Below are 70548 nucleotides of genomic sequence, written 5' to 3' on the forward strand. Positions count from 1 at the left end.
TACACCATATCTGATGATCTCACCATGCCTACTCAGCAGAGGAGGCCCTGTGCAAACTCTCACAGGGGCAGGGATTACGTAAAGAGATTATGGATGAGCTAGTTTACGTGGAGTCCCAACCTAGATGCCTTTGTCAACCTTGTCATACACAATGACAGTGGCTCAGCAAATGGCATGAGGAAAGGAAGGGGTCTATATTAACATCAAGCCAGTTCCCCTTGGTACCAGTCTCCAACTGATGCCCACTGCCATGTGACCTCTGAGGAAAAAAAACCCATTGATGCCACTGGCTATGATTCCACTGTGGAGAATCTGGCTATACTCTTGTCAACTGCCCATCCTGAGCTCTAGCATGATGCAATTTGGGAAATGACCACACCCAGACACAGTAGAGGGAGCTGTCCTAGGGGAGTCCTGAGATAATGTCCCCCTACTCCACATCGAGGCATGCCCCAGCATGGTCCCTGCATCTTAAAGTCCAGGTCTGCCTCTGTGTTCCAGGGGAGCCGTATCAAATTCCACCACAGTGGGTACTGGTGGATTACAGGACAGTGCACAACTTCATTGATGTCAATAAGGCCCAACCTCTGGGTACTCTGGTTCAACTAAAAATGGATCTCAGCTTAGTGGAAACTATGGATTTCATTGGTGCCAGGAACACACGAGATACCACCTCTGGAAGTTGCCATTTGGGACCATCAGAATGTCTTTCAGTTGTGAGCAGATCGTTCCTCTCACTTCCCTATAATCTTTGTAATTTCATGACTGGTGGTTCATGATCTGGACGTCCTTTGGCATGAGCACCAAGTTAGCTCTTTCTCCAAGTTCTGCCAGCAAGTCTGTCTACACGCACCATCTGATGAGCCCCAGAAACTAGATGTGCACCACCAGGACCTGGCTGTGGGTCAGGTGGGAACACCATCAGAGTTGACTACAGCACTGTCCCACAAGTACAGTGACTATGGTGATGACTTCAAGAAAAAGGATGCTGACACATTATCTCCACACCAGGATTATGATTTCCCAGTCGAGTGCAATCAGATGCCAAGGTACCGTTTGGCTGTATCTGCGCAATATCAGAACCTGAGCTGGCTGCCCTGCATTCCTGTCTTCAGGATAATCTGGCCAAGTGCTTCATATGGCCACCTACCTCTCCCACCAGGGCCCCATTTCTGCTGTTAAAAAGAAAGATGGAAGCCCTCAATCAGGTTACCATCAGGAATACATACCACCTTCCACTCATCCTGGAACTAGTGGACCATGTACAATTGGCTCATGTATTCACAAAACTTGACCTATGGTGGGGCCTACAACCTGGTTTGAATCTGAAGCAGGGATGAGTGGAAGACAGCTTTTCAAATGTGTTATGGCAATTATAAATACTGGTAATGCCATTTAGCCTCACAAATGCCACTGCAACATTCCAATACTTCATAAACAAGGCCTTCCATGACATCCAATACCGATACATGGTAGTCTACCTAGCTGGTATCCTCATGTTTTCTGAGGGTTTCATGCTACACACTCAACACATCCAGTCTGGATGCATAGCTGGAAAAGTGCAGCATTGACCAGCACTCCAGGGAGTTCCTGGGCTACATACATCCTGTCTCCCGATGGTCTCTGAATGATCAAAGAAGATGGAGACAGTACAGATCTGGGCACTCCCCCCCCACCCTCAAGATCAAGGAACAACAATGCTTCCTGGGGTTCACTAACTGTTATAGGCACTTCATCTCTTGGTTTTCAAGCCAAATCACCTCATTGACAGCACATCTGTGCAAACGCATCATTTTCACTTGGTATCCAGATGCCCAACAAGCTTTCAGCCAGCTCAAGATGCCCTTTACAAGAGCCCTGATCCTGGTCCACCCTGCCCTAGCATGACCCTTAATCACTGAGACAGATGCCTCCAGTGTGGCAATTGGGACCATACTTGCTCAAAGACACAGCACTTTCACCCTTGCACCTACTGTTCTTGGAAGCTCATTTTAGGTGAACAGAATTATGAAATTCTAGATAAGGAGCTTCTAGCCATCAAAGTGTCCTTCAAAGAGTGACACCACTATCTGGAGGATGCTTGGTACCCAGTATAGGTATACATGGATCCTCATATGAGGCCCCAATTCATATCTCAAAGTTTGTATTTTTCAGCAGCTATTAACTCAATAGATGATTATAATATCATATATTATTTGTATTAAGGTAATATACAGATGTCCCAACTGACAGTCACTCCGAACGGGTGAATCAAGACTTAGAACAGTACTTGTGCTGCTTCACAAGGGCAATTGGTCAAACCTTCTACCCCAAACAGAGTTTGCTTAGAATAACACCGACCATGTCTCCACCAGGCAGAGTCTGTTCTGTGCCAGTTGTGGCTCCCACCCCCATCTCCACCTGGCCACACCTGTCTGCTCCACCAATCCCGCAGTTGCCTACTGGTTGCAACAGATCCAGGAGATCCAAGAAGAACTCAAGACCTATGTGGACAAGGCCAAGGAAGACAACAAGTGGTATATGACCAACAGCACTGGGAAGGCCAGGCTTGCAGCATCGGGCAAAAAGGGTGGTTTTCAGCCCAAAACCTCCACACCAAATAGCCATGTTGTAAAATGGACCTTCCGTACCTCAGCACGTGTTCTATCAGCCAAGTAATCAGCCGAGTGACCATGAAACTTGAGTTATCCAGATCCCTCAAAATACACCCAATGTTTCATGTATCCTTGCTAACCCTATATTGACAACAGCTTTGCTCACTTGGCTCACTCACCCCCTCTCTGTACAGGTCCAAGGACATGATGAGTATGAGGTCCAGGAGAGACTGGAATCAATAATCAGTCACAGTTTCCTAAGGTACCTCAGAGACTGGGAGAACAATGTCCTAGAAAGGGGATCCTAGAAGCCCATGTCCTAACTTCATGGTAGGCTTCTGTGTAGGTAGGGTAATGTAAGGGCCAGGAGGACTAGAGCCTGGGCCTGCAGAGCTGCCAGGTAGTAGACATGTCCATGCTGCCAACCTGCAGTAGCTAAACTTGCGCTCCACTGCCTATGACCTGCTGTGGACACAGACCATAGGAAATCCTGCCTCAAGGGGTCTGACAGGAAGCAGCCTCATGTCTCCTGATTGCTCCTGCCCTATATAAACCCAAGGAGTGTTCCAGGAAGTGTTCAAACATCAGTGCGGCTCTCCTATAGTTGCCTTGACCTTCCCTGCTCTTTAGCACCAGGCTTCGACTTTGGCTTGTTTTGGCCTTTGCTTCCTAAACTGGACCCTGAAACCTGACTCGACCTCTGATAAGAATGGCCATACTGGGTCAGACCGAAGGTCCATCTAACCCAGTATCCCATCTTCCCACAGTGGCCAATGCCAGGTGCTTCAGAGGGGATGAACAGAACAGGTAATCATCAAGTGATCCATCCCCTGTCACCCATTCCCAGCTTCTGCAAACAGAGGCTAGGGACATCATCCCTGCCCAACCTGATTAATAGCCATTGATCGACCTATCCTCCATGAACTTATCTAGTTCTTTTTTACTCCTGTTATACTTTTAGCCGTCACAACAGCTTCCAGCAAAGAGTTTCACAGGTTGACTGTGCGTTGGTATTGATCCTTGGTATTGACCCTGGCCTGGAACCTGACTATGAACTTCTCTGCCACTCCCAGCCTCAGGTTTGACCCTGCTCTAATCCTTGGTCCTAATTATCATTGCTAGGATCCTGATGACATACCCCAAGAGTAGAATTTGGCCTACATTGTACATGCGTGGACTGAGTATATTTTTCATGGTATGTAACGAGTCAAATACCAGATGGGAAAGGAGTTGGTTGAAAGATTCATTCATTTGAAATATTTTGGCTTAAACTTTCAATTTTTGCTGGAAAAATTTGAAACAGTTTTTACTTTGATGCAATTTTCAAAAACTGAAAACTTTGAAAATTTTGGATGTTTGTTTTCTTCTTTCTGTTTTCCACCACTGAACGCCATAGAATGAGTTATATCTTGGGGTTTACTTGTTTTCTCTTCTTCTTCCCCCCCTTTTTCGACTCTGTAATTTCTCAAGATTTCTACAGTTTAGGAAAAGCTAAAGTAGCACGTTTATATTCTAAATTCACATTCCTTGTTGTTGTTTGTTGTTTGCTTGTTTTGTTTATTTTATTATTATTTCAAGCATACTTAGTTTCATACCATATATGTTTCACAAAAGGAAACTGCCCATTTATGACTGTACCCTAAGTCCTGCCTCCAGGGTTCTCCAAGTTTTCCACTTCCACTTCCACTTCCACTTTTCCACTTGAGCCCTACCTCCCCTGTGCCCCCACCCTGAGGTGCCCCCTTGTGGCAGCTCCTCCCCCCTCCCTGAGGCACCCCCTTGCGACAGCTCCCCACCCTCCGCCCTGAGGCACCCCTTTTCCTGCCCCAGCTCACCCCTGCTCCCCGCACGAGCACCCCGAGCACGCCTCGCTGCTTCACTTCTCCCGCCTCCTGGGATTGCAGCACCAATCAGCTTGGGGAGGAGGCAGGGCAGGGGTGCTCTGGGGTGGGCAGTTCCCCTGCGGGCCCCCCCTTACTTGCTGCAGGCAGCCCTCCCTGCGCTCCTCTGCCCCAGCTCCCTCCACCTAAATGCCGGAGGCGACCAGGGCAGCCGAAGATCCAGCCACCGCAGTCACTGCCGAAGAAAATCGCGCCCCCCAAATGCCAGTGCCCTAGGCAACTGCCTAGATCGCCTGAATGGTTGCACCAGCCCTGAGGGCACACTGGGCATGGAGCAGTTATAATAGCAGGGAAGCAGCAAAAATCAGATTAGGAAAACAAATAGTAACATGGGTATTCATTAAAATGATGGGTCTGGCTTGTACTTGGAACCCAACAGGGCTCGGCCTGTGAGAGCTATGCACAGGCTACAAACCCAGCACCACGACTGGCAGGTCCCTCCGAAAGGCCAAGGGCTGAATGGGTTTGGAGAGTCACCTGCTCCCCCTCCCCTAGATTGAGAGGTCAGTTCAGGGCAGTGTCCAAGGGCAGGGAGGGCATAGGACGATGCGGGGATGCTGGTGCTGCCATTCACCCTATTGTGTTTGTCTTTGCATTAGTGACATTAATGGGGGTTGGATCGGGACATTTTCCTGGCCAGGAGGTTGCCAGGGTCCCTGAGTAAGAGGCGAATATTTTTGAAGGTTGCGGGAAGCTGAAGTCTGAGGCCTTCCTGTTTTGAAATGTGCAAGTCCACGTTATGCATTCTCCTCAAGATAGGTTACAAATGGGGGGAAAGGAGTAACATGAGTGAGTGGTGGAAATCCATGTGGCAGGCACAGAGAGAGCTCCTGTCCTTGGAAAAACATGATTTCCTCTTCCGTTTTGTTTAAAATAATCTCCTAACTGCAACATTACAGCATCCCCTCGCCCCACTCCAGACACCCCCAGGAAAAGGAGTGATTGGAGGGTGATTCCCACTCCCCAGCCTAGCCTAGTGGGGCTTCGATGGATCCGCACTGACACCCTGTGGATACTTGGAGTAAGGACATCTTTGCTCTCTGTCACAGACGGAGTTGAAGGAGGAGAATTATAAAGTAGGCAGTTTCTTTTTTGCCAGAGAACAGAGGCTTTCGGCTGGAGAAGCCTCTGCCACTCCCAACTGATCCCTTCTCTTCATCAAAAATAGAGACCAAAAACTCTAAGAAAAGAAATCCAACCCTTCCAACCGAAGATGCAGAAGCCCTATTGACAAAAAGATTCCAAGACTTTTTTCTTCTTTTCCTGACTTGACTTTCTGGAGGAAACTTCGATCTTGTTTTCAGGTAGGCAAAGACTCTTGCTTCACCATTTGATATCTCCATAAACCTTCCTGCTTCTTTTGAAGCTGCTGCAGATATGAACAAGGAAACTAACCTTTTTATCTTCAGGCTGTGTTTGTGCTGCTGTTTGTGAACTCTTGATCAAGTTGATACAGTAGAATTTCCAGGCATGTTGCTTTTAGAGACTAGACAAAGTAAACACTTACCTCTCTGAGCTGCTCCATAGTTCAGAGATTTACATGTGTGGATATTTTGGGCAACAAACTCTCTTGGGATTAGAATAATTGTTAATGAGGCCACTTTCTGAAGAAAACCTTTTTGGGAGAGATTCTGCAGCTTCTGCTGTTCACAAGACCCAAGGAAAGTTCAGTCCCTTGTATATGAACTCAAGTTTCAGGCATTATGGCCAAGGGGCTAGTCAGTCACTAGAAAACTTGTTGGGCCAAGTTAATCTCTAGTGTAACTCTATTGAAGCCAGTGGCATTACCTGAGGGACAGACTTGGCCCACTGAAGCAGTACCAGAATGTTGATGCTGCTACAAAGCCTGAATTATTAGACCCAAGGGCGTCTCTTTGACTTTCAGTGACACAGGAATACAAAATTCTCTTTGCTCCTCACAGAAATCGGGTGTTTTGGTCTGTTGAATTTCACAAGCTTGTCAATTTTCTGCGAAGAGGTAACTGGCAGGATTTGAACAGGGCTCAGTGTTATTGCTAGGGTACGCGTAACTTGCTTTGTTCGCGCCGATGGGTTTAAGGAGTGTACTCTGATTTCATGCATGCTGCTTTAGCTGTGCACAGTGAAATGTGCATGTGGCTGGTTCACTAGCACTGCAATTCCAGCGGTTCGCTGATGGGTGTGGTTAACACGGCAATATAAGCCATTCCCTGGAAGAGGTGCTGTTTCTGCACAAGTGAAAAGGGCACCCAGACTGAGATTGTTCCTCCCTCACAAAATGACATTCCCAGGCCTCTTGCTGCCTCCTTCCCATGCTATCTGTGCTGTTTGAAGTCCTGTGGTGTTTGATAGACGAGGTAGAGCTGGGTGCCAGGCAATGGAGGGGAAGCCTTTACAGTGGGTGATCTGCCTGGGAACCGACAACTGAGCACTAAGGGAAAGATCTAAGCAGATTGTTTGACACCCACTGAAACTACCAGCACCTGCACTGAGTGAGCCCAGCCTGCTTGTGCGTGAGGGCAGGAGGAAGGCATTTGCCTGGGCATTTGTTACAGACGAGGGCACAGATTTCTCCTCGTTTTATCTTACTTGATTTTCAAAAGAAACCCTAGTGCCTTGGACAGAGCTAGAACAGAGGGTACCTATGTGATTGCAGACCACAGGTTGGGCCCCAAGATCACATATTCCAGTGCACATATCCTGCTTCTCCACAGCCCCAACACAACCCATAGCCACTGCCACGAAAACCATGGGCCTGGATGGTTCTTCACGCAGGAATACGGCATGTGAAATGTTGTTGTAGATTTGCCATCGGTGGGATGATGCACTTGGGAATAGTTATCTTCCCGTGAGCGAAACTCATCTAGTGGCATTAACTCAGCTGCTTCCATACAATGTTAGCCCAGACACTGGGGCTGGGACTGGTTTGCTAGGGGCACCTCTGGCAAGTGAGCTGCTCAGGCCTCTCTCAGGGATGCCAAGTAGATCTTCGGTGTAGGAGGCACACAAGATAGGGATTCTCACCTGCTGATGCTCCCAGCTCTCAGAGTTGGGTGAGTGGACCAGAGTGGCATGGGAGACCCTGGCTATGCAGGGAGGTTCTGGGGCACTGAGCTGGCCTTTCTGGCATGCCAGAGGATCTGCCGACTGTCTCCACTCTCAAGGATGGGACAGAAGGTCTGTCATGTCTGCTAGCTGGTGTCCTGCTGGTCTGTGAGCAGAGGGAATCTGTATCCCTCATTGTGAAATTACTGCCACATTCACAGGACTCCACACTCCACCAGCCAACGTCTCCCCACTGTTATAGGGAAGGGCAGTGGGGACAAATGATTGAATGATGTGATTGTGTGCAACAAGACTTGTTGGGGATCATCTCAAATGGCGGGTGGAGCTGCTCTCTTGCCATGAGGAGTTCAGGTGAGGGAGAGATGTCTTTCCATTCTGCCTGCAAGTGCAGACCCGGCAGTCTCCTGCACGGCCACTGTCCTTGCCAGGCCACTGCTTGGCCATTAGGGCATGCTGCAAACAAACAGGGCAGCCTAGGACAGGTGTGGATGGGTGAGCTCCTGGCTGTACAGTGCATTGCACCTGCACGTGCCCCCTCAAGTCTCCATAGATTCCTTGAGGTGAGGCCGGAACCACATGCAGGGAGAGGATCACCGCACAGGCTGGGGCCTTCCACATCCGCTCTGTGGGCATGAAGCCAGAGCTGACGAGTCCCAGGGCTGCTCCTCCTGTCTCTATCACCGGCAGGGATGTCTCACCTCTGACTCCCAGACTTTGGAGGAGGAGAGGTTGGGGGAAGCTTTGAGAGGGTCCCCTCCTGGACTCTGCCAAATCACTCCCTCAGCGCCTGCAGGCCCGTGAGATCAGTGGGGGCCACTCCCCATCAGGCCAGACTGTCCAGGCGCCCTACGTGGGCCAGAGGAGGTAACACAGCCCAGGTGATGTGACCTTCCCTGGGCACCTCTCTGCAGAGCTGCCTAGGAGAGGGTCAGTGTGTGTCCCCCACCCCACTCACCCACGCCTCCCCAACCTGCTCACTACCTCTACGTGGGTCCTGGACTCATCAGAGAACCCTCCACGGTATCCAGGGGGACGGCAGGGGACAGCGCCCAGCCAGTGACCCACGGTCCTGTTGGCATGTGGGCCTGGTGAACATGCTACCCCCAGGGGAGGCTGGGGGAAGCAGATGCAATGGTACCACCTGAGGTGGGGCAGGGGTGCACTGAGGTGGGCTGGGGAGGTGGAGGGTGGGGCTGAGATGGAGTGAGGACCCCGGCTGCTTTAACTGCTGCTCAGGCAGCGACTCTGATGGGAGCAGGCAAGTCCCAGGGGAAATCTCTGGTTACAAATGGCCGGGGGGTTGTCCTGGGGCTCTTGGGGGGCAGTGCTGTGCCGTATGTGTCACAGGAGTGTGTGTACACAGAGGAGAGAAGGCTCTGGGTACACACCTGCAGCTCCAAGCCAGCACTACTCTTCTAGTACCATCATTCATCCTGGTGCAGAAGAGGCCATGGCTGGCGGAGCTTCCCCGCCCCACGCTGCTAGTGCATCCCAGTCCTCTGCTGGAAGGCTGAGAGGCAATCTCTCACTGTGCTCATCCACTCCTTGGCTTCTCCAATAGGGGCAGCAAATTGCCACGTGGGCTGATGCCTGTCTTTGCTGTTGTGAGCCCCTGTCTACTGTGAGCTGGGCTCAGGATCCTTCTCATTGCACATAGGTCACACAGAGGCAGTCCCTGGCCAGCTGGCAGGGCCTAGGATAATCAGCTAATTCCTGAGCCAGCCTGTGCTCCAATGACTGGTCCAACACTGCACAGCAACATCATCCTCCATGGCGCTTCCCTGCAAACAAAACACATGGGTGCTGATTTCGCTTTGCGAGCACATCTGAAGTATTTCTTTAATAGGCAGATGCCCTCTGAATGCTGGCTACAGTCCTGGGGCTCAGGATGGGGCCCAAAGGGCTGAGGGGTAATACTGGAGGATTTGAGGGTCCCAGAATGCTTGGCACAACTCTCATCCGAGCCCCTCAAGCACTCTGCAGACATGGCTGTGTTTTCTCAGCACCCTGCTGGCAGGTAGGGCGCTATGGGCATGGTATCCCGATTTCCGGGGGAGGAAACAAAGGCAGAGTGGTTAAGTGACTGGCACGAGGCCAGACAATGGCTCTGGTGCTGATCTCACATCCCTGTAAGTCAGAAATGGCCTTGTTGGACCCAGTGGCGTGACACTGGTGGAACCAGCATGACCCTAGTGAGTCAGTGCAGTCAGGACAATCTGACTCTTGCATTGCTGCGCTGGCTGCTAGACCCTTTCCCTTGGAGCAACATGGGCTGGGGAAGCAACCACCCATCTGGAATGAGGTAAAAGCTGCTTAAAAACAACTTCCAGCCACACTCCAAGAAGAGGGATGTTTAAAGTAACTTAGCTGAATTAGTAAGACCTGAAACCTGACTGCAAGTCCCCAAGGTACAGCCACTCTGTGCTGAATGAGGATGGAGCCACACTCCAGACTGCGCAGCGACTTTGCTTGGTGGGTTGCGACTAGCATTGCCCTGGCAGCGGTGTGCTGTGAATTGTAGTTCCAGGCCCCGAAGGGAGCACTGTAATCATCCAGTCTGCCCTCCTGCATAGAGCAGGCCAGGGGACAAGGGCACTATTAGAGAAACACCTGCTCCTGATTTTTAAAATGTCCAGTCAGGAGACTCCAGCCCGACTCTTGGTAAGTTGTTCCAGTGGCTAATTACCCTGACTGACCCCTGGGTTTATTTGTTCTCCTGCAGGAAGCTGAATGTGAAGTGAGGTGGCTAAGATGTCCCAACCAGCCTTTTTTGCTGTTCTTCTTTGCATGACGCTGGTTCCCCTCCAGGCTCAGTATGATGAGATCGAGTTCACAGCCTTCAGTCCTCGCCCAGCTGCCTGCCCAGGTACCAACAGGATAAATCGTCTCTCTGCCTCTGTCCTCTGTATTCAGCATTAACACTGAAAACTCCCCTGGGTTCACTTCTAAAGGCTGCTGAGAGGGGCCCCTCCATGGCATGCCAGAGCTCACTGCTCCTTTGCACTGGCTGCACAGTGCCAAGACCCGAGGAGCTTCCTTGCCCTGTGGGTGGGGCAGGGCACACATGCAGCTCCCATTCCTGAGGGATGAGCTGGGGTGCGGATGTCTGGGCATGAGGATCTCAGTCTGGGGAAGGCGGGATATCATTGTAGATAGCACAGTGGGCCCAGTTTGTGTGTACATTGTGTGTTACCATTCCTTACCGTCCCTGCACCTCCCTCCCAAACCCATTCTAAGAAGTCAGTGTAGACAAAGCTCGGTGACTGGGCGACAAAATGGCAGATGAAATTCAATGTTAAGTGCAAAGTAATGCACATTGGAAAACATAATCCCAACTATACGTATAAAAATGGGTCTAAATTAGCTGTTAAGAGCATAAGAATGGCCATATTGGAACAGACCAAAGGTCCATCTAGCCCAGTATCCTGTCTTCTGACAGTGGCCAATGCCAGGTGGCCCAGAGAGAATGAACAGAACAGGGAATCATCAAGTGATCAATACCCTGTCAACCATTCCCAGCTTCTAGCAAACAGAGACTAGGGACACCATCCCTGCCCATCCTGTGTTACGAGAAGGAGTAAATAACACTTCCTTATTTACTTTCTTCACACCAGGCATGATTGTATGGGCCTCTGTCATATCCCCCTTTAGTCGTGTCTTTTACAAGCTGAAAAGTCCCGGTCTTATTAATCTCTCCTCATACAGAAGCCGTTCCATATCTCTAATAATTTTTGTTGCCCTTTTTTAAACCTTTTCCAAGTCCAATATATCTTTTTTGAGAAGGGGTTACCACATCTGCATGCAATATTCAAGATGTGGGCATATCATGGATGTATCTAGAGGCAATATGATATTTTCTGTCTGATTATCTATCCCTTTCTTAATGATTCCCAACATTCTGTTCACTTTTCTGACTGCCACTGCACATTGAGAGGATGTTTTCAGAGAACTGTCCACAATCATAGGCCCCGACTCCGTGGGAGCACCCATGGGGAAAAATTGGTGTGTGTTCTGCACCCACCAGCAGGTCCTCACTCCGCCCCACCTCACCTCCTCCTCCACCTCTTCCCCTGAGCGCACCGTCCCCGCTTCTCCTCCCAGTGCTTGCTGCCTCGAAACAGCAAGGAGGAGCGGGAATGTGGCACACTCAGGGGAGGAGGTGGGGAAGAAGCGGGGACAGGGCAGGGATTTGGGGAAACAGTTGGAATGGGGGTGGGAGGGAGCAAGGCAGAGTTGGAATCGGGGCAGAACCAGGGGCAGGGGGGCGCGAACACCCACCGGAACCAGGAAAAGTTGGTGCCTGTGTCCACAATGACTCCAAGATCTTTCTTGAATGGTAACAGCTAATTTAAACCCCATCATTTTATAGGTATGTTTTTCAATGCGCACCACTTTGCATTTATCAGCACTGAATTTTGTCTGCAATTTTGTTGCCCAGCCACCCAGCTTTGTGAGATCCTTTTGTAGCTCTTTGCAGTCTGCTTTGATCCCCCTTTGTCTGTCTGTGTTGCAGTCTGCTTTGATTGCCTTGTCCACATGCCTGTTGACCCCCTCAAAGAATTCTAGTAGATTGGGGAGGCATGATTTCCATTTACAAAAACCACCAGTTTGCCCTGTACTAAAGTCAGTCTTACCAGCCTGTATTTGCCAGGATCACCTCTGGAGCCTTTTTTTAAAAAATGGGGTCACATTAGCTGTCCTCCAGTCATCTGGTACAGAAGCTGATTTAAATGTTGGGATACAGGCTACAAGTAGTAGTTCTGCAATTTCATATTTGAGTTCCTTCAGAACTCTTGGGTGAATCCCATCTGGTTCTGGTGACTTATTACTGTTTAGATTATCATTTTTCCCCAAAACCTCCTGTAATGACACCTCAGTCTGGGACAGTTCCTCAGATTTGTCACCTAAAAAGAACGGCTTAGGTGTAGGAATCTCCGTCATGTCCTCAGCCGTGAAGACCGATGCAAAGAATTCATTTAGTTTCTCCGCAATGGCCTTATCATCCTTGAGTGCTCCTTTAGCATCTCGATTGTCCACTGGCCCCATTGGTTGGTTAGCAGGCTTCCTGCTTCTTATGTACTTGAAAAAAATTTTGCTCCTACTTTTTGAGTCTTTGGCTAGCTGTTCTTCAAATTCTTTTTTGGCCTTCCTAATTATATTTGTACACTTCATTTGCCAGAGTTTATGCTCATTTCTAGTTTCCTCGCTAGGTTCTAACTTCCACGTTTTAAAGGATGCCATTTTGCCTGTCACTGCTTCTTTTACTTTGTTTAACCTTTTTTGGTTCTCTTACTATGTTGAATTTGGGGTGTACATTTAAGTTGTGCCTCTGTTATGGTGTCTTTTAAAAGTTTCCATGCAGCTTGCAGGGATTTCATTTTATGTGCTGTACCTTTTAATTTCTGTTTCACTAACTTCCTCATTTTTGTGTAGTTTCCCTTTCTGAAATTAAGTGCTACAGTGTTGGGCCGCTGTGGTGTTTTCCCCACCATAGAGATCTTAAATTTAATTATATTATGGTCACTATTACCAAGCGGTCCAGCTATATTCACCTCTTGGACCAGATCCTGTGCTCCACTTAGGACTAAATAAAAAATTACCTCTCCTCTTGTGGGTTCCAGGACTAGCTGCTCCAAGAAGCAGTCGTTTGAGGTGTCAAGAAACTTTATCTCTGCATCCCTGAGATGACTTGTACCCAGTCAATATGAGGATAGTTGAAATCCCCCATTATTATTGAATTTTTTATTGTAATAGCTTCTCTAATCTCCCTGAGCATTTCACAGTCACGATCACCATCCTGGTCGGGTGATCAGTAATATATCCCTACCTCTATATTCTTATTTTTTGAGCATGGAATTACTATCCCAGAGAGATTCTATGGTACGGTTTGGTTCATTTAAGATTTTCACTTCATTTGATTCTACGATTTCTTTCACATACAGTGCCACCCCCACACCAGCATGACCTGTTCTGTCCTTCCAATATATTTTTGTACCCTGGTATTACTGTATCCCATTGATTAGCCTCATTCCACCAAGTTTCTGTGATGCCTATTATATCAATATCCTCATTTAATGTGAGGCATTCTAGTTCACCCATCTTATTATTTAGACTTCTAGCATTTGTAGAGAAGCACTTTAAAAACTTATCACTTTTTAGCTGTCTGCTATTACATGATGTAATTGAATAGGACCTTTTTTCATTTGACTGTTTCTCCTCAGATCCTACCTGTATTTTATTATCTTCCGTCCTCTCCTCCTTACTAGAGAATCTCCATTATTAGGTCCTCCCCTAAGGGCTGTCTCTGTCCAAACCACGTGCTCCTCCGCACCTGTCGAGTTTTACCACTTGAGAAAGAGATCTTGGAGTCATTGTGGATAGTTCTCTGAAAACATCCACTCACTGTGCAGCAGCAGTCAAAAAAGTGAACAGAAGGTTGGGAATCATTAAGAAAGGGATAGATAATCAGACAGAAAATATCATATTGCCTCTATATAAATCCATGGTACATCTACATCTTGAACACTGAATGCAGATGTGGTCGCCCCATCTCAGAAAAGATCTATTGAAATTAGAAAAGTTTCAGAAAAGGGCAACAAAAATGATTAGGGGTATGGAACAGCTTCCGTATGAGGCGAGATTAATAAGACTGGGACTTTTCAGCTTAGAAAAGAGATGACTAAGAGGGGATATGATAGAGGTCTATAAACTCATGACTGGTGTGAAGAAAGTTAATAAGGAAGTGTTATTTACTCCTTCTCATAACACAAGAACTAGGGGTCATGAAATGAAATTAATGGGCAGCAGGTTTAAAATAAATAAAAGGAAGTATTTCTTCACACAACACACTGTCAATCTGTGGAACGCTTGACCTTCAGAAGATTCTCTGGTGAAGACTATAACAGGGTTAAAAAAAGAACTAGATAAATTCATGGATGATAGGTCCATCAATGGCTGTTAGCCCGGATGGTGTCCATAGCCTCTGTTTGCCAGAAGCTAGGAATAGGCGACAGGGAGTGGATCACTTGATGATTACCTGTTCTGTTCATTCCCTCTGGGGCACCCGGCATTGGCCACTGCCTGAAGACAGGATACTGGGCTAGATGGACCTTTGTTCTGACCCAGTGTGGCCATTCTTATGTTCTTATGACGTGGTTTCTAACCAATAGCCATTTTCATGAGCCATCACCATAAAGCACCTCCAGGAGTGTTCCATGTGCAGAAGGGGTAGGTCTGTGTCATGCGCTCCTGCACACTATGTGCTCATTGCTCTGTGGGGTTTGTTCCTGTGCAGTCTCAGTCCCATCCTGATGCTATCTGCCCCATTGTCTCCACACAGAGAAGATAGACTGCCCCATCAACGTGTACTTTGTCATTGACACCTCGGAGAGCATTGCCCTGCAGACTGTGCCCATCCAGAGCCTGGTGGAACACATGAAGCAGTTCATCCCAGCCTTCATCAATAAACTGGAGACCGAGGTCTACCAGAACCAAGTTTCCATCACGTGGCATTTTGGGGGACTTCACTTCTCAGACGTGGTGAAGATTTACAGCGCCTTCACCAACAGCAAGGACGTGTACATCACCAGGCTGAATGGCATCGAGTACATTGGCCGAGGCACGTTCACAGACTGCGCAATCTCCAACATGACCAATGAGATCCTGACCCACGCAATCCCTGCCGTAAACTTTGCTGTGGTAGTCACAGACGGCCATGTGACGGGCAGCCCTTGTGGCGGGATGAAGATGCAGGCTGAGAAGGCCCGGGATGCAGGTATCAAGCTCTTTGCAGTGGCCCCCAGCCAGAACATCTTCGAGCAGGGTCTCCGGGAGATCGCCAACCTCCCCCATGAGCTGTACCGCAACAACTATGCCACCACCAAGAGAGGTGCAATTGAGGTGGATGAGGACACCATTGACCGGATTATCCAAGTCATGGTAAGAGACATTGGTGCACACCACTCCAGCCTAACGCTGCAGCCAGAGGGTGCAGGGTCAGGCCGTTGTGACACAGGTAGGGATGCAATAGAGATTGTGTCAGACTGGGCTGCTGGGACAGAGGCACTGGGGACTAAGGACAGGCAATCCAGGGGCTTGTCTATACACAAAAGTTGTACTGCTCTGACTGCACTGGTACAGATAAGCCAGCTAGTGGATGCAGTTATACCAGGATAAAGTGCTTATGCCAGTACTGCTTAGTCTATCTCTACACTATGGGGCCCATACCAGCATAGCCTCCTCGTGTAGACACAACCTACACCAACAGAAGGAGCTTTTCTGTCAGTGCAGGAATGCCACCTCCCCAAACAACATTGGCCACGTTGAGAGAAGCACTATTCCGTCAACATAGTTGTGTCTGCACTGTCGGCATAGCTACGGCTGTCGGGGTGTGTTTTTCACACCTGTAGCTATGCTGACATGGCTTTTAATTGCAGAACAAGCCTTACTCCACAAAAAATGAGGAGAATAAGCTATTGTGGTATAAGCACCTTTATACCAGTAGAAGTATGTCCACACTAGGCAGTTGTACCACTCTAACCCTCCCACCTGTTAGCAGAATGGGTAGATCAGTACAAAAGGTATGTGCAGCCCAGGTCTGGCCCGGAAGTTGGGCACCATTGAGGCAGCTGGTGCACACAGTTTAATAAAATGGTAAGTAAATATTTAAGGGGAAGATTTGTGTCAGAGCCCCCTCCTCCCTGACAGCTCATCCCAAGGAGAGAAATTATGATGGGCCAAGTCATTGCCTGTTATCATCGCCATGTCTGTGTTTCCTCCATATATCCTAGAACCCTCGTGAGCCAGACTTCAGCCACCAGTTTTATGACGAATTACTTTACTTCATAATGTTAGAATTGGTGCCAATACCTCTTTGTGGGAGGAGGGGATGTAAACGGTCAATCTGCAGTTCACCAGTAGCTCTCCTGGGTGAGGAAGGTTAGCTCCTGAAACCTGCATTTTGTCGCTCTGGGAACAGTGGAGTCTCCACTGCTGTCAGTTTCCCTCTATTCGGAATAGGAGTCAGGAAAAGAAGCTCCACCTCCAATCCTAAATCCCTCCCACAGCCTCTGGGAGCAGGATATCTCTGCTGGAGTGAAATGAAGTAGTTAGCCAGGCTGACACTTCGCTGAGTTCTTGCCTCCTTGGGGTGAGAAGGTCAGTTCACACCGAGCTGAGGAGGATAGATGCTATCTGTCTCTCTGAATGCTCAGAAAGACCTGGGCACCTTGTGCAAGGCAAACTCTCAATATCAAGATAGATAGAGCACTGTAAGCATTTACAGTAAGGCTTCTCCAAAGCCATAAAGGGCTAGAAACGTTCAGCTGATGAGCTCCCTCCAAATCTGACTTCAGTGACAACAGCAGATACTCAGCATCTTTGACAACCAGGGCATGTTTTCACAATGAAAACTTTGCTATGGCAGTATCTGATGGACCCACAAGAAGTGTTCAGTGGACCCCCTACTCAGATGCATGCAGTTAAGAATGTGCATAAGTGTCTGCAGGCTCAGGGTCTGACTAAAAAATTATTGATAAATTTCCTTAGGATTCTTACTGGTTTCATGTTCAAGGTTTAGTTAATTCTTCCTTTGTTTGAAGTGTCCGATTCTCCAACTCAGCAAACGCACTTGTACTTTACTAGAAAGGCTACAGACTTGAAAGGTTCTGGGCTCAAATTTGCACAAAATCAGTGTTCCCCCAAATGTTAAGCTCTTCTTCCCTCTTTGCACCATACTGCCAGGGGCGGTTCCAGGCACTAGTGCACCAAGTGCATGCCTGTGGTGGGAAGCCGCAGGGGGTGGCGTGCCAGTCGCCATGAGGGCAGCAGCCAGGCAGCTTCCAGCGGCATGCCTACGGAAGCTCTGCCGGTCCCGCAGTTTCGGCAGCAATTTGGCGGTGGGTATGCTGAAGGCGCGGGACCGGCAGATCACCCACAGAAACACTACCGAGGCTGCCTGACTGCGCTGCTTGGGGTGGCAAAATACATAGATCTGCCGCTGCATACTGCACTAGGTGTGATTGATCAGTGTGTGCAGTCTAGCATTTAAAACTACAGTCTTACAGTCCACTTCAGCTTGTAACTAACAAAACCAACAGCCCTTATTTTCAGTGGAAACTCCTGGGTACTTGACACTGATAAGAATCAGGTAACCCATTCAAATACCCACATAATGAATTAGGAGCCAAAGTTTAGGACCATTTAAAAAAAAAATCCTGGCAAACAGAGTCTCTGAGAGAGAGAAGGTGGGTGAGGTAATATTGCCCAGAAGCTTGTCTCTCGCCACCAGAAGTTGGTCCAATAAAAGCTATTCCCTCACCCACCTTGTCTCTCTAATATCCTGGGACCAGCATGGCTGCCACAACATGACATAATTAAGTTCACGGATGTTCTGTTCTATCCAAGTATTGTCTGACGTATGTCCATCCTTTAAAGCCTTATTGGCGTAATCGCACTCGAAGGCCTGTCCTGCAAACACTCATGTACGTGCTGAATGCTCAGCATGGGAGTTGCTCCATCAAAATCACACACTGCAACAGAGGGGAAGGATGGCCCCGTGGTGAGGGAACTAGCCCAGGACATGGGAGAGCTGTCAGGGTCAATTCGTGGCTCTGGTATAGATTTGCTGTGTGATCCTGAGCAAGTAACTTCACCTCTCTGTGCCTCAGATCCCATCTGTACAATAAGGAAAATAGCCCAGCCCTGCTCACGGGGGGCGGACATCCAGTACCGATTGTGAGGTGCCCAGACACTGGGGTGACGGGGGCTAGAGCATCTCAAAGGACTAAGCTGCTGTGACAAACAGTCTCTGTTCCGAACCACCAATAACTGGAAAAAGGGCCAAGACCTTGCCTTTTACTGTCACTCACTGAAAACACAGGGGCAAAACTTGACTAGAGTTTTCCATACAATCCAGTTCCTGGCCCTGCCTCTGCAAAGCTCACACACGTGCTCAGCTTTGGGTAGCTTGTGCCATTTCTTTGATAGGAGCAGTGCTACGCACAGTGCGTAACATTACGCTCAAGTGCACGTCTCTGCAGGACTGGCCCTACGGTCCCAGCTGGGGATGGCAAATGGACTGTGATTTAAAATGTGTACCAGTGATCAGTACTACCCTGCATGTAAACTGAAAGGAGACAGAGCGAGTTAGTTCTGCAGTCTCTGGCCCCAGTCTGCAAGCTATGCCATCCAACAGGCCTGTGCTCCCACCCAGAGGCCTGGGCTCATACAGAAAAATACGCAGAATTGGGGCCTTTGTCCTTGGACAACAGGATACCCGACCTATGTGTCAGAAATCGGAGTGGTCTCATCTCCATATTGCACACCTGGGACTGAAAGTCACCACTGCTTGGGTTATTGTATGTTGCTTTTAAACCATATAACTACTTTCCCTGCTCCTAGTTGGGAGTGCCAGGACTGCCCAGCTCTGGGAGGGGGAGGCGCGCCAGGTCTCCTCATGCTTTTTTATCTAAATGATCTGATTTCTCTCTCTCTCTCTCTCTCTCTCTCTCACAGAAACATGAAGCCTATGGAGAGGTGAGTGAACAACACCTTCACACAGCTTGCTCACTCCAATGAAATTGGATTGTACCACAGATGAGTAACCCTGGTCCTGCACTGAGATGCAGGCAACTGGACCCCTGCACCCATGTGGAATTCAGTGTGGGGTCAGGGACAAGGTCATGTTGCCTTTTAGTTAAAATGAAACAGCAGGATCCTGAGTTCCTGCCCTAAATCCCAGGTTAGTTTTGCTGAGTATAAATAAACAGCTGCTGTGTCCCCACAGGTGGCTGCATTACAGTGCTAGGCATAGTGATTTCTGCCTATACAAAGTTTTGTGAAGTGTTTCTGGCTCCTTTGGGCTGAAAGGAAATATACACAGAGATGAAATTCTGGGTTAGAAAACAGCAGCAGGACCTAGCAGCCTGCATCACTCCCCTGGAGACTGCAAAATTACCATCAGATGGAAGAGGCAGACACTGCTCCCATTACGCCATTTATTCCTTGTAATGGTCTGTTTTATTGAACTGCTTTGGGGAGCAAAAGAACTTAATGATTCAATGCCCAGGCCAGCTCGAACCAAGATCTTTCTCACTTCTTTATTTGTTCAACTTGTTTAATATCAAACTATCGAGGGGCTCAGCTGTGTGGGTGTGGATAGTATTTAAGTACCTGAGCTGGCTTTTATGCCTCTTATAAAGACCCCTTCGGCCTACTGGAGCAAATCGGTGGCTGCATTCATGCTGTAGAGACAGCCCAGCTCTCAGCTGGAACTGCGCACATGGAGATCTTTGTTCCAATAACATAAGCTGTGCAGCCCCTCCATTAATTCACTTTGTGTCACCTTGGACCTCTAGGGGAGAACATGGCATTTTCCTGCCCACCTTCCTCAGGCAAAATCCCCAGGCACTTTGTGGCAGTTTTTCATGAGAAGAGCTGGCTGAGACCATAGCCCCAAATATCCTGCCCAGAGCAGAGGGCAGCAGCAGGCCCAGACCATAGACATCAGCAACAGCCATTACAGCGCTAGTTGATTAGTCACCAGGCCTGCTGAGGAGAAAGGAGCAAAAATGTGCAAAGGGGTCTTGGCAGCATCCTGTACTTCGGAGAGAAGCGAATGTTTCAGTTGGTGTCTAGCCTCACCTACACGCCTGTTGTCCATTTATCTGCCCACACAAACGGGCAGGAGAGGTTCAGGTGCACTAGGCCCCAAAGGCCATAAGAACTGCACAGAGATGCTCTTTAAACCCAACCAGGCCAGAGCACCATTAAGACTAAGCAGTAACAGTCCCTGCTCCCCAGGCTGCCCCAAGCCAGACCAGGATTTGGAGGCTCCTGGCTGGTTCCCCTTCTGAAGTCTAGGGTGGGATTTTCCACCACGCTGCCTGGTGGCCCCACTCTGATCCCATCAGAGCAAATGGGGGTATTCCACGGAGGCCTATGGGAGCGGAGATAGGCTGACACTGGGCAGTGCCCGCATCCCAGCCTCAATGTTCCCTCAGTGTGTGCCCAGCCCAGCCCCTTGTTACCAAGAAGGCTAATGGCATTTTGGGCTGTATAAGTAGGGACATTGCCAGCAGATCGAGGGATGTGATCATTCCCACTATTTGACATTGGTGAGGCCTCATGTGTCCAGTTTTGGGCCCCACACTACAAGAAGGATGTGGAAAAATTGGAAAGAGTCCAGCAGAGCACAACAAAAATGATTAGGGGGCTGGAGCACATGATTTATGAGGAGAAGTTGAGGGAACTGAGATTATTTAGTCTGCAGAAGAGAAGAATGAGGGGGGATTTGATAGCTGCTTTCAACTACCTGAAAGGGGGTTCCAAAGAGGTTGGTTCTAGACTGTTCTCAGTGGTAGCAGATGACAGAACAAGGAGTAATGGTCTCAAGTTGCAGTGGGGGAGGTTTAGGTTGGATATTAGGAAAAACTTTTTCACTAGGAGGGTGGTGAAGCACTGGAATGGGTTACCTAGGGAGGTGGTGGAATCTCCTTCATTAGAGGTTTTTAAGGTCAGGCTTGACAAACCCCTGGCTGGGACGATTTAGTTGGGGATTGGTCCTGCTTTGAGCAAGGGGTTGGACTAGATGACCTCATAAGATCCCTTCCAACCCTAATATTCTACGATTCAAGCCTGAAACTCCAGGCTGGCTGCAGAGGGCAGGGTCCATACACAGAGAAGGAGCAGTTTCAGCCTTCTTGCTAGGGAGCCAGTGGGCACAGCGACATCAGCTCCTAGGGACTGAGAATGAGGCTTCTGAAGGTCCCTAAAGGCTGCCGGTTGTTTCCATTACCTCTGTCGTCCTGGCCTGGTTCTCCACCTGGCTTTCCCCATGCGTCGTGCCACGTGCCTCATGTTTAATCTGGTTTATTTCAGTGCTACAAGATGAGCTGTCTGGAGATCACAGGCCCACCTGGGCCCAAGGGCTACCGGGGGCAGAAGGTGAGTGACACATGCCTGGTGGGCAGGAGGGGTCATACTGGTTGAGTCCTTAGCCTGGGCTGGGCTTGGGAACTGGGCAATGACACCGACCAGCCAAACCCAGGCTGTCCTTGCCTTTGCTGACTTGCAGGCCGCAACCCCTACAGCTGCGGCCAGGCTCTCCTCGCCTCACACTGATGCACAGCCTGTAGCAGAGAGAGGTGCAGGAGAACCCGTCCCCTGCGGCATCTCAAACCCAGCACCACCCCACTCTGGCTGTGCTGGAGACCAAAGGAACTGGGGACCCCTCCCCACTCCCAATAACCACCCCTGCCACCCGGGCTCTAGGCTCACTCCTAACCACACCCACAGGCTGCCCGAGGCCAGGCTCCCATGGTGACCCTGATTCTCTCTCTCTCTCCTCAGATGCCCAGGGCTACCCAGAGGCTTCAGGGGGCCTGGGGCAAAGCAATTTCAGGGGCCCCTTCCATAAAAAAAAGTTGTAATACTATAGAATACTATATTCTTGTGGGGGCCCCTGCGGGACCTGGGGCCTGGGCAAATTTCCCCACTTGCCCCCACCCCGGGCAGCCCTGCAGATGCCCCTTTCGTCTTCCCCTCCCCAACTCCTGGGGTGCCTGGGCAGTACCCCTCCCCCTGCACACTGTTCTCCCCAGGGCAGGGCAGCCCCAGGCTAGTACACGTGGGCAGCTGTCACACGCCCAGCTGGGCTGCATAGTCCCCTCCCCACAAAGCAGAGCTCTGAGTCCATATTGTGTGTCAGTCCCTCTGGTTGTCCATCTCCTCCACTCGGCACTGAGCACAGCCCACTCCACTCCTGGCCTGCTCTGCCGAGGCTGCGCTCCATGGTGCCCTCTGCTGACCACGAATGAAAGGCCCCGTCCTCTTTGTGTGCTTTGTTTGCAGGGTGCAAAGGGGAACATGGGTGAACCAGGAAGTCCCGGGCTCAAAGGGCGACGGGTGAGTGGTGTCAAATCCCCCTGCTGCCTGCTGGCGAGCAGCCCCGGGCTGGGTCAGCTGGAGACTGACTGACTTTGGACTAACTCCCAAATCTTCTTTCTTGAAGGGTGACCCAGGCATTGAAGGTCCCATCGGATACCCTGGTCCCAAGGTAACGAATCCTGCGCCGGTGGCTGAGCTGTCTGCCTGCCTTCTGATTCGGATTCAGCAGTGGTGCGCGTGCGCGTGTGTGCTGCACAGCTGCCAGCCTAGTGCGCGACTTCCAGCACCGCTGCGAGGCCATGGGGCTGGGGGAGGGCACATGGCCTGCCCCACAGCCTGCCGGAGTCACTGACTTGTCTCCCCGGGACTCTGGATCCGTCCACGAGAGAGGAGGTTTTTGCTGAAGGGAATCTACTCAGCTGAATTTTGGCCTGCAGCATCGTGACAGCTGGGTGCAAGACAGTGTTATAACAAGGCTTCCTGTCGGCTGTCTGCCATGGGCAAGACAGACAGCCCCTTCCCTTGTGCTACCGCAGCCCACCTCAGACATGCAGGGAGGCTGCAGCCTCAAGTAGCTGCTTGGCCAAACAGGTGCCCCTTGTACAGCATCCTGCAGGTCAGCAAGCAGGGAGGCTCCCAGCCAGACAGCGTTCCTCCACCAGGGCCCTTTGCCAGATAGGCCAGGCTCTAGCCACTGCACATCAGCACCGTGCCGCATGAGGGCACTCGAGCCGGTGGGTGGTCCCTAAGGCAGGTCCCTAAGACCCCGGAAGGGCTTGGGGGGACAATCACCCGGCATGGAGCCTGGAAGCAGATAGAGAGCCAGGGCTGTTCCTGGAGCACATCAGGAGTGTTACGTGCTCCTGGCCCCCATTCCACTCAGCAGTCATCTCCATCCCACCCACCACTGCGCCAGGGATGCTTGAGTGGTGCCGCAGGTTAGGCCCGAGGACCAGCCTGGAGAGTGATACTGCCTGTCAGCCCAGATTGTTACAAAACAGGCAGAGTCTCCATGTTCCTGGAGGGCACTGCATGTTCGTTGGGTGGGAATGAACATGTGTCCAAAGGGGCCGGGTCTGATGGCTGCTGGCTCTCAGCACCCACGGGCTGAAAGCTCTGTCAGGACCCAGACACTGCTGTTCTGTGTCTGCACCAAGCAGTGTGGAATGCTGGGGATCCTGCCCTTTCTCTCTCTCACTCTAGCTGGCCCTTTCCTCCTTTCTGCATCTCTGAGTCTACTTGCCTGCCTGCCTGCCCAGAGCCCTTCACTTCCCCCACCCAAGGACACTAACAAAGGTTTTTGTGTTTTTTCTTGCCCTAGGGTATTCCTGGTCTGAAAGGAGAGAAGGTAAGAAAGAGCCTCTGCTCCTGGTCTGGGCACTGTGCAATGGGCCAGCGGGGCATTTCCATGGGAGCGTGTTTCTAGTGCGTGTTTAGAGGCGGGTCTGGGAACAATGGTAGCAGTAGCTGGGAAAATGAGGAGGAATATTCTACAAGGATTTTGTTCATAGTGGAGCTTGACTGTGGGCGTCTCTCCATGTTTGTGGCCTCTCCCCCACACGGCTGTGCTTTAACTTTCTACCTTTACTACATGGAAGGCGCATTTCAGACTCCCAGGACTGAATACTCATCCACAGTGCACTCAGAATTGTATATTCAAAGGTCGTGTTTGAAACTGAAGTATGTTGGTAAATTACAGAAATCATGGTATGTGGGAGCAGAAACCGTAGCATGTGATTTATGCAGCTAAGCATCAGGTGGCCAGACCAGGACTGGTGTAGGCCAGGGTAGTTCCCATGAAGTCAATGCAGATATGCCAGTTTTCACCAGCTGAGGATCTGGCCCAGCATATGGCGCAATGACAGCAAAGTGCCCCATGTCTGTGCCTGCAGGAGTGAGGAGGGGGTGCTGCGAGGATGTAACGGAATCGTGGCCCGTAACGAACAGATCTGAGAACTTGGTGATCTGCTTGCAAACACTTTATGAGCAGAAAGGTGCGGGAAGGGGGCAGCTAGGACACAGTGGTCGTCATTAGGAGGGGTGAGCGGTGCAGTGTACCCAGAGCTGACTACACATTGTCCCCTTTCTCTGCAGGGCGAGTTTGGAGGCGATGGCCGGAAGGTAAGAAAACACCTTTCATGTGGCACCTTTCCCATCTTAGAGCCTCAGAGAGTCTCTAGCAAGATAATTACTTATTTTCCTTTGGTCCCAGGGGGCAACCGGTTTGGCAGGAAGGAACGGCACCGACGGACAGAAGGTAATGCCGCGCAAGGGACAAGCCGTGCCCAGTCCAGCTCCGGTGTTCTGGTCGGTTCCCGATGCCTGAGGCTGGAGAGAAGCTGTTGCCATGGGTGAAAGTGAAATACAGGAAAATATTAGAGAATTCTTTCCTGGGGGCGGGCAGGATCCGTCCCTTTCCCGTACCTGCCAAAACACCTTCATTGCTTCCACAGACCAGCCTTCAGCCCTCCCTTCTACACCTCCTCTGGGCACTGCGGGGGCCTTAGCACCCACAGAACCCAGCATGGAAAAGGGCATTGATATATAGGCAGGGCATTGTTTCCGTGCCCCTTCCAGGGTGCTGAAGCTGCCTCCCCGCACCACCTGCAGGGCGTCACTGCTCCCTGCCAGGCATTTCACCAAACACGCCCCGGGCTGTGCGTTATTTTTTTGTTTAAGGTGGATATTTGAAGTCCCTCTCTATCTGGCCTCCTTGTGCCAGACCCTTGTGATTAGCTTTGGGGTTCAATTCTTTACTGTGCTAGACCAGAAATTCCGTTTTTTCCCCTGACTCTCAGGTTTTCTGTCCCCTCTTTCTGTTGTAACCTCTGCAGGGCAGGCTGGGACGGATTGGAGCCCCTGGCTGCAAGGGAGACCCTGGGGACAAGGTAGGATGTTTTCTTGTGCTTTATCAGCCAAGGTGCGGTTTGCCATAGCAGGGCAAGCTTAGCCTGGCCTTACCAGTAGCCGTGGAGCTGCACTGGGAGCAGTGAGTCTCCCTGCCCAGCTGCACACGGCCCAGTGCTAGGCCGTGCCCGAGAGCGCAGCATGGATCGCACGCCACGGTCGCCTGCCAGTGCACAAGGGGAGCAGCAAAGTGATGAGAGCTGGCCTCTGTTTTGTTCCCACTAGCAGCAAGTTGAGGCCATTCTTGTATCTGAAGCTGCTCTCACTGCAAAATGATTTTCTAGAGGAGGTGTTTTATCTGGCGGAGAGCGACGCACTGTTATGAATGCAGGCAGACAGTTCTTTGTCCTTTCCCTCCCCAGGGCCCTGATGGGTACCCAGGAGATGCAGGAGATCAAGGAGAACCAGGAGACGAAGGCATAAAGGTACATGAAGTCCAAAGCAAAGAGCAGAGCGGCAGAGTCTGGACCGAGCACCAAGCGGGAGAGCTAAAACCCCCAGGTCCCAGCTGTATCCATCAGCAGAGCAGTGCCCAGTTCTGCCCGCGGTGAACGCAGCCCAGTGGGGAATGGAGCAATGCAGAGAAAGTGGGAAACTTCCCCTGAGAATGTGCTGCTCAGTTTCACTGCTTCCTGTACCCTGTGTGCACTGGGGTGACTTGTGAAAGGCACCTGTGCTCCCTCAGCCCTTTTTGTCCCCTCTGGGTAACTGTCCGAATAGGAGGTTGCGTGTGTGTGTGAGTGCGGGGTTCACAGCAGTGCAACTGTGGCACTCGATGCCGAGTTTCCGAAGGCTGCTGGAGAGTGCTGCGCTGCTGCAGCAGTCGTGTGACACAGCCACTGGATGGCGCATGGGAGAGACGCCAGCTGAGCTGGAGAGGACAGGAGGGCGTGGCTTGTCTGGAGTCCTGCCTGTGTCCTTGTGAGGCACAAGAAACGCCCCCCCTCCGGCCCCCCCCCCCACACACACTATTCTGAGCTGGGTTAGCTCAGGTCTGTAGCCTGATTTGGGATATATTAATGATGTTGATTCAATTTATCAACTTTATTTGTATTTCATTATTTAAATTAATAATATTAATAACAATTAATTACAAATATTAATAGTAGGGGTTTGTGGCTCGCCAATCTGTTTGATCAGAAGATACATTTCTTGTCCTGAATCAGGCTTCACAGAGTTTATAAAGGGGTATGACAGGAAGCTCATACTGAGACAGATATAATCATAAAGACTTTTTACTAAAATTAATGAAATGGTAAAACAGAATTACAAAATTCTAATTGTATCGCAGTTAGTTGTTTAAGACCTACGTATGGTAACACAATATTATGTGCTGCAACCTTTGCTTATTACTCACACCCTGTTTTGATAACCCGGTGTTCGAAGACGCAGGACCTCACCTCTGGCGGTTCCAGTTTCCCACCGCTTGCAGGGGTGTGCAGAGGAAACGAACAGCGAAGAGCTGTTAAAGCTTTTTACTCTCTAACTTAACTAAATAAAAATTAAATGGAAAATAAAGCTTTAGGGAAACCAAGCTTAGTCTAGTCCCCTTAAAACTTTAAAGTTTTAAAAGAAACTAAGTGCGGCCTATTAATAGTTAATAGCCATCGTAGATGGGTCACATTGGTACATAGTTGAAGATGGAGACAATGAAGAGTAGATAGATCGACCCCAGTAGCAAGATGAATTGCCTTTTCATAGGCATAAATGCCAGAAATCCTTCCTCTTATGCCCAAATTTCATTCCTCCCCCACAGAAATGTTAGGGTGCACTTACCCCATAGGCTAGTATGTGTGTGCGTATAGATGACAGGTACATGTGCACTTGTGGTGTCCTTGTTAAGTCTGTGGGTGAAAATCCCCCTCTGCCATCCTGAGCCATAGGTGTGGGTGCTTTGTCTGGTTGGGTAATTTACTTTTCTGGGTAAAAGGGCACAGGATATAGATATGCTAACTTTGCCTTAGCTTAACATGCAGGTTTTTGGCCTGTGGGTCTCTTGCATTACAGCCAAACTTATTTTTAATATAAATCTGTAAATCTATAAATACATCAGATATTAAACTTGTAAAAAAAGATATATCTCTGCAAACCAGCAGGTTAATCCTTAGGGCTACACACCTCCCTTTGACGGGTGGTTGGCACCAATGAACCCCATCACATAGATAGGATTTAGTATTTGTGAGGACAGTTTCAATGCCCGTTTCATACCTGGTACCTAGAATGGGCACCATGTATACGTAGTCATGTTCCTCACTGCGTGGTGCCTGTCTAGGTTTTGGCTTGGGTGTGTTGCATTTATACTGCAGGCCACCTAAAATAAGGGCAAAAGCTGGCACAACTCCAAACAAGTGGACTGTTCCTTTTTCCAGCTTTTGAAAACACTTGAGACAGTACCAACTTAACAATTGCTCATCTTTAATTGGGTCAGGAACTTTTCCCAACCTTAAGGATTGCAATGCATCAGTAATTGTACTTACAACACATTCTCCACCTGGAGAGCATATAATCTCTTTCCCCAGATGCTGACCATTGTTTAAAGTGATTAACTGGTCAGAACAGATGCCCTGACTGAGGCTCTCGTGTGAGCACACCAAGTTGGTGCCCACGGGGAGGTTGCACTTCTCCCAGAGCTGTGAGTGTGATGGCCCCACAGTCCAGGGTAAGTGCAGGTGGATAGCCCTCCCCACTTCACTCTTGGGAAGGGTGGAGGTCAGGTTACTCACTCCTCCACTGGCACAGATCAGCCATAAGCAGCAGCTGGGACCCCTGGGGAACAGGGTGGTGATGTCGCTCGTGACTATTGTTCTCTTGCTGTTTCAGGGAGATCCTGGCCGTCCCGGCCGCAATGGACCCCCAGGACCTCCAGGAGAAAAGGGAAACACGGTAGGTTCCCCGCCAAGCTGGGAGCAGGCCCCTCCCTCTGGAACCCATCTGTGATACTCTGGGGCCACAGATAAAAATACTCACAGACTCAGTGGTCATGAGGCAACTGCAGAGTACAGCACTGCTGCCATGTCTGCAGCTCAAACACACGGGCCATTGCCCAGGCACTCTGGGAGCTGATATCTGCCCGATGGCAGGGGGGAGCTGTACCGTTGCTGTAACAAGCAGGGGACGTGCACATGCCTGCCAGTGCCCCAGGTGACACTGAAGGAGACACCTCCTGCAGCTCACTGGGTGGCTTGGAGCAGGAGCAGTGGCAGTAGCTAATCGAGTCACTGGGAGATATGGTAGCAGTGCTGCTGTAGTGGAAAGGAAAATCTGTACTGTGCTGCACAACCACTAGACAAAAAAATTGGAAGTTACAGCTGGGAGTGGTGCGGATTTCAAAGAGTGCCTGGGGTCTGGTGCATGGCAAGGCTGGGGGAGGCGGGGGCTGCGCCCCTGTGGCCAGGCATGGGTCGGGGGGCTGGAATCTCTGCTTCCTGGCACCGGGGCCACGCAGGACCTGCCTCTCCAGAAAATCCCTTGCTTTGCATCCGTCCTCCTCGTTCCCAGCCCCCAATGCAGCCTTCCCAGCAGTAACCCCACTGCTCCCCATTGGTTGGCACTGGCAGCTGTGACCGTAGGGACTAACAGCTCACAGCAGTAGCAGAGGTCCTGCCCCCTCACTCAGGTCAGTGCCTCAGTGTTCCTCCAGGAAACGACTCGGATTGCACAGGGCACAACTGCTGCAGGGGTGCCTGGGCTGGGGGACAAAGGGCCAGGAGCTCCTCCCCAGTGGCCGATCACAGTCCCTGGGCTCCCTGGTCAGGGGCAGGGACAGCAGGGTCTGGCAGGAGGGGGAGCCAAGCCCCTAGGAGCCCAAGCCCCCTGCACTGCGTTGTACTGAGGCTGGAGCGAGGGGGACTGGGCAGCGTGTGGGTGGCTGGCTGGGTGGGTGGGGAGGGGAGTGGCTGGGGGATGTGTGAGCGGAGCCGGGAGGCAGGGTGACCCCTGCTGGCTGGCCTGCCTACTATCCTCAAACACACACTGACTATTTCCTTTCTTTGCAAAGGGACCTAAAGGAAACAACGGAGCCCCCGGGAGCCCTGGTACCAAGGGAGCCAAAGGCAGCCCAGGACCTGCTGGACCCAAGGGAGAGCCGGTGAGATCCCAAGGGGATCCCCTATCCCTGCATGCTGCATACACGATCCCAGCACCGGCCAAGCACACTGACTGTCCCCACAGGAAAGGCAGCTAAACCACATTCCTGCAGCGAGCTGGCAAGGCCTGGCATCCCCTGCTGGCCCTGCTCACAGCACCCCCAAGGGACCCCCACAGAGAATCGCAGAGATTCGAGCTCCTTGTCTGTCGCAGTCAGAACTGGGATGTAAGACGCTTTCCATAGCCATCTTGCTTGCAAAGGAAACCTTGAAAACCTGAAGAGAGAGGTCTGCCTGAGTCTGCAGCCAGCCTGAAACAATGGGTCAGAGGGATGTGGGACTGGCCCCATTCACCTGCACTGATTCTGCAAACCCAAAGATCGCCAGTTAAAGTCCACATTGTTAACTAATTCCTTCTGATAATTTTATCAGAAACACCCAGCTAGTGTGCTACCCCCAGGCCCAAATCACCTCTCTTCGCAGCTGCCCCCTCCCCAGCTGCCCCGGAGCGGTGCTTGCAGGTGACACGGTACTAAGAGCAGAAATGGACAGTGCAAGGGCTGTGGCAAATCAACTGATCTTCAGATCAAAAGAAAGTCCCGGCCCCTAGAGCTGCTGGACTGAGCGTAGCATCCCTTGTCAGATTTTCTCCATTCAAACCCTCCGCGCTTCACTTACATGAAGCTGCTGCAGAATCCTCAGTGCTGTTCTCGGGCATGGCAGAATCCAGGGAGCTAGCTACAGACTGTGGCTGGGGGGTAAATTGGCACAGCTACCTTTGGGGCCGCCAGGCCGGCTCCCCAGCGAGGGGGTAAATCGGCACAGCTCCCTTTGGACCTGCCATGCCAGCTACCCAGCGGGGGGTAAATCGGCACAGTTTCCCGGCAGGGGGTAAATCAAAACAGCTTCTTTGAAGCCGCCAGGCCGACTCCCCGACGGGGGGTAAATTGGCACAGCTCGCTTTGGAACTGCCAGGCCGGCTCCCCAGTAGGGGGTAAATCAGCACAGCTCCCTTTAGAGCCACCCGGCTGGCTTCCTGGCGGGAGGTAAATCGGCACAGCTCCCTTTAGAGCTGCCAGGCCGGCTCCCCGGCAGGGGGTAAATCGGCACAGCTCCCTTTGGGGCCCTCAGGCCGGCTCCCCGGCGGGGGGTAAATTGGCACAGCTCCTTTGGAGCCACCAGGCTGGCTCCCCGGAGGGGGGTAAATCGGCACAGTTCCTTTGGAGCCGCCAGGCCGGCTCCCCGGCGGGGGGTAAATCGGCACAGTTCCTTTGGAGCCGCCAGGCCGGCTCCCCGGCGGGGGGTAAATCGGCACAGTTCCTTTGGAGCCGCCAGGCCGGCTCCCCGGCGGGGGGTAAATCGGCACAGCTCCTTTGGAGCCACCAGGCCGGCTCCCCGGCGGGGGGTAAATCGGCACAGCTCCTTTGGAGCCGCCAGGCCGGCTCCCCGGCGGGGGGTAAATTGGCACAGCTCCCCGGCGGGGAGTGAATTGGCACAGCTCCTTTGGAGCCGCCAGGCCTGCTCCCTGGCAGGGGGTAAATCGGAGTCATTCTGGTGGAGTCAGTAGACAAGTTCCAATGGCTGGAAGCTGACACTAGACAAAGTCAAGCTAGAAATAAAGCCCTGTTTTTAGCAGAGGGGAATTAACCATTTGTATCCCTGTGGGAGCTGCGGTGTGATGATTCTCCTAAGAAAATGTTCAGCCCTTACTTAACAACACACCCAACCGCTTCACCCCATGGGGCAGCGCAGCACAACGGGGCCTTGGGTGCTCTCTGCTCCCGTCCCGGGGCCACAAGCTGCCGAGGGAGAGGAAGGAGGAGTGAATGGCAGGCAGGGAGGGGGGACAATGCCGCAGCAGGTTATCTGAGTCCTGTCTCTCTGGTTGGTGTCTGTGTGCGCAGGGTCGTCGCGGAGACCCAGGGACAAAAGGCAGCCCAGGATCCAACGGGACCAAGGGAGAGAAGGTGAGTGCAGGGGCACCAGAGTACAGCAGGGGATGAAGTGCACAGCAGCCAGGCTGAGAGCAAGATGCTGCCTCCCAAGATACCTATGGCCCCAGTCTCCCCTCCTGCAGCCCCGGCAGGCAGCGAAGGCAGGCCAGGCTTGGCTGCGACACGCTTGCTCCTGCCAATCGGACAGTCGGGAGGCGAGCGGGCTGAGTGCAGGGGCTGAGCCGGGCTCTCCAAGCTCAGCTCAGAGAAAGGGGCAGCTCAGGAGGGAGGCATGGACGTGGGCTGCTTTCGGATCCATACCCTGAGAGACAGAGCCGTCCGTCCACCCCCACACAGGCCCTGGCCCCTGCAGTCATGGAGGGGGTCTCTGCAGTCATGGAGGGGGTAGAGGAATGCCCATATCATTCTAGCGACCCCGCTAGCAGACGCAGGAGCAGCTGGGGGAGGTGGGTGCTGCTCCACCTGGAGTCTGGGGGCCTGACCCGGGGCTGAGGGGACAGAGAGAGGGCAGTGATGGACGCTCCAGGCTGTGAGGGCGGCTGAGGACACCTTGCCCTTGCAGCACCCACCCCAAAGAAAGGAACTGGGCGTGGGCCTCTCCTGAGGTGGTGCCTGAGGCTGGGGGCCCTCGGCAGCTGAGACACGGCCCAAGGCAGCGCTGGACGGTGAGTGTGTCTTACAACCTTTTTCTGCCAACAGGGAGACCCCGGCCCCGAAGGCCCCCGGGGCCTGGCTGGAGAAGTCGGCAGCAAAGGAGCAAGGGTAAGCACCAATAACAGGCTTGGGGCAGGCAGCAGAGGGAATGGCCATTGACGCTCTCCCCAGCCCCCTGAGCTGTCTCCACAAAGCATGAGGAATATCCGCCCCCCAGTTCCTACTGCAGCATGTGTGCCCTTCCTCCAAGCCCCCAGCAGGCCCCTCTCTCCAACCCCATGGCTGTGCGAGAGCCAAGCTTGCCTGCTACGTGTCCCCTCGTGCCAACCACCATCACACAGGAGGGCTGCCCACAGGGCAGGAATCTGTCCAGATGCTGTGCACAGTCATGCAGGCAGGTCTCCCAGCCCTGAGGAGATCAGAGCCTGGTGTGGGAAGCCACATTTCCCTCTCCCCAATACCCACAGCCATGTCCCTGTAATCTGGGTGCTGGAGAGAGGTTTCTTTAACCCTTCCCTCCCTTTCCACAATGCCACAAACATGAGAACACCTGGCCACCTGCTGCCCCTCTTGTGCTTGGCCCCAGGATGGAGAGGCAGCTGCTTGAGGCTGCCCGGGGGGTGTCAGCTGGGAAGGAGCCGCCAGAGAGCCAGCCAGGGGTAGCCCAAAGCAGAGGAAGCGGGGAAGAGGCCCAGTGGCACTGCACCAGGCAGGAACGCTGAGCTAGGCCTTCCCTAGTAGCATAGCCCTGCCCAGGGAGCAGAGTTCAAATGCTGAGCACTTTGTCTCACTCCGGCAGTGTCGGCCGGGAAAGGGAACATTGCACTGTGTGCTCAGGCAGACGGCTCTGCCGTGAGATAGTCCAGTGCCAGGACAGCGTTCCTCGGGCAATCTGCACCCCCGGAGCAGCAGCAAGAGGCTTCTCCTGGGAGAGGGGACGCTAACAGCAAAGGGTTCCCCAAATGGGAGCCTAGGACTGCCCAGATGCCCTGGTTGACCCCACCCCATTCAATGCCCTGCTGCCAGTGGCACCTGCCCTGCTGGTGCTGCGTACACTCTGCACTGCCCATTAAATGCTGAGAGCTGGTGTGTGCCTGTCCGCTCACAGTGTGGTGACCTGTCTTCTTGCTTTGTTCCTCAAGGGCGACCGAGGACTGCCGGGGCCCCGAGGCCCGCAGGGTGTCGTGGGAGAGCCAGGCAGGCCTGTAAGTTTCCCAGTGATTGCAGAATAGTGAGTGACTTTGATAACAGCCCCCAGATTTTACAGAGAATGATATGAACGTCCATTCACCCTTCCTACCTCCCAGCAGTGGGGCCAGCATGTTTTACAGATGGGCACAGGGACTTGCCCCACAAATCGGTGTCAGAGCCAGGGTCAGAATCCAGGGCACATTCAGTGGCTCCTGCTGCTCTGCTCGGTCCGCTAGGCTGCACTCCCTCTCTCAGGCCTGACTTTCTGGTCACTTGGCCAGAGCTGCCCCTTTGCGCCCTGGTTTAGTTTGTGGTTAATTCCAGCGTCACTTGGTGGCAGGGGTGGTTTCCCCCTGGAACCCACTAATGCCAGAAGAGTTCGGTGCATGGGCCCTGCGGGGATGCGAGCAGCAATTGAAATGTGGAATTGTTCTGTGTTAGTTTAACCCCCCGTATCTCCCAAGCCATCCACAGCACCATCCCCTGGCCCAGTGTGCGATCGATGTCCTCTGCTTATCCTGCTCTCTCCCACGCTGTCTTGCAGGGATCTCGTGGGGACCCAGGTGACATGGGCCCAAGGGGAAACTCAGGGCCCCCAGGACCAAAGGTAAAGTCTAGACATATGTCCAGTGCAATAGAAAGAGGGGAATCAGCGGCTTCACCTGTATACTCCATGGGGGCAGTGAACGCCCCCACCTCAGTCTGCACCTCTAAGACCCACTCTGAGTTCTCACCTGCCCCCTCCAGCCGTGGCAGCTTAGTCCTTCCCCTGGCTAAAGACACGCTGGTGACACCTAGGTGAAGTGTCCAGGTCCACACCGCCTCCCTGTCCAAACTCTCCTCCTGTCAGGCAGCCCTGCTGTTTCTGGAAGGCTGGTGCTGTTGGTGCAGAGTCCTGTGCTGAAGTCATTACTGTCCTTGGCTTCTCTTAGCCCCATTCCTCTGCCTTACAAACGGGGATGCTCCTTCTAGAGTGCTCCAGCACCCAGCAGCTAGCTAAGTCAGTGACCCAAATGGAGAGATTGCGGGTGTGTCTTCTAGAGAAGAGAAACTCCCCGATTCACTGACGTCGCTAGCTCAGCACGTGCTGCATTTTAACGTTCTGGCTTCACTGAACCATTCTCTCTTTCCCCCCAAAGGGAGACCAAGGCAGACCTGGCTTCAGCTACCCTGGCCCCAGAGGACTTGGGGTACGTATGGCTCAGGCAGAGGCAAATTAAGCTTTTGTGGGGCCCTGGTTCAGAGCAAGTGGGGGACCCCTCCCCACCCCTTCTGCTTGCAGTCCCTCCCAGCCTCCAACCCCGCACTTCTGCTGGGGAAAGGGGGTTGGGTCGCAGGGGCTTCCCCTGCTGTCAGGCAGGAGTGCTGGGCAGGCGGAGCGGGTTGGGGCACAGGAGCGCCCATTTTTCTAGGGCCCCCCAATTGGCCAGGGCTCCTGGCTATGGGCCCTATTAGCCTAGTGGCTGATCACATTCATGTGGCTAAGCACCCATTCATGCCCGGCACACTAGCTGCTATGGCTTCAGCCGGCTGTGCAGGGGAAATCCCAGCTCTCCTGGCTGAGCCTTTTGAGAGAAGCAGAGGAGGGAGGTTTGGGGAGGAAGCCTTGTTGGAACCAGATCTGGAGAAAGGGAAAAGCCGCTGACCCAGCGATAGCACAGATGAAACCAGTGGGGAATCGTTCCCACGCAGCAGAGGGGCAGGCATGGAAGGAGCGGTGAGAGGCTGGCAGGAGGGTTCCACTGTCAGGATGAAGCCTTATTGCTCCCCGGAATAAGTAGGAACATAATAGTCCTGTTGGAGGGTCAGGTTCCCTCACACCCCTTTGAATTCAGTGCAATAAACCAGCATGTACGTGTTACGTATCCACTTCTCCCTGATGGATAAAGGTGGTGTGAGGAATGCAGGTCTGGTACCAGAGCCACCTGCTCTAAACACCCAGGCTGCATTGAATAGGAGACTGACTGGTCTGTGTGTTAAATAGCTGCCTGTGGATTATCCCAGCCTGAGCCAGCTGTGCGGGGTGCGGAGCAGTGCAGTGATATGTGTTCCCACCACAATTCGGCCGGGGAATCTTACCCTCTGCTTCCAGCAGTCAGCCACTCGCTTGTGGGGCTTCAGGGCCAGAGCCAGAGCCCCTCCGACTGCGGAAAGTCTCCCACTGACTCCAGTGGGCTCTTCTGGCTGGGCTGTCAGAGGTGCTAGGGACCTGCAGTCCCCACAGAAGTCCAGGGGAGTTGCAGAGGTTCAACCCCCTCCTAAAACCAGGCCACAAGTATGTTGGTGTATTATTTTGAAATGTGTCCATCACCATTGTCTCTGGCCACATGTGCAGCAAATTTCAATCCAGCACAAAACTGAAGCTAACTAACTTCTGTGTGTTCCCAGGGTGACAAAGGCGAGACGGGGCCACCTGGTCCAGAGGTAAGGGGTGTGTGGGGGGGGTGTATTTATGAGGTTATCGGTTTAACCACTGAGCTAAGCAGTTAGTTCCTGGCCTGTCAATGAGTGACAGAGGAACCCTGCACTGATGGGCATGGCTGACCTATGACCTGCCAGCAGCTCTGATGATCCCAGGGGGCTCTAACCTGCGGGCCTGGTGACCTGTGTCCTACAAGCAGCCCCATTGGTCCCAGGGGTCACTCATCTGGGGAAGAGTGTGCAGGACCTTGATCCATTTGGCTGGATTTAGCGGTGTGTGTACACACAGACACAGGGGTTAGTGTCACTATGTGCGCTGCCCTCTCTCAGCATATGCCTCCGGGGAGGATGCTGAGAAATAACTGTCTTCCAACCCTAGAATTGCCCTGGTACTAACAGACCTGTGTCCTCAGGGTGGCATCCAGCCTGGGGAGGGCCCTAGCAAGGTCCGCTTCCACCCCAGGCAAGGGGAGCTGGCACAGTGGCCATGCAGGGAGCCATGGCGTGTCCGGCCCCTGAGGTGGGGACTCTGTGTTGAAACCAAAGGGGTCATCCCTCAGGGAGTGCTGGGGCTGTGCCAGCAGAAGGGCCTCTGGACCTGTGCACAGGTGGCCAGGAACTCCCACTGAGAACCCTACAGTGGGACAGTGGCCCCAGCCGCCTCCTTAGGGACTGGTCCAGCCCATTGAATCACTGGGCGTCTGTCCCCGGCCTCCAAGGAGCCTTGGCCTGGCCCCTAGTGCCACATGTATGCCTCAGCTTGGGCTTGTTGTGGGCCAAGAGGGCTCCACCCACAGCAGTGGGCTACCAGGGGCATTTCTCTTCATCACAGAGCCCAGGCGCTGTGTGCTGGTGGTGGGCCGAGGGTGGTGCCAGGTGAACTATCCAGAGAAGCTAAGGACACACAGATATACAGTCAGTTATCTTCCTCGCCCTCACACTTTGTGTGTTGGTCATTCCAGGTCTGTACAGCGCCTAGCACAAGGAGGCACCAGTCCAGGGTGGGGCCTCTGGATGCTACCCTGGTAAACGCTGCAATCTAATGGTGATGCTCAGAGGCAGATAGCTACATGCTAGCAGCAATTACCGAGCCTCAGCTTGCCAAAAGCCCTACGTACTTCACAGTAATTACCCCTACATGGTGCGATTGACATGTGCTAGGCATATCTCCGTTCGGTGCAGCATTCAGCACTAGGGCTACACGTTAGCTGTCTAACTTCCGGTAGTAGTTAGTCCCATGCACAGGATCACCAAGCTCTCCCGTTGACACCCCTGGCCCTGGAGCTCTTCCAGGCATGTATTTTCAGAGTAGTAACCTGATGTTTCATAAAGCGTCCCCCTCTGAAATGAATGACTGGGAAAGCCAGACGTCTTCAGAAATCCCACTTCCTCTTCCCCACGCCCGGGGCTCCTTGACAACAGGCGACCTGTGCGCAGGCTGTGTTTCTGGGACAGGAGATCAGCCTGGCTAACAGCAGTGCAGCTTTCCCGGCACACGCTCTGGACTGCCATCACATCTCTCTCCCTTCTTTGAACAGGGTGGAAGGGGTGACCCTGGACCGAAAGGCGATCCTGGGAGGAAAGGAGACAAAGGGGAAGCTGTAAGTACACTGTCAGTGCTGCTCCCATATCCAGGCCCTGCTTTCCTGCCATGGGCAGGACACCCACGCTGGCAGAGGTTGAGGGGACGACATACGGACCCTGCTTTTCTGCACGTCTAGCCTCTGGGGCGCCTGGGTATGAGAGAGCCAGGTTAAAGTCCATAGAGCTCCCACCTGGCATTGCTGCTGCTCCCCAGCCTGGGCAATGCCAGTCTCTTTACACTGGGAGTGTAGCTGGGATCACAGTCTGGTTCAGATTTCTGGCTGGGGCACAAACTGGAAGCTTATGGGCCATGCCACTTGCAAGACCAGAGCACATCCTGCATGTGGCTGGATGCTGGACGGGTTGCGTACCTGGCCCCTTAGCGCACCTGGCCCCCCGTACCAGGAACACGGTATTTGCAGTGAGATCTGCCTGAGTACAGCACAGCCGCTCCCGTGGCTAGGAGCTAGTGTCCAGCAGGAGAGGCAAGGCCCTTGCAGTACTCAGCTGGGGTGTTGATGGCCAGGGCAAGTGGGGGGGGGGCTCTTACTTCAGCAGTATCACCCATGTCATGCCTGTCAAATTCATTCCTTTTCTCTTCCTGCCAGGGTGACCTCCCCCCCTCCGGCCAACCCGGCCCCAGAGGTGAACCAGGCAAAAAGGGCGACGAGGTACCGTACCGTGGCACTGTCAGATCGGTTGCGCCCAGCTGCTCCCTTTCTCCCTCCATCTTATTTGTGCTTGAAGCCGCTAGGCTGAGGAAGCCCTGGTAGGGCCTCCCCCTGCCAGACTGGCAGGGGGCTGCTCCCTTGTAGGCCAGCCATTAATGATTCCAGCTAGGCACTCTGGGGCTGTTACCGTTCCCCTGCCTGCCAGCGCCTGCGTGAATCCAGCCCCCGCAGGCAGCTGTGACTAGATCCCAAAGGTAAGTCAGGAAAGGACATGACACAGCTGTGTTCTTCTTACAGGGTGACCCAGGCCCACCCGGAGATCCTGGCCTAACCGTAAGTAGAGGCAGGTTCCTAATTACCTCCCACTGATACAGCTGGGGGGCGGGGGCATGACGCCCACCCAGGGACGGTTCCCCTGCAGCATGCTGAGTGGGACTGAGACTCCAAGGCAGATCCTGCTCTTGGTGCCAGGGATGCAGCTCTGGCTGGACTCACCCCGCAGCACAGAGCAGCAGGAGAGCGGTGTGGGACTGAGGAAGGGAATGCAGAAGGGAAGCTGTGTTGCAGGCCGGGAATGGTGGGGACACTCCCACCCTACAGGCAGGTTGGCACTCACCAGCGCTCTGCTTCTTGTGTTTTGCTGGCAGGAATGCGATGTGATGACCTACGTGAGAGAAACCTGCGGCTGCTGCGGTCAGTCCAATGCTCTTCTCTTTGGGGGCTCGGTCAGCGCTGAGCAGCCTGGCTCTGAACCCGGAGCATGCTGTGTGTCCCTTGGGGGTCCCTCCCCAGTCATCCCCCTCTGCACCTGTGGTATTAGCAGGAAGGTCGTACATGGCAACCCTCGCCCCAGGAGAGGGCCAGCTCTCCCCCGTGTGCCACAGATGGCTGCAGAGTTGGGGCAGAGCAGGACTCTCATGGGTTTGCTCAGACGGTATTGTCTGCATGCACAGCTGCTGCCCCTTGGCACCGTCTGTGCCGAGCATGCCCTGCCTGTTGGGGCGATGGAATTGCCAGCAGAACACAGACCCACTGCTCAGACTCAGGGAAATAACGAAACTCCTGCTGGGCCTGACCATCCGCTGCTCGCTGCCCTGCATGCTCCACCATCGCGGCGGTGAAGCTGCACAGGCGGTGTGAGACAGCCCAGCCGGTCTCTCTGCTCTCCCAGCAGAGGTGCCACAGACAAGCATCAGGGAATGGTGGGTCGCAGCCAGTCACAGCCTTCCCCTGCCAGGGACAGGGACTGAGTCCCTGCTAAGCTGGGTGGGTAAAGGGCTGGATAAATCTCTCAGGTCTGCAAACTCAGATAAGGCTAATGAGCATCCAGCCACGTGCCACAGAGCATCAGCTTAGTTTCCTCCCGAGGTGTCCAGCTGCCTGTGGATGGCTTCACTTTCCTTCGGGTAGGATGGCAGGGACCTGATGTGGGATCTTCCCATGGGTGCTCTCCCATGTGATGGAGGCCCTCCCTGCGATCTGGGCAGGCCCTGCTGGCCTTGTCCCCCTGTGATCCATTCCTCTCTCCCATCTGCAGACTGCGAGAAGCGCTGCGGTGCCCTGGACATCGTGTTTGTCATAGACAGCTCCGAAAGCATCGGCTACACCAACTTCTCCCTGGAAAAGAACTTTGTCATCAACGTGGTCAGTCGCCTGGGCTCCATCGCCAAGGACCCCAAGTCAGAGACAGGTGAGGGGTGCGGGTGAGCAGTGCTGTGGGGCTGAGGGAAAGACAGATGGGGCTCTTGGACCCCCATCTCTTAACCACCCGCTCTAAGCAGGGCCGACTCTAGGCACCAGCGTTCCAAGCATGTGCTTGGGGCAGCACCTTTCAAGGGGCAGCACTCCATTCTGTGTCCCTGGCTCCCGCGTTAAATGAGCAGGAGTCACTCCACTATTATATGTAGGTTAAAGGTCACAATAAAATCGGTGGGAAAACCAAATGAGGGGAAAGGTCAGCAGCTCATAACTGAGGTAATGGAAATTGGTGGGACGGCTAGGAATGTTGGCATGTGTCCCAGCGTGCCTGGAACGTGGGCATGTGCAGGAGGGAGATTTTGGCAAAGGTGCCTAGACAGTTCTGACAGGACAGTAGAAAAGTCAGCGTGGCAGTGGGCAGCCAAAGGTGTCGGGAGGCTGGACGCTGACAGGAGAGAAGAAAGAAGCTTGCTGGGTGGCCCATTGACATCAGCCGCAGAGGGAAGCAGAGAGAGAGAGAACTCAGGAGAACGAGTCAGCAAGTGGAGTAAATGTGTCAGACAACACTAGCACGTTGCGTAGGGCAGTGGGAGTATGTGTGTGTGTGTGTGCAGGTAGGTTAATAAAGATGGATGTGTGTGTGTTGATTGTAAAGACAACATTCACATGTAAGATTTAAAGAAGTGTTACCACTTGCGATCAGCAGCCTGGGAGAGATGGGTCAGCTGTCATAGAGCGCAGCTACTTGGGAGCATTTCAGACTGTAAGGCAGTGTGATTTGGGGTGCTCTTTGGCTTCATATTACAGATTTATGTTTTAGAACAGCAATAAGAGATGGGGGGTTAGATTATTATTGTTTTAGGGATTGTTCTGTACAAGAATACGGGTTGTTTTCTATTGTTCAGAGCCCGAGAGAACTGGAATTGTGTGTTGTTTTGCAACACCATGACAGCACTTTGACCATGTGGAACCATTCTGTCTTTCAGTGCTTGTCACTGGTGCAAGTCATTTGCATGCATGATGCAGCGTGGCTGTGTCATGATGTCACATGTGATGCTGCCATGCAGGGGTCCGGAGCGATGGTGCCCTCTCCAGACAGTTTGGCATGTATAGTGTGGTGCCAGTGTGTGCCATGCATAGGGAACACATCCCAGTGAGCTGGGGGAGGGCGCCACAGGAGTGAGGATGGCAGGGTGTGACCATCTGTCTCCCTGCAGGTGCCCGGGTCGGGGTGGTGCAGTACAGCCACGAGGGGACGTTTGAGGCCATCCAGCTCAACGACGAGCGCATCAACTCGCTGTCCAACTTCAAGGAGGCGGTGAAGCGTCTGGAGTGGATTGCCGGGGGCACCTGGACACCCTCTGCCCTGCAGTTTGCCTACAACAAGCTCATCAAGGAGAGTAAGCGAGAGAAAGCCCGTGTGTTTGCCGTGGTGATCACAGACGGGCGCCACGATCCGCGGGACGATGACAACAACCTCCGGGCCTTCTGCCAGGGAGATGTGATTGTCAACGCCATCGGCATCGGAGACATGTTCAACCAGCCAGACCAGGATGAGACCCTGCACTCCATTGCGTGCAATGATCAGCAGCACGTCCAGAAAATGAAGCTCTTCTCGGAGCTGGTGGCTGAGGAATTCATTGACAAGATGGAGGACGTCCTCTGCCCAGGTCTGCACCTGCCACCCTGGCTCAGTCACCGTGCAAGGCTGGGGCTGGGGTGCGAGTTGGTCGGTTGTATGCAGCACACAGTGCTATACCACTGGATAACAATGACTGTAGCTGGGTCAGTTACACTGGAGATCACATCTCCCTAGTGCAGATCAGCACAGCTGTCTCTTCCCCAACCGGAGAGCAGAACCCCATGGGCAGCACCCACCCCTATGTGTGTCCTCGCCCACCACGGAGCAAGAGGCCTAGTCTGCTGCTGAGATGGGGCGGCACCATTTCACTAGCTGCTCCTTTGTTCTCGTTTCAGATCCACAGATCGTCTGCCCGGAACTGCCCTGCCAAACAGGTAAAAATAACACCAAACAGCTCCATACCTTGCGTGCCGCGCAGTAGTGGGTGGGTGGGGAACAGCAGCCTCTCCATCCATGCAATACCCCGGCGGGGGCAGAGAAGGGGGCTGTCACTTTATCTCAAGAGAGGCCCCAATTTCCATCCCCCCCCCGCACTTTGGCTGTCTGGCTGAGGGCTCTCCACAGGCAGGTACATGTGTGCAGTACAGCCATGCTCAGCCCCTCTCCCTTCTCCTCATCCCAGTGAAGATGGCACCGAACCTAAACCCCAGATCCTAAACCCTCATGGGACCTGGCAGGGCTTGGAATCCAAATCCAGGAATGAACTGCTCACGAGCCGACCCCCCAGAGCCAAAGTCCCCACCCTTCGGAAATCCTGCCCTGTGGCACTGGGCATTCCCTGGGACTGGGCGGGCAGTACAGCGGAAGTCTACGGCTTCCCGTGGAGACTTGGCTCGCACTGGCTGTACTGCAATGAACTAGTAACACCGAGTTGGGTGCAAAGGGGCCACGTGATGAGGCGGGACAACCCTGTGGGGTGAGAGAGGCAGGTGCTGCTTGGTGCAGATCCCAGTACTTGGACCACGTTCTGCTTGTGAAGTGTTAAAACTCCAGCCTCGGCTACTATTGCTAGCATAGAAAGTGCAACGTGTCTGTCTGCAGACCTGCCAGTGAGCTCTGTGCAGCTTGGAAGCTTCTCTTTCCCTAACAGAAGTTCGCCCAATAACAGATATTACCTCACACTCCCTCTCTATCGAACTAATCATAGACCCAGTGTTTGGCGATAGGCGAGTCATGCAGGTTACCGTGGGTCATGCAGTGTTGCCAATACTTGCGATTTAGTCGTGAGTCTCACCATGTTGTTTTCCGAAAGCCCCAGCTCCACAAGTCAGGTGACTGTGGGATCTCAACTTACATGGACTAGAAAGTGACTTGTTTAAAAATCAATCTGTAGAGCAAGCCTGGAAAGCAGGCCCCCTGCAGGCCGAGGAAGCAGAAGAAAAGCAAAGGAATCCCAGTGTTTTATCTCTTTAAAATCTCATGATTTTTCAGCCAGTCTCATGACACTGGGGGCCCTGACTTGTGAATCTGGAGGCAGGACTGAGGAGGGATTGCAGGGAGCTCCGTGCTGTGCCCTATGACAAGGGTTGTCCTGGAAAGCCATGTGTAGGGAGCTCTCCTTCCCTACTGCCCTGGGGGAAATACTGTGCAAGCTTCTTTAAAGAGAACCCTCTTCCAGTCTGCCCAGCCTCCCTCTCTGGGGCAGACTGACCAAGGACTGCCAGGAGGAGGAAGAGATGGCAGCTGGCAAAGCCTTGAACAGGGAAGAGAGTGGAATTTTTCACCTTGTGATGAAAGTGCCAACCTGCTGTCCAGGGCCAGAGAAGGGGCTAGCTGGGGACCCTCCCCTCCTGCTGATCTGCTGCTGTGCGTCAGCGCTGACCGCTCCGGCTGCTGCAGCCTCACCTGTCTTGAGCAGCACCTGACAGTCGTTTCAATCGGTGTGTTGTGCACGAATATTCAGTCAGGACTGTGCAAACCCCACTGACTCCTTTCACTGACTCAGGTTTAACCCTGCGCTGCAGAGCTGAGCAGCTAGCCCTGAATGCGGCACCTTCCCACTGAATTAGGGGCTCTGGACAATGCACTCCAGCCTCACGTCTGATGCAGTCATACCCAGCTGCTTTGAATTTGGATCTGGACAGATCTCAAAGGATGCAGCAGCCTGCTCTTCCAGCCACTGCTTTATCATAGGCTGCGCCAGGCGTCCGTGCTTCAGAGCCCTGCTTGTGCTTAGCTGCAAGGTCAGACTGGCAGTGGGGTGGGCGCAGTGCCATGAGGGCAGGATTGATTTGTAAAGAGAAACCATGCAGGGCAGCGTCACTGGCACTTGGAACAGCAGCATGTTCGGGTTCTGCTCAGTCTCTGCCAAGCGTCCATCAGGAGATCCCAGGCCCAGGCGAACGTGGCCTTTGTCACACAGCAGCTCTCGGCCATTCTCATTGCGCATGCCAGGTACGGCACCGCTTAGAACCACTTCTCTTTTCCTACACTGCATAGGGCTGGATCAGAAACCCCTGGGGGGCCCTGTGGGGAGACAGGCCACTCTAAAAGCAGAATTCCCTCACCCAGGCCTTAGCCTGGGCAGGGCTCAGCCTGCACCCACCGAACACGCCAGTTGTAGAACGACTTCTCCCTGGAGTGGTGGCAGAGAAAGCGTAGCCCTGGCGGTGATGGGTGGTGTTGCTTTGCTCTGGGTGGGTGGAATTCCCACTGGGCTGGGGAGTGAGTGGGATCAGCTCACTGCCAGGCTGCGTGTGACATCTGGCAATGTCCGGCCGGGTTTGGCCTGGGAGGAGCCAGACTGTGCTAGAGGAGCCCAGCAACGGGCAGCGTAGGCGAGCTGAGGACTTGGTAGTACGTGGCTGCAATGATGCGGTGGGCTCTGCTCCCTTCTGACCTCTCTGCCGTGTGGCTGAAAGCTGTGTCCGTGCTGAGCTCTGAGAAGCCGCATGTTACCTGGGATATGTGAGATGTGTATGTGCCACCCACCCCTCAGACGAGTCAGTGGCCAGCCAGGGCCTGGAGCCAAATGCAGACAGGCCTGGCCCGGGGCCTCACTAATACCAACCCCTGAGTTTTACAGAGCACTTGTCAGCAGCAGGCCTCAACACACTCACACTCTCTAATGGCTTTCCCCCCCGCTCCAAGGCAGGGCAGGGCAGGGCTGGCAGACCCTGGGCAGGTGGGGGCTGGCACTGAGAGGCTGCGTGTCTTGCCCAGGGTCACACAGCCAGATCTGTAGCAGGGTGGGAATTGGCCTCAGTGTAACAATCTTGGGGTTCATTAAACGTCCAGCCAGAGAATGAGAAACGAATAAAACTTGTAATAAAACAAACTAAAGAGCGTCTGAGGTGATGTGCTGTGCACAGCTACACTGGGTTCTCCACCCCAGCCTCCCGGGCACCTCTCTAAATTCCTGTATTTATCATACTGTCCCTTATGATGGAGCATCTCTAAATTATAATCTTCCACAAACATGTCTCTATATCGTCCTCTTAATGAAAAACAAAAATTAACTCTTTATATACATATCTATTAACAGCTAACAACTATCTAATAACACATGCATTAAATTCTCAACCCATCTAGTAGGTTTCCATAAACCCAATGTGTCCTCTCCCTCAAGAGGAGAGGTTACCAGCACAGCACTCTGGAATAGCAGCAAAGAGTCCTGTGGCACCTTATAGACTAACAGAAGAGCGTCTGAGGTGATGTACTGTGCACAGCTACGCTGGGTTCTCCACCCCAGCCTCTCAGGCACCTTCTGTTAGTCCATAAGGTGCCACAGGACTCTGCTGCTTTTACAGATCCAGACTAACATGGCTACCCCTCTGATACTTGACACTCTGGAATGAGTCTTCACAACTTACTTTTCTCAACTACCCCTTCTCCAGGCAGGTTAGCATGTCTGAGTCTTTCAGGACTCCCTCTCCAATTTTCTCAATATCAGTCTTTTCTTTCCTTAGAGTCTGAGTCATTTTCTTGTTCCTTAACAGTTTCTCCTTTCTCTGATGATAATAAAGGATCAGTCAGATGGGAAATGCCAGAGTCCACCTCAGCTGTCAGTGTGGTGGAACTTTCTGAGATTACTCGTAGATCCCTTCAGTTATGCCAAAATGTGTCCCCCTGGCTATCCGGACTACATAAAACCTTGGACTCAGTTGTCTTTAATGGAACCCCTTTGGCTCCAAGTATCAGAGGTGTGATTCCTCAGGCACACGCTGTCACCTGGGTTAAGAGATGGGAGCTCACTGGCCCTTTTGTCAAAATTAGATTTCTGCTTTTCTTTCATTTCCATATGATTTCATTGATATGAGATTTTAGCAAGTTAGCAGTGGTTGGTACATTAGATCTTAGCCTTCTTCCCATTAACAGCTCAGCTGGAGAAAAGTCATTCTCCAGAGGTGCACTTTGGTAAACCAATAACACTTTACACCAATCACCCCCACTGGCAAAAATCTTTTTCATAAGGTTCTTCACTGTTTGTAGAGACTTTTCCACAAGTCCATTTGATTGGGCGTAATTTTGACGATGTTTTGAGATGAAAATATCAGTCTAGGGCAAATTGACTAAAATCTGCAGCTCATTATCACTAAAGACTTCACCTGGAATTCCATGTGTGGAGAATATTCCCTTCTGTGACGAAGTGGGACTGTTCTTAAAGTTTCCCCTGAATACTGTGTGGGTGCCTCAGTTTCCCCTATGCATTTCTTAAGTCTCCAGTGTGCATAAATGGCCGACCCTCTGTATCCTGGCAACAAATGGCTGGGGCCCTTCCCCCCTGCAAGGGAATAGCTAAAGATGAACAAAGAGATCAGGTGACCTCCTGGCCCAGGAAAGAGACAAAGGCCAGAAAGGAGGGGCTGGAGGGGGTTTCAGTTGGGAGCTGGCTGGAGACGAGGAGTGAGGGCGGATGGGGTTGTCTGCCTCGCTGGGCCCCAAAATGGACCTGACTGAGGGGTCCTGTTCGCTGTACCTACAAGCTCTGTTTTAGACCGTGTTCCTGTCATCTAATAAACCTCTGTTTTACTGGCTGGCTGAGAGTCACGTCTGACTGCGAAGTGGGGGTGCAGGACCCTCTGGCTTCCCCGGGACTTGGTGGACTCACTGTAGGAAGTGCACGGAAGGGCAGAGGATGCTGAATGCTCCAAGGAGAGACCCAGGAAGGTGAAACCGTGTGAGCTTCTTGCCCTGAAGACAGTCTGCTCCAAAGGAGAGGGGGCTCCCCAACGTCCTGACTGGCTTTGTGGGGAACAGTTCCAGACCATATCCCAGGGACTGCATGACACCTTCATGCCGGCTATCACTGATTTACTGTTAGTACTGTGCAGCATGCACATTTCTGGCAATAGAGACTAATCTGTGACTATTAAATAATCCTTTGATTGCCAGGTAAATAAGTCAGGACGAACCTTCTCATGAGGCCTTTGTGGAACTGAGTGAGGTCTCAGTGGTTCTGCCTGTTGCCTTGGCTTCTTCAAGCATGAAAAGCAGCTTCCTACCACATTAGTAATGTCATGGTTGATCCGCAGCCAATACAGCACCCCTCGTGCTCACTGTTTGCACGTCTCAATTCCTAAATGACCCTCATGGATCTTCTCTGGCATTTCTTTTCAGAAACTCACTGGAATTACAGGCTTACTGCCCTTGAAAACCACCCCATCTATCACAGAAAGTTCATGTCTGCACTTCCAATAGTCTCTTATACTTGGACAGCAGCTGCTTATTTCTTCAGGCCATGCTTTAATTATCACATCTTTAAGGATCCTCAATTATTCATCTTTCTCCATTTCCCCTCTTGTTTGTTGCAGCTTCCTGATAGCCATTGGAACTGACTTTATAATCGAATCTACATAGGCTTGCAAAAGTGCATCTGCAGTGAACATGAATTTACTGGGAATGTAGGTCACAACCAAATCATACGTTTGCAGCTTTATCGTCATGCTTTGAATCATTAAGGTGCAGTCATTTAACAGTTTGCTAAATAACACTATCCAGGGCTTGTGGTCCATTTCAACTTCCGCTGCCTGGCCATAAATCTACTGATTGAATCTCTCACCAGCAAACAATATTCCTAAAAGCCCCTTCTGGATCTGTGTGTATCTGGTTTCTACTTCAGTCAGTGATTTGGGTGGATATGCCACTGGTTGCCAACAATATTCCTCATGCTTCTGTAGAATCACTGCACCTAACCCAGACTATGAAGCGTTTCTCAAATTTTAATAGGTCATCCTGGTGCATAGAACTGGCTCTTGTAACGTTTGTTTGTTTGTTTGTTTTTAAATCTTCCCATGATTCCTCCTGTTCTGCACTCTGATTTTTATTCTCTAGAAGTTTTCTCAAAGCTGCTACTTTGGGAGATAGATTAGGTATGAACTTTCCAAGATAATTAACCATTCCCAGGAACCATTGGACATCTTTCTTTGTGTGGGGACGTGGCATCATTTCAATGGCTGAAATCTTCCTCTGATCAGTTTTTACACCTTCATTGGAAATAATGTCCCCAACAAAAGTTAGTTCTGTAACCCCTAAAACACATTTCTCCTTATTTAATTTGAGGTTTGCAGCTCTAGTTGCATCTAGGACATCCTGAAGTCTATAATCATGTTCCTCCCTAGTTGAGTCCCAGATGAGGATGTCACCCATTGAGGTGTCAACGACATTGTTTCCATAGATCATCTGTATGGTCTTGTGGTACTTTCTGGCGCTGAAGCCAAGCCAAAGGGTAAGCGTAAGAATCTGTATCTTCCAACTGAGGTATTTAATGTGCGTAGTTTTGAGCTTTCTTGGTTAATTTTAGCTGCCAAAATCCTGAGGATGCATCCAATATACTGAAATATTGAGCATTTGCAAACTGAGCCATAATCTCTTCTCTGGTTGGTAGTTTGACATGTTCTCTTTTTATAGCCTTGTTGAGGTCTCTGGGATCTAAGCATATGCAGAGCAGGCTGTTACTTTTTCTCCACAATGACTAGGGAGCTCACCCATTGTGCTGGCTCCTCAATTTTTTGTATTACTTTCATTGCTTCCATCTTTGCAAGCTCAGCCTTGAGTTTATCACAGAGTACAAACAGCGCCTTTCTGCATGGATGGACAACTGGAGGGATCTGCTTGTTTGTCTGGGATTCTGTGTTCACCCTGCAAACAATCCAACCCTTGAAACAGATCACAATATTCCCAAACTAATGCCTCATCATCAAATTCAGTGGGATCTTGTAGAGAGAGAACAACTGATCCTGTAGTTTTACAGATTGAGTTTCTCACATGCAGCCAGGCCTAAAGTTGGTGTCTCCTCCTTTGGCACTACAATGAAAAAGAGCCTGTACGTGTTGTTTTTATGGCTGATGCTACCAGTTCACATCCCTTTCACTGGTATATTTGTTCCAGAATAACCAGTGACTTTTATTTTTATTGGTCCTAGTTCTGGTCTTATTTTTAGTCTCTCATAATCTTGTCTGGACAGAATATTAACCTGAGCTCCTGGGTCCTGTGTCAGAGGAATAATTGCTCCATTCACCGTCATAGTCAGTATCCAGTCCCTCTCATCAGGCTTGCTAGATCCCAGCATGCCTGTGGAAAAAATCCTCAGCCAGATTGTCTTTAACTGAATGCACTTGACTTTTGTGCAGTTGGGATCTGCAGCATTTTTCAAAATGATTATTTTCCCCACATTTATGACCATTTCCCAACTGTCTAGGGCCATGCTGGGATCCACAACTTCCACATGACCGTCTGTACCCAGCCTTCAGATAGACTTGGTTTTCATAGCAAGTGGTTCCACTCTTTGATTGGACCTATTCTGGCTAGCTGCCTTTGTACTTAGTACATGGGGAACCTCTTCTGGTAAATTCAGCTCTCTGACTCGTGCTTTCAGAGTTTCTGCTGCCCTGTGTATCTGGAGAGGTTTTTCTAAAGTTAAGTCTCCTTCACAGAGAAGTTTCTCTCTTAGAATCATTGGGGGCATTAAAGACAATGTGGTGAGCGGCCAGAGTCTCTGGTCAGAGATAATGTTTCCTTAATTCTGTGACATATGTCTATTAACATCCTCAAGGGCTTTTTGTTTGGTTTGGTTTGGTTTCGTTTGGGTTTTTTTGCATGCATGTAAAAACGATGTCTCTCTCAGAGGTCTCATTCCTTTGTGGCTTGCAACGTTCCTCAAATGTAGTCAGTATTTTACTTAACGTCATACTTCCACTGTCTCCAAACTTTAAGTCGTTATAACTATCCAGTGCTTCCTCCCCAACAACACACAGAAAGATTGATGATTTCACTTTATCACTTTTCTCAACTGCCTGAATCTCTGTCTGAATTTTTTCCAGTTCTCTGCAACTTTGCTGGACAATGACAGACTGGATGGAGGTTGCAACATATCCATTTTTGGCTTCTTATCCCTTCTTAAGCTAGTCGAGCTATGGTTGTGCTTAAAAAACACATTCACAAGTCTTGGTTCTTCTCTGTTTGCTGCTCCACCTGCTCCCCTTGCCTCTGCTTTCAGTTTCAAACACAGGAGTTAACCTCACAGTGAGGGCTGTCTCCTCATTCGGCACTTCTCACGCCCTGTAATGATCCTGGGGTTCATTAAACAACCAGCCAGGGAATGAGAGAGGAATAAAACTTACAATAAAAGAAACTGGAGCGGTCTGGGCACACCTACACTTACTCGGGTTCTCCACTCCCACTTCCAGGGCACCTCTCTAAATTCCTGTATTCATCATACTATCCCCTATGAGAGAATGTCTCTAAATTATAATCTTCCACAAACATGTCTCTACACTCAGGTCTCCAAAGTGGTAGGCCAGCCTGCGCACAGTCCCTCGGCATTGCAGAGCCAGCCCTGTAAGGAGCCTAGCTGCATACTGCCCCCAGGGTACATCGCCCAGAGGAGGCAGCCCATGGAGCCAGCCAGGACCGCCCAGAGGATTCAGGGAGCCTGGGGCAGGGCCAAATTGCCGCCAAAGAATGAAGTGGCAGCAGTAGAGCTGCGGCACTTGTACTCACCGGGCAGCACCTGCTGCCAAAGTACCACTGAAAACCCGGAGTGGCTCGCGGGGCCCCTGCGGGGCCCAGGTCCTGGGGCAGATTGCCCCACTTTTTCCCTCCACCCAGGGTGGCCCTGCAGCCAGCTGTATCGCACCTATTCCCCACAGGCATAGGAGGCCCGAAAAGGTTTCCGCCCCCCAGCACTGCCAGTTCCCCAGGGCAGCTGGGCCGAGCAGGAGCCCCAGAGCCCCAGGCCCTTCCCATGCACAGGGCTGCCCTTGCTGGAGAACAATGTATTTATTGCTTTGGGGCCCACGCTCAGCATGTGGGGCTGAGCACAGAGCCCACCTGAGCTGAGGTAAAGGCTGGGGTGGAAACCATGTTAAACTCTGTGGGCCTAGGGGTGCCCTTCTAACTCAGGCAACCAGCCACTTCAGATGAGCGCTGATTGGAGTTTCAGGGAGCAGGCTCAGTGCCGTGCAGGACTGTAGCCTGTGTTCCTGGGGTGGTTTCTCATGGAAGCATCGTTAGCTGCCCGTGGCTGTGCCCTGAAGCACTCTGTTGAGTTCTGCATGGATTGGCTCTGGAAATGCTCCAACAGCTGCCCAGAAACAACCTGGCAAACCCTGTCTGCTGCCAGCTGACCCCTTGCTCAGAGGGAGGTCGGACACTTTCCTTCTTCAGCAGCTCTCCCCATAGCGGGAGGTACAGGAGGAAGGAGGGGACATGCATCAATAGCTATGTAGAAGCTTCATACATTTACTGCAAATCCTCTTCCAAGTACTGTCTAAGGGCCCAATCCAAACCCCATGGGAGGCAACAAGCAGCTCTCCCTTCACTTTGTGAGACAGGGCTGCAGTGGAGCTTCCAGGCTTTGGTCTTTGCTTGTCCCTCCCATGCTGGCTGTAATTCCTACAGTGCAGGGTGCATAAGAGAACTGAGCAGCGGTGCTAGCAAGCCCTGAAAATATTCTTTTGACGCTCACTTGCAGATGGCAGGAACCTTGGGAATGCAAACCCACTTATTTTCCGCCCCATGGAAGAGGAGGTCAAGATACATTTCCCCTACACCAAAGAGTCAATCGCCCAGTTCCTAAACTCTACGCGGGAAATCCAGGACCCCGGCATGTACAGCCAGCTGGTGGCCACTTTGGCCTATACCGCCGAGAACGCCAAGTTTGCCACTGGACATGAGCGGCAGGAGTGGATTGACCTGTTCATTGACACTTTTAAGATAGTGCACAGTGAAATTGTGGGGGATCCAGAAACCGTGCTGGCGCTCTGCTGAGCTTTGCACTAGGGACAATGTACAAGGAATGGCCGCTAAGCTGGAGCAGATGCTCTTGGGAAAAGCAATGTTCCCTGTAAACAGTGCCTCTAGGGAATTCCCCTGAGGGCTGGGTACCATGATGGACGCATTGAGCTTAGGAGGAGCCCAGAGAATCTTGGTTGCTCCCAGCCAGTGGCAGGGGTGATTCTCTCCAGCGTGGCTGCCAGAGCAGCATGGTGCATGTTCCCAGAAACCAAGAGATGCTCCTGCTTCACCCACTATCTCTGCAGCACTTTTTAAGGGAACATTGGGTGCTTGCAGAGGAGCTGTCCTGTCCTGAAGAGACACTCTTATTCTGGCCTTCTAAACATGCCAAGCCTACAATGATAGACTAGCTTGTCAAATAGCCCTCGTGGATCCCACCTGGGCTCTGTGGCAGATGCAAGGAGATTGCTTGCTGATGTGTACCTGAGGGCCAGAGCGAGCCCTTTCTCAGCGATGGGTGTAGGGATGTGTGCTAACATGTGTCTCTTTTCCTACGTAGCTTTTGTTCTGATTGTCCTCGAATTTTCTCCTGTGTTCTTTTTTTGTGTTAACTAACCGGGCTTTCATGGGGTTATGCCAGCCCCGAGAGAGGCCAGGCTCCCAAGTGAGAAGCCCCAGCACGCTTCCCCCTTTGCTATAATCACAATGTTTAATCACTCAACTTGAGCTGTAACTTGTGCTATTAAAGAAAAGACAGCAGTGTGAGTGGTTCGGGGTGGGCCCCCTTTGTGTCTCCGTTGGCCTTTGCTGGAAAACGCCCTTGTCTCAACACGTGCCGTGTGTCTTTGTCTGATTGTCATTGTGCCTGCATGTCATGTCATACTTGACTTGCTCTTCTCACTGTCCTACAAGCCACATGCATAGTCCTAGGCAGGAAAATACAGCACATTGGAACGAGGAGCTAGAAGCTGTTAGCCAGTGCCCGCGCCGTTCTGAAGTATAATAATGTACCATACACGTGTAAGGAAATAGGTGTAAATATGCTGTAGTTCTGTGCCTGGGAAGTTTCTAACCAGCTGTGTACGCAATTCAGAGACATTATAGTCCCATCGTGTGAGCCATGGTCATTATAACCTGCTCCAAGGGACCACATGGGAAGAGTTTCAAAGGCACCTAACTCCTATTGACTTTGAAAGAGAGTTGGGCACCAGGCTGCTACATGTGCTTTCAAAACTCTCCCCCATAGCTACAGAAGAGCAGACGAAAGAGTACGGGGTACAAATATTAGGTTCCGGTGGGTGAATTCTGCTAGTCCCCTGACATTGAGTTTGCTTCATTGCTATGACTTCAGCTGTCTTGTGCATTTCTTTAGTTACTATGCAGATGAAAATACACAGAACTGGACTGAGCCTCCCATCGTGGAATGATGTTTGGGCTATAATGCTGTCTGCTTTCGAGGGCCTGAAGCGGGTACATTTGCCAGAGCAGTAGACTGGGCCAGGAGCTGGAACTGGGAGTCTGCAAACCTCAGAAATGTTTTGTGACTCTGCACCCCAAATTTGGCTAGAATGAGCCAGAGCTCTGGGGCCAATGAAACCAGGCTGAGCACTGCATGGCAATAGGCATCCTCAGCTGGCATCTGCCATTTTCTGCTTTTGCTGCCAGCCTGCCCAGTGGGAGGGAGCTCAGAGAACCGCAGCACTGGCAAACATTGAGCAAAGGGCTGACGACGCTCGGCCAGGTTTTCGAATGGCTTGGCTTGAGCTTTGGGCAAGGGCTGGGAGCAGGGTGAGGTCCTACCAGCGGCTGACTGCATTTGTTCATCTCTAGATGTAATCACCGTAGGTATGGTGGGATGAAGTGAACAACCCCTCACACATGCCACTGCCATTTTGGTGTGTGACAGCAAAGATAGCCTGTGGCTTTCGCTTGCTGGGGTGCAGCTGAGAAGCGCTAAACTCAGAGCATTGTTGCTGCTTTGGCCTGCGCCAACAACACATAACTGTTGGCACAGGAGGAATCCCTTCTGGCTTCTGTAGGGCTGCCTGAGGCCTGACGTGTTTTGCTGAACCGGCTCCTAAGTCAATACAATTTAGTTTGTTTTAGCCAGGTGAGTTTATCCTCCTCCCCCTCAGGCTGCAGCTAGTTGTTTGGTTTCCCTGGCGGAGCTTGCCTGGAAAAGGATTAAAACAAATCAGCAGAAATCAAAGTCCCCAGAACACGAGAACAGTATCTCTGAGGCAGTCTCAGTATCTCTGCACTGTTCTGAGCCAGTGAGTGAGGATGGCGCCTGGAGAATCTGCTCTTGGCAAGCGCCTAGCAGCCCCCAGGCAGGCTCTGATGTGGAATCCACGTCTTTCACTCTTTCTCGCGGTGCAGCGGACAGGGGGGATTGAGGGGATGGATGATCTCGAGGGGAGCGGGTTGCGAGCGGGGGAAGGGTAGGAGGTTGCCATGAGATTGCCCACCCTGAAATGGCTGTGGGGGCTCTTCACTGAAGGGAAACAATAAAAAGATATGGATAGATTAGCAAACAGGGCAGTGGGTGGTTCTGTCAGAGCTCGGAATTCCCCGTGTGTAAAATCAGGTGTTAGGGGTGTGTCAGTGTGTTGGCACAGGCTGGGTTATCCGCAGCAAAGCACTGGTGGTGCTTGTTCAGTTGATCTGCTTTACCCACTGTCTCCTTTCGACCCGCACCGCACGCTGCCCAGCGCCTCGCTCCTGGAGCAGCCGTAGCCTCCTCGCTCTGTACGCTGCAGGGGACGGACCCGTACTGCAGTTGCAGCAGGCTGTGAAGAGCCAGGCTGCCGGCCTGGGGCTGGCTATTGCAGGCCTCAGGGATGCTCCTTTCCTGTAGGGGTGGCAGATTTGCAGAGCTTATTGGCAACCCTCCTGTCAGTCCCAGCAGGGTAGTGGATGGTAGCAGCCCCCATCCTTCACAGGGGAGGAGGAACATCGAGCCGACCTCTGGCTGCACCCTCAGCCTGGCTGGCAGCTGGGAAGACAAATGACGAGTGGCACCGTGATGCCAGGGACCACTAACGCTGAGGGGGGCTTGTCTAGATCTGCTTCCCCTGCCCCATCTTGGGGGAGCCTCCTGCCTAGGGGGACCCTTCCCTCCCGCACCTGAAATCAGGCCATGCCAAGCAGGGATCTCGGAGGCAACTCATCCCCGCAGAGGCAGGTGCATGATCCCCCGACTCAAAGGGCAGCTGCACCCACGGCTGCCCTGAGAGTGGAGCAACGTCCTGCCAGTGTGGGGGTGTGATGTTAATGGGCCTGAAGCCCGCAGATGTGCCCCTCCATGCCAGGCACAGAGCACACCTATGTTCCAACCGGCTCTGAGGGCACCCGGCCATTGAACAGGGTGTCAGGAGGCCCAGGCTGACCTCTCTGCTGCGGCCTACAGCACAGGGCTGAGGTGAGTGACGGGTGAGCCCCTTTCTGACGCTACCCCTAGCCCCACCCCTGGGACCGAGCTCTCTGTGCCCTGCTCAACCAGCAGCTGGGCTCAGGGGCCTGGCCCGGCACAATGGAAAACCCACTTGTTGAGGACAGGCCGGGCAGAGTCTAAACAACCTTTTCCCCCATGGCTTCATCCCTTGTGCCTACAATCGATAGGTTCCTGCAGCTCTCTTGGTCTCACTGCTCTGGGGCAGGATCCCTGCTGGAACTGGTTGGTGGGACAGAGGGGCTTGGCAGGGGAGAGTGGTCAAGGAAACATTCACACCCTACAAGGCTTTGTTATACTCTCCCCCTTCCAACAGCCCCGGCCTGAGGGTGCTGGGGCTCTATGAGAGGAGCTCAGTAAAGACACACCCGGCAGAACAGCCTGTGCCCCCAGGTAGCGCAGTGCTCCAGTGAGTGACCAGACCACTGGGTTCACAAGACAGCTGCCGGGAAGCAGTGGGCTGGGCAAGGGCAGAGAGTCAGCCCCCTCTTCACCAGTTCTGACACTGATTCGGGCTTCTCCTTCCACTGGACCATGGCAAGGAGAGGGCTTCCTGGCCTTTGTCTGCCAGCCTTTGTGCTGGCCTGTCCCCCACTTCAGGGGCTGCCACCAGAAAGGCTGGGGTGGCTGCAGAGCGAGTGGCCTCCCACCTCAACATTGCTTTGGAGTCCCAGAGGAGACAGTTGGGGCTCCAGGGAAGCAGCGGGGGTTGACTCCACAAACACACTACTCTCATCCAACCCAGGCAGTGTGAGGAAATGGTGGAGCCCTCCCCTGGCTCCTTTTCCCCAGGCTCGATGTGACTGTTTTCCCTCTGCCCACAGAGCTGGCGGTGGCTCAGTGCACACAGCGCCCTGTCGACATCGTCTTCCTGCTGGATGGCTCGGAACGAACTGGAGAGGTGAACTTCCGCAGGGCCCACAACTTTGTGGAGGAGGTGTCCCATCGCCTCACGCTGGCCAGGGGTGACAATGACAACATGAATGCACGGATCGCCCTCCTGCAGTATGGCAGCGAAAGAGAGCAGGAGGTGATCTTCCCCCTGACATACAACCTGACCTACATCTCAGAGGCCCTGTCCAATATCAGGTACCTGGACTCCTCCTCCGACATCGGCTCAGCCATCATCCATGCCATCAACAACATCGTCATCAACCCGCAGAACCAGCAGAGGGCTGCCCGGCGCAACGCCGAGCTCTCCTTCGTCTTCATCACCGACGGCATCACGGGTGGCAAGAATCTCAATGAGTCCATCTCCTCCATGAAGAAGCAGGACGTCATGCCCACAGTGGTGGCCCTGGGGAGTGATGTGAACATGGATGTCCTGCTGAAGATTGGCCTAGGGGACCGAGCTGCCATCTTCCGGGAGAAGGACTATGCCAGCCTCTCCCAACCCGGCTTCTTTGACAGATTCATTAGGTGGATATGTTAGTTCAGGAGAATGCACACGTTCTCCGTCGCCAATACACACACCCATGATATTCCTTGGTTTGTTTTGTTCTCTTGCCACTCTATGGTTGTAAGCAGGCCCAGAGCGGTTGGTACAAACTGCCTTCTGGACTGTCTCTTTTTTAATCAAAGTTTGAAGCTGATATTTTTTTTATTTTCATGATGAACAACAATGTCACTCACGTTAATGGTGCTAATTATTACCAAGATCAAAGAAGTATTCAGAGCCATACCGTGTCATTTGTCATGCCCTAAGCAAACTAAACGCTCCGTTAGGGTGTGTGCTGTGATCCTATGGGTGCTAAACAGCGGGGCAGCAAAACTTTCCAATTCAGCAGGAAGAAGAATCATCTCTGACATCCAAGAATGTGTCCAGCCACCTGCCCCACAGCCCCTCTCCCCCCACCTTCCCAAGCATTCCTAGCTGGAGCTTGCATCATGCTGGGGGCAGTACGTCCCCACTGCTGTTGCTGACGGCTCTTTGTCTGGGGATCAAGCTCAATGGCTTCTAAGTGGGCCTGTGCACTGAGCTTGGACCTCAGGTTTATTCATAGTTAAAAAGAGTAGAATAAAAATAATTGGATCCTTCATTATCCTAGTGGCATCCCCAGGCTATGATGTGTTCCACGGGTGAGCACCTTCTCTTCCCGCTCACCTCTCCCCCTGCCCTTGCTGAGGGGCTTCGGGGGTACATTGCCTCTGGTACATCATGGTATGTCTTGATGTGACCAGCAAAGTGCACTTCCATTGCATTGTTACCAGTCCATACCAGGGGGTTACCTGTCCCCCTCCTTAGCAATGATGGGTTGATCTGTTAGCCCAAGTTTTGAACCATTCCTTATGCTCCCATATGACCCATTCAGCGCTACACCTGCCTTGCATTTCACTGGCCTCCTCGTGCATCCAGACTGTTGTGCAACTCTCCTTGTCTTGCTTCTTTCTGCTACCATCACCCATCTCTCCTGAGTGCCTGTGCATTTATCACCTCATGGGGCCCAGCCAGGCTCCTGACGGGGCGGTCTGAGCTGGAGCGCACCCAAGGGTGTGCATGTGAAACCAGGAAATTGCAGATTAGAGCACACGTGAGACTAGGGGTGGCCTGAATGACATCCAGCCCTGGACTCAGCTTGTGCTCTGCAAAATAAATCAATAAATAAACTACCCCACCCTAAAACTATTGTGTAGTGTGTGTGTGGATGGGGGGGGAGGGGGGTGCATCTGGGAAATGACCTCAGGTTCCACCTGGTGTCAACTGGGGCATCTCAAGTGGAGTCAAAGGGCCTGATCCCCCATGGTGATGCAAATCACCATCACGCAATTGAAGTCCCATGCCCTATAACTCCTGAGTGAGTCCCAGCAGCGCTAGGGGGCTAAGGTTGTTTCTAAGAAGCCTCTGTTCCATAGGAGCTTTGTGCTGTGGGGAGACAAATCAGGAAGATCATGTCACTGACCCCTCCCCAGCCATTACAGCATGTTAGTCCTGGCTGGACAGAGCCAAAAGGGGCAGGGATTTCACTGGGGACACTCTCCACCAGCCTAGGAGATTATTGTACTTGCAGAGAGCTGAAGGGACTGACTATGTCATTCCATGACTCTGCCCACCCAGCACATCAAGGGGATTGGCTACCTCATTCCATAGTGACCCTGAATGCCCAGCCACCTATCTATAGACTGGGGCAGCTGAGAAGCAGACTACATTTCCATAGACACACTGATTTTCCCAGTGCGCTCAGCAGACAGCCCTGCTTTGTCAATGTGATCAAGTTTGGCTGTTTTGGGTTAAATTTCACATAATTCTTGGAGGTGGGGTAATGAAATGTTGTTCTCCTTATTGTATGAGTCACGTGCAGGAGAACGTAGCATATCCTGATTACTTCTCATGGAATTCTGCGCCACTGCTCAGTGCAGAATTTTGCAGAAATCACTGTTTCCCCACAGAAATGGGCTGCAGAGATGTCGGCTGCCACCAAGGGCTATTGGACCCTCAGAGCCCATCTCACAAATACAGGACAAAGCTGGGGGGATGGGGAGGGAACTGGAGGGTTCCCAGGAGCTGCAGTTCCCAGCATGCCCTGATGGAAGGAGAGGGCAGTGAACAGAAAATCCAGCTTCAGGCTGTTTCTCCCTGTGGATCCCTGGGCTCTGGTGTGTGTGTCTAGGCCAGCGGGCTATGGGGGCCGCGACTGGGCTAGGGGGAAGGGGGTTGTGAGTGTCTGGGCTGTGGGGGCCGTGGCTGAGCTCTGGGGACTCACTGGGCTAGAGGAAGCAGCACTTTCAAGCTACGTCTCCTTATATGCCCCTGGGCTCCATGGACTGGGTCAAGCAGCACTTTCATGCTGTTACTCTTCTGCGTCCCAGATTCAGCACGTACCTATCTCCACTCTCACATCACAATTGTACTGGCAGTAACCTACTTGATGAGCAATATTGTGGGGGCTGCAGGGATCTGTAGCTTAGGTAAAAGAAGTGTTGCTGCAGAGTGAATGGGGGAAACTAAAAACACAAAAGAGTAAAGTTCAGCAAGAGAGAGAGAAGCAACCAAATTAACCATAAAAGTTATTTATTGAATAGTAGTGATAACTGCATAAGGAGGCTAAACCAACATAACCTACATTATTAAAGGTTAATACCAAGGTAGAAAGGAAAACAGAGAGCGAGAGAGAAAGAGAAGGGGGATCTCACCGCTCCCTGAAGCTTGAACTGGTCGGGGTTCCCAGGTGATGGTGGCAGCTCAGGGTCCTGAGTGCTGGAGACAGGCAGAGCCCCCAGCATGATCAGTCAGGAGAATATGGAGTCCCAGTGGAACTGATGCCTAGTTTGGATCTAAGCATCAGAAGAACTGACTGGAGGGTGAGTAGGGATTTTGTAGAGAAAATACAGTGGTTCAAGGGAGAACACTAGATTTGTTTAGAGGTAAGGCTGATGACTGAAGGGTTTTCTTTAGACTAGACAATAGGAGCTGATCACTCTTGGCTATGGGTGGTGGTTTCTTCCAGGGAGCTCACAATGCAGCTAGGCTGCTTCACTATTTTGGATATCAATCAAGGATTCATTACTAGAATTGGTCTGATAACTGCTAAGCTGGGTGTGGGCAGGCATAGGTTCATTAACATCTGGAGAAGAGATTCCCATGATGCAGTGCATCCCTGCTTTTCTGGTCCCAGAGTTCAATGTGGTTCTTTGTTCTCAGGGACAGCTCCAGGGACCAGCACGCCAAACGCGTGCCTGGGGCGGCAAGCCACGGGGGGCGCTCTGCCAGTCGCCACGAGGGTGGCAGGCAGGTTGCCTTCGGTGGCATGCCTGCAGAGGGTCCGCTGGTCCCACAGCTTCGGCGGACCTCCCGCAGGCTGCCGCCGAATTCGCGGGACCGGGGACCTCCCGCAGGCAAGCCCCTGAAGGCAGCCTGCCTGCTGTGCTTGGGGCGGCAAAATGCCTAGAGCCACCCTGCTACTAGTAATATGATCAACATCATATTTAGTTCAGAATGACTTAAATTCCGCTGCAGTGAATTGTGGTCCATTGTCATGCACTAGTCGCTCTGGAATATCAAAGTGAGCAAAAGTGCATTTCTGTTTCTCCATAATACATGTTGTGTCTTTCAGTTACATTATTTCTATATGCCTGGAAAAATAGTCCACAATGACCTGGTAATAATGTCTTCTGAATCTGCATAAGTCTGCAGCTCATCTCTTCCAAGGTCTCTCTGGTAGGAGTGTCTGTACACTGCATGATCTACCATTGTCTCACGTTTATTTGTACTGAATCTCTTTCTAAGATCCAATATCATCAAATCCTCTTCGTTCTTCCACCTTTCTCAGTAGGCCCATGATGGCTGCCACGCTGTGGCTGAGAANGAGCTGACTGGCATCGGGGGCAGGGTGGATGGGGGGGAGTGTCTGGGCTTGGGGGTGGGGGGCTGTGGCTGGGCTCTGGGACTGGGAGGGAGAGTGAGTGAGAAACAGGAACTGGGCTGTTGGGGTTTCTTTAACTCTCTACGCCTGGGGGAATATTTGTGCATGTCTGCATTGTTACAGACATACTTGCTGACAGGTATTTTGAAATAAATTACTAAAATAACTGAAACTGGCGTGATTATGTAAAGTTATTTTGACAAATAAAATTTGCAGAATGTTAAGATATCGTGCAGAAATTTTAATTTTTTGGTGCAGAATCCCCCCAGGAGTAAGCCTGATTGACAGGCCACCCTCCACACTAAGCGAGGGGTAGTGAAGTAACTCCCAAGTCCTGGGCAGATAGGGTGGGGTCAGGTGTTTCTGGGGCGAGGGGAGGAAGGACTTTGTTTAAGGGTCCTAGGTTTCATTTGACCCTCCCCCTCCAGCGATTAAAGATGAAGCTGCATAGACCCAACAGACAGTCCTTGTCCCTTCTCAGTGACCACTAGATTGGAAATCACTGAGCCTTAGACCTTGGGAGGGGCTGGAGCACTGGGGAGCAGACACAGCAGCAGTGAGGCCCACACCCCCGTTAAATCGCTGTTTGTTGTGCCAGACTCAGGGCTTGCCCGTGGGGGAGAATTGCCTCGTACAAGCGACCGGGGCGGTGTGCAGTTTTCCTGAATGTCTGACTCGGGGCTCGCGCCTGTTCTGGTGAGCATTGTGAAGAGGAAACCCTAGGTATCGACCATGGCCCTGCTGGCTGCTGGTACCACCTGGCAGAGGGGCTAAGTAAGAGGGGAAAATCTCTTCAGTGACAGGGGGGAAACGAGCCAGGTCATGAGCTTAAAATGCTTCCAGACAGAAATTGAACAAACCAAACAGAAGAGAATCACTAGCCACATGGTTACGTGAGGTTCATTTAGAAGAGGAAGCAAAGGGCAGCAGCAGAGTGAACAGGAGAGAACTAACAGAAGTTCTTAAAGCGTATTTGGCTTCTGCTGCTGCTGTGCCACAGATGTGAGCCAGGCCAGTGGGAGGCGCTTTCTTAATCCGAGTCAGAACTGCTGCTCGATCCACTTCCATGCTGAAAGGGACAAGGATTGACGTGTATTAGATACCGTGAGAATAGCCCTCTCCATGGCTGTCTGCATTCACAGCAGTTACCGTCCCACAGCCTGTCTCACAAGACAGGAGCTGGCCCTGCTGCCAGGCCAGTTACAGTCTGGCTGCTCCCGTGTCACCTGTACGTGGTGCCCTCCACTTCCTGACCCAGACTTTGGCATCATTTTCCAGTGGCTCCTCAGAGGGACGGCTGGGGCTAGTAACTGGTTTCTCTGCTCACCCATAGCAGACAGCGCTAGGGATGATGATGCCAGCTCTCCTAGCCAGGCCTGCAGCAGGCATGGGCTGGGGGCCAGAACTGCTCAGACATTGAGGAATGGGCAGGGGTGTGAAGGTGGAAGGTCCGACCTTTGAGGGAAGCACAAGCCCATGAGCTTCCCTTCAGGAACAGCCCTGGCAGGCTTGGGGACTCCTGGCCAGGCCTAGCCAAAAGGAAGGAAGCAGGAGGGCTGCAGCCCTGGCCCCCGAGCATGCCCAGTGTGATGAGAAGGCCCTGGGCACAGAGAAAGCAGTGGCCAAGCCCAGTTGGCAGACAGGAACCTCACAACACTAAACAACGAGCCCACTGCACGCTATTTTTTGCCAGCCAAGAGGCTGCTTCACCATGGAAAGGAATCACTCCAGCAGAGACCGGCTGTGCAGGAAGACACTGAAACAGCCCGACCTGCAACCTCTGACACAGCAGGGGGAAGGCTGGGCTTTGAGTCCAGTTCTCAGCCACAAACCTCTGCACCCCACCCCATGCTGCTGGGTTTCTCTACACTCGCCAGGTGATGCCAGGGGCCAGTCTCTGCTCCTGTGCCCAGCCAAGTAGAATAGCCACTAACTGCACCACAGGAGCCCCGGGGCAGCGGCAGAACGTGCCGGACCACGTCCCGAGCAGGACGCTAAGGCCCCACCCTGTGAAGACATGTGCAAATGCCTGACAGTCCCTCAGCCTTAGCAGCGCTGATTTCCAGGTGCTGCTTACAAGCTAAGGCTGAGAATGTGCACGTGTCTGTGCAGAGTCGGGGCGTCAAGCAGGGAGTCAGCCCCTGCAAGGGCTCCCAGCGCCGGGCTCCGAGGCTCAGGGATATTCCGGCTGGATGACGGGTTTTTACGAAGGTATCACGCCCAGCAAGCTGAGTCGGTTTGTTGCAGCCAAGTGTCCCGGTACATGAGTGAGGCTGGCCACAGACTGCAGGCTGGGCGTAGCGCTGGGCAATGTGCTGGAGAGGTCCCTGGGAACCCAGGCTGCCTAGTGAGGTGTGTCGAGGTGCCACATCGCAGCTCTGACATTCTGTGCTGAGTAGGATTGCTAGCTGTCTAATCGCACAAATCCAAGCACTCTTAGCTTGCCCCCAACCCACAGCCACACCTGGGCCCTGCCCCTTCTCTGGGGCCCTGCCCCCACTCACTCCATCCCCCATCCCTCTATTGCTCACTCTCCCCTGCCACTCACTTTCACTGGGCTGGGGCAGGGGGTTGGGGTGTGAGAGGAGGTGTGGGGTCAGGGAAGAAGTTTGGGTGCAGGAGGGGGCGCAGAGCTGTGGTGGAGGAGGGGGTGCAGGGTGAAGGCTCTGGGAGGGAGTGTGGGTGTGGGAGGGGGCTCCAGGCTGGGGTTGGGGTGCAGGAGGGGGTGTAGGGTGAAGACTCTGGGATGGATTTTGGGTGCAAGAGGGGGCTCAGGGCTGGGGAGGAGGAGGGGGTGCAGGGTGAAGGCTCTGGGAAGGAGTTTGGGGGTGGGAGGGGGCTCAAGGCAAGGGCTGGGGTGCAGGAGGAGGTGCAGGGTGAAGGCCTCTGGCAAGGATTTGGGGGAGGGGGCTCTGGACTGGGCCGGGGTTCGGGTCAGTAAGAAGTGAGGCTGTGGGTCTGGCAGTTCTTACCTCCAGTGACTCCCAGAAGCTGCGCCTTGCCTATGCAGCTGTCATTGGCCATGGTTCCTGGCCAGTGGGAGCTGCGGAGTCAGTGCTCAGGTCAGAGGCAGCGTACAGAGACCCCCTGGCCACCCCTGCCTGAACCTAGGAGTCGTGAGGACATGCTGCCAATTCTAGGAGCCACACGGAGCCAGGGCAGGTAGCGAGCCTGCCTTAGCCCTGCTGCACCACCAACTGGACTTTTGGCCTATTAAAATCTCCCCGATTCCTTTCGATAGCATCTGGGAGATGGAGGCCGATTCCGGGAGACTCCCAGCCAATCCAGGAGGGTTGGCAACAGTAGTGCTGAGCTGAGTTCTTCGTCCCACCCGAGTGCCCTGAGCTGTGGCTCGTGCTAGCTCTGCTCCCTCTGACGCTGACTGTATGAACACCTGGGTTCCTAGCAGAGCTGGGCCAGTCCTGCACTGCTTTGGCTGCACAAGGTGCGATGCAGTAGCCTGTAGGCACAGGCAGGTTTGGTTTGGGGTTTGAATACAGGAACCAGTGAGGCCCTGGCCAATATAAACCCTAATCCAGAATCCAGGGACCTGGTGAAAGCAGCCGACTCTTAACAGAAAGCACTGGTGTAATGTCCCCTGGCTGCAGGGAGTGGACAGGGTGGGTTCTTATGCCCCCACAGCCCTACGTATGGGTTGGGAACAGAGCAGTCCCTAGCCCAGCTAGGCCTTGCGCTGTGGGCCCTGCGTGGCGTCCCAGCACAGAGCTGATGCTAATGGTGCATCTTCTGCAACATGTTCCCCACACCCCAGTGACTAGGGCTCCGTACCTTGTGTCCATGGTGACCATGGCCATGCTTCTTATGCTTGTGCTTTTTATGATGCCCATGATGGCCACCTGGGGGACAACACCCAGGAGGGGGAGGGCATCCAGGAGGGCACCCGGGTCCACCGGGCATCGGGGGTCCATGTGGGTGGTGTCCATGCGGGTGTCCATGCGGGTGGTGTCCATGCGGGTGGTGTCCATGAGGGTGGGGGCCACCAGGCCCAGGACATACATGATGGGGAGGAGGACAGACTACAGGAGGGCATGGATTCATGCCAGGCCCAGGGCATGGTCCAGGGGGAGGGGGACAATATGGCGCATTTGGTGGGGGCATCCCACCAGGCGCTCCTGCCAGACCAAAGGAGAGAAGAGGAGATGTGTTAGAGAAGGGCCAGGGCCCTTCACCCCTCCTGACAATGACCCAGTCCATGGCGCAGTCGCTTCGGCCAGACAGCTCACGCTGAGTAGGGCATTGCCTGATTTCAGTGCCCTGGCAGCTCCAGAGTAAGGGGGCTGGGGGAGGTGGGGAGGCCGAATGGGGCCAGTAACCAGGCCATGAACACTACACACTTACACGTACACTCGTCACGCTCCAGGAGGGCTGGGTGCTGCATTCCTTACACGGGCAAATCTCCCAGAGACAGCCCTGCTGTCTGGCCCCCAGCCAATCCCTGCTTTAGCCATGCCCCACACAGAAAGCCCTGAACCCGTCTGGGTCCCCGTAGAACAGAGGAACTGGCCTTAGCCTGAGGCCCAGGAAACAGCCCTCAGGTTTCCCAGTTTTAAGCAAAGCAGCTGGAAACGGCCCGTCCCGGCTCCCCCCAGCAGGCCAGCCTGTGCAGAGCTGGGGTCTCACCTGCATTCGGACACCACGTGCCGGAGGGGTTCATCAGCACCTGCAAGGGAAGGAGAGTCCTGGTCAGACGGTTTCTCCCCCCGCCCTCCATTCACCTGCCTCACGCCCCTGCAGCCGCTCTCTGCACCAGTGCGGAAAACCACGGAAAAGCGTCATCAGCAGGGAGGCAGAACAGTCCCGACCTGCAGCCTGTGCCCCCTGTACAGCCCCATCCCTGGGGAGGTTGTGGGGGGGCAAGCGTGGCCCTGCCCCGCTCTCTGGGGAACAGGGAGTGAGCGGGCCCTGCACCCCCAGCACAGGGGAGGGGCTCAGGTTCTGCTGGCCCTTGCCCGCACCCTCCCAGAGGGCCAAGCCGTGGCCAGAGGAGGCAGGTGCAGGGCACAGAGCTCAGCACAGAGCCAGCAGCAGCAGCAGCAGCAGAGCCCTGCCCAGGCTAATGCCTGTCACCTCATGGCCAGTGGGTCCCCAGTCAAGGGTTAGAGAAGCTCCTCGGGGCTCTGCCCAGCTCTGCTGTCCCTCCCGCATGGGGCTGGGGCAGGCAGCAGTGCACTCCAGCTCCCCCCCCCGCACGACGAGGGCAAGTGCTGCCCGTGTGCGATGGCACCGCGCACACACGCCCAGCTCCAGCAGGCTGCCGGCCTGGGCTCCTGTCCTGTCTCTACTGCAAGCTGCTGGGTGACCTTGGGCACTTCCCCTGCCAGCTTGGTCTGCCTTGCCAGCCGCCCTTAGACCAGGGCCTGTCCCAGTGCGTGTGCAGCGCCCAGCACCAGGGACTCCTCAGCTCAGCTGGGGCCTCGAGGGGCTGCTGGACTGCACAGCGCAAGGAACAGGAGCAGCAAACCCACAGGCCCAGCTGCCCCCTCCCCCAGCAAAACTGCCCTTGGCTCCAAAGGGGCAAGGGCAGCTTGGACAGCATGTCTCTGTCTTCAATGGGCGGGGGGGCCATGCTGCCGGGTCCTGTGCTTACTCACACTGTGGCAGCAGGAACACCCAGGAGCAGGGCCATGTACTTCTCTGCCTTTTAGAAAGGAGGATTGGCTATGAGCTACCAGCCTGGAGCCACCTGAGAGCATCCTGTGTCCCGGTCTTTTGGTGTCATGCAGTTAATGCCCCTGCTGCCACTCCCGTGCAGCCTGGCACTGCTGGCACGCAATGCCCACTGCACTCTGCCAGCCTGGCATTCCTGCCGCCTGTTGCAGCGTGTGCCCCAGGCTCCTTACAGCACAGCAGCTAGCAGCCCTGCTGGCTCCAGCCCAGCGTCTCCACAGCCAGCAGCTCTGGGCCAGATTGTGGTTTGTGAACAGCCCTGGGTGCTGGCTGGTGCATACGTGGCACTGCCTGAGGGCCACTGTCATGCCAACGCCCCTCTGAGTCACACTCCCTCCCTGCTCCCCAAGTTAGTACCTGGCTGCTGGCCCACCCCAGGGTAAAGTGCGAACCTCCACTGCACAGATTCACTACTCCGGCCTCAGGAACGAGTGAGCAGTATCTAAAGGCTGGTTTTTGGGCTACAGAGTTGAAATAAACTCCTCATTTCAAACCAGAGCCTCCCGTGACCTCTGTGGTTGTGGCTTCTCAGCTCCAGGTCACAGAGCAACATTTATGACAGCTTGAAAGTCCAGTGCTCTTCTACTGTCACCTTAGCCCATCTTAGGGTGACCAGATGTCCCAATTTTATAGGGACAGTCCCAATTTTGGGGTCTTTTTCTTATATAGACGTCTATTATCTCCCCACCCGCATCCCAATTTTTCACACTTGCCCTCTGGTCACCCTCGCCTAACTGGGCTTTAGTCAGCCCAGGGGTAGCGTCGCTGGTTCTATTTATATATAAGCTTCAGTTGGGCCCTCTGTATAATGTAACTGCACAAGCAACATGGCTACAACTTCCTGTAAAGGTATTAGCACCCCCGGGATAACTTTAGCCCACAACAGGTAACTCCTTAGGCTGAGGACATTCAAAATCCCAGAGCACCAGTGCTAATCTCAGAAATCTTACTGAATAGCTGGTACTGACAGAAAGGGCTCTGCAGCCATAGACATGGAGGAGGTGAGATATGATTGGTATTTGGCATTGCAGCAGTGCCCAGAGACCAACCAAGAGTGCCCTCACGCCCAGTGCCAGGTACTGCACCTGTCTAAGAGACAGTGTTTGCCCCAAAGAGTTTAGGATCTAAACAGACTAGACAGCCAAAGGCTGGGACAAAGGGATCGAACATATGAGATGAGGGAAGAAAGGGAAGGTGGCAAACATCATGCAAATTCCTTCATTTTTCATTTCTTTTAAGCCCCTCTGTGCGTGCAGCTGCCTTTGATTTCAGAAGCTGTGGCACGTACGGATCTCGCCTAGAGCTCAGCAAAGTGTTTCAGCCAAAACTGTTTTTCCATTGAAAAATGCAGATTCCAGTTGATGGAAACATTCCTGAATTTGTCGATTCTGACTAAATGTTCCCAATTAAAATATTATTTTGGAAATGTCGAGATGGTTCATTGGGCCATGTGCAAAACAAAAGCTCCATTGATCTTCATTGACAAGGGGAACGAGGTGCTGGTCAGCACCATGAGGTGGGTGGGTGGTTGTCCCCTTATACCTAAGTAGTGCCTGGGTTTAGTGCCCCACCTGGGAGGTTGAGAGTCCTGGTTAATAAACGCCGATGGGAACAAATGCAAGGTTCTCCCAGCTGGGTATACCCTAACCACTGGGCTAGGGACACAAAAGGGGGCAGCGCCAGCTCCTCAGTACTGCATGATGGCATTTCTAGGTTGCCCACCATCTTCCCAATTTCGCTTTGCTTTATTTACTACAGAAACGCCCGAAATCAAACACAAATTTATTTTTATTTGCCCCCAAATAAAAAAAATTCCCCCCCCCCACCCAACCCTTTCGTAAAACAGCAACTTCCAAATCCAAACTCCCCAGTCAATTAGGCACTTTACTGCTCTTCTTCGTCCTGAAGCTTTACAATTATACTAAATTGTATCAGGTGGGCCTGAACCCTTCAACACACCCCCACAATACCCCCCACAACCCACTCACAACTCCACACAAAAACACACCCCCAACACGCACAGTCAACATCACCACGCTTGGGGAAAGTGCTGCAAGGAGCAATACTATTTCAAGCCTAGCAAACAGCCTAGAGCTACTAAACAAAACTTCCTACGATACCAGAACGAGATGGTGACACAGACGCTGCTCCCTGTGGCCGCTCTCTCCGGTCCGGCTAAAATGTGCTGACAGAACAGACCACAAGTCCCTTAAATACGCTCCTCCCCAGCGCCCATCGTCGGCTGAGCCAGTGAGCAGGCGGGGGGCAGAGCACCGGAGGTGCTGTGGGCTGGGCTGAGTAGAATAAAGCTGCATAACTGGCTTCTCACCGCTTGCCTCCCTTGTTGCCAGGCCCTGGCGCTGTGTATAAACATGAACTGCACACCCAGGTGAAGTGCGAAGGTCACATTGGGCTTGGCGCAGAGGCTGGGGGTGGGGTGGTTCCTTCCTCTCACAGTTCAGCTGTAATTAACCATCAGCTGAGTGAAATGAGTAAAACTTATTGTGATTGCTCTTGGTCATGGGCCTTTCCCATAGCCCCACTGTCATCAGCGCCAACCCTCATGATTGCCATGGGCATAGGCCTGACCTTGGGGGCAGGCTCTCCTTTCTGCTCTGGCCCCCTAAACTGGCATATAGGGCTGGTAAATCCAGCAAGCCCACGCCCCATTGAGCACTGCAGCACAGGGCTTTCCTCAGGAGGCTGAGCACAGGCAGGATGGCCCTAGACTGGCCCCTTCCCGGACCACTATCTCGGGAGAGGATGGGTGTGGCCAGAGCTTGCTGTTCTCTTGATGGTCCTAGTTGCTGCCATGCCCCTGAGGTGAGCACAGGTTGCAGCAGCCCTGAGGCTGCTCTAATCATGCCAGCAGCCAGTGCAATCGCAGCCGCACGAAGGCATGTGCAAGCCACCTTGGGCCAGCTGCCAGCCCTGCACTGAGCACAGCTTGGGCAGAACGGACACTCAGGCTGGAGTCTCCTCTCCCTTCCACGCCTGCTGTTATCTGATGTTGGCTGCGCATGTGTTTTCTCTGCGGCTGCACTGGCTCTGGCCAGATAACCCGGAGCGCAGGCTCCGATCCAACTGCCCAAGAGCCACAGTCCCATTAGTAGTAAAGGCAGCCGTCCAGGTTCAGGGGCTGATCGTGTTTGCATAGGCACATCCATCCCACCTAGCATAGCCCACGGCAGCCCAAAATGGTTACTTTGACAGCAGTGGGATCCCCAATTTCTTTGTCATTGGGCAGGAGGGATAAAGTGTTGTCACTCTGATTATGTGACTGAGGAACTATGAAACTTTTTTATGACAGACAGTCTCACCATGAACTAAGTACCACTCGCTAGACAAGGGACATGGGTTCCAAAACCCATGTGAATTGAGACTGATTGGAGATAGGTATGTGTAGTTGATGGTATGGGTGCTTTTTGATGGACTGTTATGTGAATTGTGTTGTGTTCTCTTTCTCTAGTGTTAAATAGTAGAGCTAATTTTGATTCTATTAGGAGTCTAGCTAAAGACTGCTGAGCTGAATTCACTTTGGGCCAATAGTTTACCAGCACTGGGGTTCCCATCCTGTAAGCTGAAATTACTGAGCTGCGATCACTGAGTGCTGTGTTAACTCGTGGGGGAGCCAAAAGATATATTGCTAAATGGCTGGCAGAGCAGTTTGCAGGATGGTTGGAGTTGTGAGCACAGCAGAGTGGAGCTGAGCAGTTTGTGGGGGGCATCTGGAGTGGTTCATGGCATGGCTGGTGGAGTGGAGCAGCATGTGGGACGGTTGGAGCGGCCCACAGAACAGTGAGTGGAGCAGAGTGGAGCAATTTGCAGGGACGGCTGGAGGAGCGGAGCAGAGCCGTTCGTGGTGAAGGCTGCAGCAGAGGTCCATGGAGAGGTGGGACAGTTGGCCTCGGCCCATATAAGGTGCCCCTTTACACCCTGTGTGCTCCCCTATTTCCACCCAGGCTGGGGGGAGTAACACTCTGTGCATGAACTTTTGAACTCTGGGGTGGCACTGACCAGGGACAGAGACTTTGGGGGTGTTGGACTTTGGGGTGTTGGACTTAAGACCCTGAGGGAAAAAGGACATTGCCAAACTTACTTGAGGTGGGTCTTTGCTCATGCTTTGTGTTATGAATTCTGTTTGTGGTGGTTCCTCAATATGAGGCTGCATTGTTTCCCTCCTTTATTAAAAGGATTTTGCTACACTTGCGAGAGGGGAAGTATTGCTTGCGAGAGGGGAAGTATTGCTTCCTAGAGGCACCCAGGGGGTGGAATGTAATTGTCCCAGGTCACTGGGTGGGATCTTGAGCCGGTTTTGCATTGCCTTATTGAAACCCCTAGATACTGAACCCTGCCCTTGTTGCTGTCAACTTAGAGGGGCAGAAGGGTTACATATGGACTTGGAAGTCTTTGTATGTATGTAACTGCTTTACCATTTCACATCTCCCTTACTGTTCTTGATTCCATCTTTATAATAAACCTTTAGGTTTAGATGCTAATGAACTGTCCGGCAGTGTGGTATGTTGGGTAAGTTCCAACCTAATATTGACCTGGTAACATGGCTGACCCTTTGGGGTCAGGAGAACATTTTGTATAGTGAGCAGAGTTTTTAAATAACTTCTCACTATACTGGACCTAG

The 70548-nt window shown here is 52.7% G+C and overlaps 1 protein-coding gene across 1 annotated transcript; it reads left to right on the forward strand.

The window, feature by feature from the left end:
• The first annotated feature begins 5584 nt into the window (after positions 1-5584).
• COL6A2 (collagen type VI alpha 2 chain) lies at positions 5585-52171 on the forward strand. Its single transcript, XM_032769457.1, has 28 exons — positions 5585-5799; positions 10263-10406; positions 14880-15478; positions 19055-19075; positions 21419-21484; positions 22391-22444; positions 22551-22595; positions 23748-23774; positions 24521-24547; positions 24639-24683; positions 25261-25314; positions 25696-25758; positions 28154-28216; positions 29331-29420; positions 31323-31385; positions 32073-32135; positions 33170-33232; positions 33763-33825; positions 34358-34408; positions 35607-35642; positions 37178-37240; positions 37832-37894; positions 38192-38227; positions 38542-38587; positions 39432-39584; positions 40810-41262; positions 41570-41608; positions 51148-52171. Exons 2-28 carry the CDS (start codon positions 10292-10294, stop codon positions 51441-51443), a joined length of 2757 nt encoding a protein of 918 aa, XP_032625348.1. The 5' UTR covers positions 5585-5799; positions 10263-10291; the 3' UTR covers positions 51444-52171.
• The last annotated feature ends 18377 nt before the right edge of the window (positions 52172-70548 follow it).

This window comes from Chelonoidis abingdonii, chromosome 10, assembly GCF_003597395.2.
Source record: "Chelonoidis abingdonii isolate Lonesome George chromosome 10, CheloAbing_2.0, whole genome shotgun sequence".
In the NCBI taxonomy this organism is placed as follows: Eukaryota; Metazoa; Chordata; order Testudines; family Testudinidae; genus Chelonoidis; species Chelonoidis abingdonii.

Excerpts from the sequence above, each read along its gene's own strand:
- COL6A2 (XM_032769457.1), top strand. The coding sequence starts at position 10,292 with ATGTCCCAACCAGCCTTTTTTGCTGTTCTTCTTTGCATGACGCTGGTT. Across the intron at positions 24,684-25,260 it reads ACGGCACCGACGGACAGAAG|GGCAGGCTGGGACGGATTGG; the intron begins GTAATGCCGCGC and ends TAACCTCTGCAG. Across the intron at positions 38,228-38,541 it reads CCGGAGATCCTGGCCTAACC|GAATGCGATGTGATGACCTA; the intron begins GTAAGTAGAGGC and ends TTTTGCTGGCAG.